This window comes from Osmerus eperlanus, chromosome 1 (assembly GCF_963692335.1).
Source record: "Osmerus eperlanus chromosome 1, fOsmEpe2.1, whole genome shotgun sequence".
Lineage (NCBI taxonomy): Eukaryota > Metazoa > Chordata > Actinopteri > Osmeriformes > Osmeridae > Osmerus > Osmerus eperlanus.
In genome coordinates this window covers 27,231,298-27,302,085 of record NC_085018.1, presented here as the reverse complement: position 1 = coordinate 27,302,085, position 70,788 = coordinate 27,231,298, and the positions used below count along the sequence as shown (strand labels likewise).

At 45.1% G+C, this 70,788-nt stretch overlaps 4 protein-coding genes across 6 annotated transcripts; 3 read left to right on the top strand and 1 right to left on the bottom strand.

Moving 5' to 3' along the window:
• Positions 1–13,200: 13,200 nt before the first annotated feature.
• On the top strand, positions 13,201–15,758 carry tmem167b (transmembrane protein 167B). Its single transcript, XM_062474019.1, has 3 exons — positions 13,201–13,351; positions 14,329–14,460; positions 14,658–15,758. Exons 1-3 carry the CDS (start codon positions 13,342–13,344, stop codon positions 14,738–14,740), a joined length of 225 nt encoding a protein of 74 aa, XP_062330003.1. The 5' UTR covers positions 13,201–13,341; the 3' UTR covers positions 14,741–15,758.
• Positions 15,759–16,349: 591 nt separating this feature from the next.
• On the top strand, positions 16,350–34,419 carry mapk14b (mitogen-activated protein kinase 14b). The gene is made up of 12 exons (XM_062474018.1): positions 16,350–16,762; positions 22,512–22,641; positions 27,551–27,609; positions 28,512–28,623; positions 28,815–28,844; positions 30,043–30,090; positions 30,406–30,520; positions 30,911–30,982; positions 31,449–31,528; positions 31,917–31,995; positions 32,162–32,335; positions 32,408–34,419. Exons 1-12 carry the CDS (start codon positions 16,644–16,646, stop codon positions 32,473–32,475), a joined length of 1,086 nt encoding a protein of 361 aa, XP_062330002.1. The 5' UTR covers positions 16,350–16,643; the 3' UTR covers positions 32,476–34,419.
• A 3,696-nt stretch (positions 34,420–38,115) lies between these two features.
• srpk1b (SRSF protein kinase 1b) lies at positions 38,116–62,639 on the top strand. 2 transcript variants are annotated; one of them, XM_062474013.1, is made up of 16 exons: positions 38,116–38,269; positions 39,089–39,143; positions 51,810–51,925; positions 52,579–52,687; positions 52,770–52,857; positions 54,681–54,768; positions 55,113–55,219; positions 55,293–55,458; positions 56,071–56,096; positions 56,191–56,398; positions 56,795–57,217; positions 57,741–57,841; positions 57,963–58,070; positions 60,505–60,574; positions 60,691–60,783; positions 60,971–62,639. In XM_062474013.1, the coding sequence occupies exons 1-16, from the start codon at positions 38,236–38,238 to the stop codon at positions 61,153–61,155; spliced, it is 1,977 nt and encodes a 658-aa protein (XP_062329997.1). In that variant the 5' UTR covers positions 38,116–38,235; the 3' UTR covers positions 61,156–62,639. The 2 variants fall into 2 exon arrangements, with proteins under 2 accessions (XP_062329997.1, XP_062329998.1); XM_062474014.1 differs by lacking the exons at positions 38,116–38,269; positions 39,089–39,143 and adding an exon at positions 47,030–47,348.
• Positions 62,640–62,813: 174 nt separating this feature from the next.
• Positions 62,814–68,237, bottom strand: lhfpl5a (LHFPL tetraspan subfamily member 5a). 2 transcript variants are annotated; one of them, XM_062480439.1, is made up of 4 exons: positions 67,970–68,236; positions 67,242–67,653; positions 65,722–65,958; positions 62,814–63,140 (listed from the first exon to the last, which is right to left on the bottom strand). In XM_062480439.1, exons 2-4 carry the CDS (start codon positions 67,642–67,644, stop codon positions 63,130–63,132), a joined length of 651 nt encoding a protein of 216 aa, XP_062336423.1. In that variant the 5' UTR covers positions 67,645–67,653; positions 67,970–68,236; the 3' UTR covers positions 62,814–63,129. The 2 variants fall into 2 exon arrangements, with proteins under 2 accessions (XP_062336423.1, XP_062336432.1); XM_062480448.1 differs by having other exon boundaries at positions 67,242–68,237.
• Between the last annotated feature and the right edge of the window lie 2,551 nt (positions 68,238–70,788).

Genomic DNA, 70,788 nt, shown 5'->3' with positions numbered 1-70,788 from the left:
CACATATGCCCATAGAACTGCCCCTCAACCAACCTAAACCCTCAAGGAAGACAAGGAAAAACTCCCAGAAAAACTCCCAACAGGAGAAAAAATGGAAGAAACCTTGGGAGGAGCAATTCAGAGAGGGATCCCCTCCTCCAGGGACGGTTGGTGAGAGAGAGGAGCAGAACACAGGCTAAACATAGTCATACAGTGTCAATGGGTTTTGAAACACCAAAATCCATTGTTCAACTTTATAGATGTAGGACAGGACCGGGAGACTCGCGACCAGATCCAGCGTTGGCCAACCGACGACCAGGCAGGTGCTGACAGCTCAAACCCCCCACACCACAAGGGATGTGTGGGGGGGGGGGGACAGAGAGAGGAGAGCAGGGATTAGAGAATGCCAGGAGCAGCTAACAGTTACAGTCATAATAGAATGAGATCCCCACCGGTCAAGTGTGGACTGGTGCAGCAATTTAACAGAGCAAAAAAGGGGTATTTGATGCAGCCCCACACACCAAGACAGCGACAGCCCCCCTCGGTTGGAACATGAAATCTATTCCAGGGGGGCAGTATTAGTATATATTCATTTATAAAGGGGAATGGTGAGAGGAATTATATATATGAAGTAAAGGCTAAGATGGTAAAGTGTTCTAAGCATAGAAATAGCTCTGGTGTACATGGGTACATGTGGCATATCCAAATGTATTAATCGGAAATGTTCACAACTCTACTGTATCAACCTGGACTGTTAGCAGTTTTCCCATTTCATCTTACATAACATGTAAGATGAAACATCTAACATCAAACATCTAACATTTGCTTTGAAATGTAAGAGACTGAATGTTGCATTATTCCAGCCACTTGTCAGTGCATTCTTGTAATTTAGAATGGCTATAATATCAGTCCCATTTACATTAGGCTACCAGTTAAAGTGAAGGTTTAAGATGACAGGCTATATCTACTTGCATTGTTAAGAGCAAAGTTAAAAGGCCACCAGAACCATTTTTTGGTTATCAATAATGTGCAACACAAAGATCTGAAATATGAAAGCTTTATTAAGATTGGGAACGGTTTTCCAGTAGCTCAATTATTTGCCCTTGTTTTCTGCCTATATCTTGAAGTTGCTCCCTTATGTTTTACAGGCTGGCCAAGAGCTTCTTTTGAAATGTACGCTTGCGCCTCTCCTTTAACCACCGCCATCTCTCCAGGTCCGGCCAGACCAGGGACTCCAGCACAGCAGTCCTCCTCTCTGCATGTGCTTCATAAGAGTCCACGAAGGACTGTCCTGGTCTTTGCCTGCTGGTGCTGGTGCCCATGGGTCCAGGGTGCTCCACTCCGCTGGGTTTTCTTGTGGTGGCTGTGAAATTGTGAGTGTGGTGTGTATTTTCCAGACCCAGAGGAGTGGAAAAAACAGTGCCTGGTGGTACAGTACAGATCACAGAGGTTCCAAATAAGTCATTCATTTGCTGGAGAGAAAAAAAACATGTCAATGTACCTTGCAAATAATTAATCATTATTTTGAGTCAGACATGAAAATGGCATTTCAGATATGCAGGCATATACTTACTGTATAATACTCCCAGGTTTGTGTCCCCTCCCCAGTTGCACAACGTGTCTTTTATTCTCTTATAAGTGGTGACCATGTTGGCCGGATTTTGTCTGTTGACCAATTGTAACCCTTTTTTGAAAAAGCGGTTTCAATGTTTTTATAGAATGAAATGTTGTTCCGGAAATAGTGTGGCTGATGGGTTCTTGTCAGGTCTGTGACAAAGTGGGTGAGAACATGCCTGGACTCACCACTTGTCACGTTGGGGCCATGAGGTCTGGTGAGTCTTACCAGTTACATTTGTACATACTCTACTTGGTTTAGCTGGGAGTATTTGGTTTCAGTTATTGTCAAACACAGTCACAATCTTTGATTAGTAATGATACCTTTTATTTATGTTGCAGGATAGACAGAACAAATGTTGTTTCATTTCTGCACACTCACGGTTCTTTGTTTAGATCCACCATTCAGGACTCCGGTTTGGGAGGGGGCCGCCCAGCACTTCCTGATTTTATGGTGGAGGTGATGTCAGAGATGACATCATGGGTTGAACCAAGTGGAGGGGGGTACTGTGGGTATTCATGTATGTGTCTGTTGCATCGGATGGTGGAGATCACCCGCATCTTGGTTTGGGCAGTCTGAAGAGGGGTAGGGGACCCACCCTATAAAGCCAGTGAAGGGTTGCTTGATGGGGGGGAAGGTTGTGCTGCCACAACGAGGTAATTTTGTTTGGGTTAATTATGATTTGAACCTGCTAAGTATTTTGGGTTTTTGCTTTTGTTTCTGTTGGTTCGTGGAATGAAGAACCTCTTTATTAAATCCTCAATTCATGCAAATCTCCTGAGTCCACCGAGTCTGCTTGCCTTCCACCTTTCTGGACGTTTGAGCCACACTACTTTACAAGGTCCAAAAGTAGAAGTGTGATTTGATGTGTTATTCCTGTGGATGGCGGGAAAAATCATATACATCAAATTGACCACAGACATTTATTCAACTTTTAGATGCAATACCTTGTTCTGACTCATGACTGCCCGACTGGATGGAGGGAGACAAAGGTTGGAGGTTCTCTGGCTGTTCAAGCACTGCAGCAGGTTGAATGGAGGTGGAGGATGGAGGTGGTGGTAGTATATTAATACTGAGGTTTAGGGGTGCAGGGGACCCAGGGTTCAACATTGGTGTCTGGTTGATGTTGGTGGCTGTTTGGAGGGATAACATTGCAGAAGTGGTAAGTTAGGGTTAGGGTTAGATATTAGATATAGGGTTCAATATTAACGCCATGTGCCTGTTAATTAGGTGAAGTGTGTACCTGGTTTTGTTTCTACAGTGTTTATTTGTTCCAGGATGGTAGAGAGGAACTTTTGATCTGGAGAAATAAATAATTCAAAAGTCTTTGGTCATTTGTAATCATTTCATAGTTATGCTTTTTACTTACCATTCTTCATCCTTTCTGAAAAATCTTTGTAAGCTTTCAATATGATAATGTTGCCTCTGCTGTCCTTTTACGTGGACTGTAACATTGTCCAAAAGAATCATGAGGAATAGGAAAAAATAAGGATAATGGAGGAAACCCATAGGAAGGAATTAGAAATGCAGAAGTCTGAATTAGAGCGTCTACAAGTAGAAAGAGACATGGAGGTTGCTCGTGCTAGACTGGAGATCTACGACAGAGAATCCAGACAAGAAATTGACCGTCCATTAAGCAGAACAACGGACCCCCCATCATTCCTTTCAACCCTTCTAGTGCCAACACCCACAGTGTTTAGTGGGGACCCGATCCTGTTCATTGAATGGAAGGCTTCGTTCATGTCACTCGTTGACCAAAAAGGTATTTCTTCCGCTGATAAACTGTATTACCTACACTGTAAAAAAAACCTAACCCTATTAAATTACAGCACTTTTTTTCTGTAAATTATACATGTTTTTTTCTGAATGACAGGAAATACAAATAGAAAGACAATGGCAAAATGTTCATTTATATATTTACATTAAAATACAGCAAAATATTGTTACTTAAAATACACTAAAATGTTTTTTTTATATTAATATTAATAACATTTTCACCAAAATGTTCTGTTAAAACTAGTGGTGGGCATAGATTAATTTTTTAAATCTAGATTAATCTCACTGTAATATTGGCATTAATCTAGATTAAAATGGCTCATGTAAATTCCGCCGAAGGCATTCAGAATATGTGTGCTACCCAAATAATGACTAAAAGTAAGTCTTTGAGAACGGGTTTCTCAAGCCAGGTGGCGCATTAGACCAGGAGCTCATCTCCTGTTTCCAAAATGCATCACAAACTGCTTGAGAAAGCTGTTCTACTATGATAATTGGTGATGAAAATAAATTATGTTCAATAAGATGTACTTGTGTTTATTAACTGTTTATTAGATTAGTTAGCTTGGCTGATAGAGCTGTGCTGACGGGCTTGCCTCGGTTGCACTCAAACATCGTAGTTTGACGACGACTCTTCCCCTGCGCTACATCAGTGCTTGGCCCGGCATATTCCGCATTAGCTAAGGGATGCTTTGCGTTTCGGTGGTATTTGAGACTGGAAGAACTCCTACAGTAAACTAATTCCGCATAGCACAAGGTGCAAACAACCTTAGGCTTGTCGAGGTTTCCATTGGGAAGCTTCTTAAAAATACATTTTCCCTGAAGCAAACCAGACGGCTTCATAGCTGCATCCATGTTAGCACGTCACGTTTGATGTGATAATTTCATACACAAGGCATACACACAGGTTGGAAGACTCGTTCTCACCCCCTACAGTGCAATTCGGCTAGGTATACATCCGCGCTAAAATATCAAGGTGAAAGTCATCATAGCTTGCGTAGTATAGACCCAGCTCCCAACTTTGAGAATAGATTAACGGCGATATTTTTTTTATCGCCGATAAGAGTCACAGCGCGTTAACGCGTGTTAACGCCGATAACGGCCCACCACTAATTAAAACACATAATTTCACTTTATCAAAACTAGCTATTTTAACAGTTATTTTGCAGATATTTACTTTCATCCCACGGACAAATAACTTCTTACAGTTTTTCACAATTGCTAAAACACATTTCTTGAAACAGTCCCATTTTCTCAAAACTGTAAACACAAAACCTCATCTTCAAGCACTATTTACAAAACCTCTGAATGCTCTTGCAAAATGAAACTTTCGCCTCAAAACAGATTTACCTGTGCTCAAAATCAAACACTGCTCTCAAATCATAAACAAAGTGATCAAAATGATATACACTATCAAGCAGTCAGTAAACAATACACCAAAAAATTGAAAACACATTGTTCAAAACAAATGTCATATTTATCTGTCATTGTCTTTTGATGAACAAAAACATGTTCTATCATAGTAGCTCAAAATTGATCAGAAATTACTACTCTGCTTTGCTCTTTGCAATTTTTTTTGTTCTTTCTCCTCCTTCTACCCCTATACAGTACTGTACCCTGCATCTCACTACTCACAACTCACTCTTGTTCTTTGTTGATATGAACCTGCAACCAGTCAAAATCTATTGAGACAAATGGAAAGCACAATGTTCAGGGCATTGTTGTACAGTATACAGCCTACAATGCACTGTACTACAGTATACAATACTAAAAGGGACAAAAATCAAAGGAGTAAACGTGATCAATGTGCTTCTTCTTGTCTTTGGGCTGGGTCAGGCCAGAGCACTTCGTCAACATCACAAGCAATATTTTCCCACTATCAACAACCTGTTTGCTTTCTGAACTGGCTTATATTGGTTGTGTCACATCATTTGAAACAAGTGAAATTACAGTTTTTATCGATTGCTAACACACATTTTTTGAAAGCCTACCCCGATTTCTCAAAACTCTAAACACAAACCCCAAAACCACTCACACAAAATTCAAAACACTTCATAACTCCTGCAAAATGCTACTTTGGTTTCAAAACAATGTTATGTCACCTCAAAATGGTATTTTGATTTCAAACAACAAACACAGACTATTATTTGAGTAGACTTTTCAAGCATCGATTGAACACTGATGTACTCAAGTGAAAACACTACGATGAATCGTAAAACACCATGTATGAAGGCCTTATCAGGAGCATTTTGCCTTTTCATGTTCAGTGATACCATAGGCTTACTTAGGCTTAGTACATATTGTTATACTGTAAAATGTAACTGTAAAATGTTTTTACTCCAATATGAAACAACACACAAATATACAGTAACAAAAATATTTATTTGTTTCAAAAGTGAAATAAAGAATAGGCCAGTACAGTCAACAACAAAGAAGAAAAGTAAAATAAAAATATATATACTGTAAAACACTGTAAAAAAGGAGGACAAAATCATTAGGCTGCATCCTGTCTTCGGATCCTGTCTGGCCAGAGGACCTCATCAACATCACAGGCTATGTTCTCTCTGGCCAGACAGCGGGGAAAGTAACGCCTGGTGTGGCGAATCCAGCCCTGAAAGGCCTCAGGGGCTATATTGCCACATGCCTCCTCCATGGCCTGTATCAGGGGCATCTGCGCCTGCGGATTGCGTTCGTATACCTTCCATCTCCAGGCAGAAAAAAACTCCTCTATTGCGTTTAGAAATGGAGAGTATGGTGGGAGGGGAAGCACCAAAAACCGTGGGTGGTTGGTGAACCAATTGTGGATCAGAGCAGCCCGGTGGAAACTTACATTGTCCCAGATAACAACATACCTGGGCTGCTCTGCATGGACTATTTGGTCGGGTGGAATAAGTGTGTTGTGGAGTGTGTCCAGGAATATGAGGAGATGGGCAGTGTTGTAGGGGCCAATGATTGAGTGGTGATGGAGGATGCCGTTGTGGTTTATGGCAGCACACAGAGTGATATTCCCTCCCCGCTGGCCAGGGACATTGATAATGGCGCGTTGTCCAATGATGTTTCTGCCCCTGCGCCTTGTTTTGGAGAGGTTGAAACCAGCCTCATCAATATAAATAAATGTATTCGACTCCTCAGCTGCCTCTAGCTCAAGAACTCTCTGAAACAAACATGACAATATTACAGTAGTTATCAGAAATAGGCCTACACATTGTTGTAAAACACTTGAAAATACTGTAACATTGAATTGGATTACAATATAGTCCCCTAATGTGTCAGTGCTACAGTAATAGGACGCAATCAGCTGTAAGAATATATAGAGTAAGACTTACTTGCACATAGTCATGGCGCAAATCTTTGACTCTGTCAGAGTTTCTGTTGAACGGCACTCTGTATATCTGCTTCATTCTTAATGCGTTCCGCCTCAGAACACGGTCCACTGTAGCCTGGCCAACTGTGAGAATGTTGGGGAATGTGACTTGGTCATTGATTATTGTATTCCTTATTTGTCTTATGGTTAATGCGTTATTTGCCATAACCATGTTGACTATTGCTGTTTCCTGTGCATCTGAGAAGGTACGCTCCCTCCCACCACGTCGGGGTAATCTTTCAGTTCTGCAAAATGTACAAATACAGAACAATGGAAAATACTCTAAATACAAAAATACAACCGTTTTTCTGTCATAGTAGGCCTAGTATTTCTTACCTATTTTCTCTCCTGAACGTCCGTATGATGGATGCAACGGAGTAGCGGCTAATATTTGGTTGCACCCTCTGGCCTGCCTCCTGCATGGTCAAACCATGGTTCACGACATGGTCGACCACTGTGGCCCGAATTTCATCAGTGATTACTGCTCTCCTTCCACCTCTTCCTCCTCCTCGTCCGCCTCCTCGTCCTCCTCTTACCCTTACTCCTCTGCCTCTCTGAAATGCTTGTGCTTCCATGTCGTTCATTGCTCTCCAAACCAGGAGCTCACCTATGTCCCTTATATTGCTAAAACCTTGATTATAAATTGCACAACAGCCTTGGAAATTGAAGTTTTATTAATTGAATAACAATGTGTTCTGTCTGAAAACAAGGAGCTTTTGGCATGGATGAAGTGTTAAAAATAAAGAAGATTGTGTGTAGTGTTTTGGAGACTGTGTGGTTTACCAATTGAAATCTGTGTTTAAAGCAGATAATTGTGTGTTGTGTTTTGAGGAAAGTGTGGCTCGCAATTGAAATTTGTGTCTAAAGCAGCAAAATGTGTTTATAGTTCAGCAGAATTGGTTAAAAGAGTTGGCACATGAGTTACAAGTTGTGGTGATTGTGTCATATGTTCCTATTTTTGTGTGTTAGCAATCGATAAAAACTGTAATTTTGAGTGGTTGTGTTTTGTCAATGACATGTTTTCTCTATTTGTATTTGATTGTTGCCATTTGTGTTTACCCGTATGGATGACATGTGCATTAGAGTGCAGAATGCGTGAGTGAGATCTGCAAATTGTGTTTTACCATGTGAAATGGTTTAAGGTATTGACAACAGACTGCACAATTAGCTACATGAGTTCAGGCAACTGAGAACTTTGTTCAGCCAATGGCTGCTACTTGTCAGATATGGTGACCTCTGTGGTACTGGCTCTGTGAGGACTCCAAATAAGAAAACATATTTTATTTTTTCTTCTTCCACCTTTATCCACCCCATAACTCTGACTAGGAAGGTCCCCCCGGCCCCAAACCTGGTCTGGTTTGCTCATTAGAATCCCCTCTACCTGCAGTTTTTTGATGGGATTTTTAGATTTTTAAAAGATTTTCTTCCACCTTTATCCACCCCATAACTCTGACTAGGAAGGTCCCACATTCACAAATCTTGGTCTGGTTACTCATACCAGTCCCCTCAACGTGCAGTAAAAATCATTTTATGCTGGGATCATTTGTTTTCTGTTTTTCTGTCCGTCTAACTTTGTTCACAAAAAACGGCCCCTCTGTGGCTTTTGCTAGAAAAGAGCAGACATCTCCATTTTATCTCAGGTTGTTCATTGTGACCAAAAGAACACAGAAAATAACACACATGATGGCAGGTCAGACTCTTTGCATGTTAGGAGAGGGGGTACACATTATATCAGGTGAAAAAACGGCCTTATCATTAAAATCAAAATGTATTTGTATAGTAAGTAAGTAAGTAAGACTTTATTTATATAGCACATTTCATACAAGAATTGTAGCTCAAGGTGCTTTACATAAAATCAATAAAAACAATAATACAAGTGATAAACAATTCAAACAAAAATAAAAATCCCAATAAGATCTCTGTTCAAGAGAGAAAACAACTTTAAAAAGTAGGAAAACCCTTTTGAGATAAAATTACTTAAATGCTTCGGTAAAAAGGTAGGTTTTAAGCTGTCTTTTAAAAATGTCTAGAGTGTTTGCTTCCCTAATATTTATGGGTAATTTGTTCCATAGTTTTGGGGCGTAATTGACAAAGGCCGAATCACCAATCTTCTTATGACTGCTTCTGGTGACCTCTAATAGGCCTGCATTTGATGATCGCAGTGTTCTAGCTGGTGTGTAGTTTATAAAGGAGTTAGCAATGTAGCTAGGTCCTTGTCCGTGTAGAGCTTTGTATGTGAGGAAAAGGACCTTAAAGTCAATTCTGAAGGTAACAGGGAGCCAGTGTAAAGTAGCTAGGACAGGACTAATGTGTTCTCTCCTTTTAGTTTTGGTTAATAATCTAGCTGCAGAATTTTGAATGAGCTGTAGTCTTTCAGTGGTTTTCTTGGGAAGACCAGTGAAAAGTGCGTTACAGTAGTCCAGCCGGCTGGATATAAAAGCATGAATTAACTTCTCTGCATCATTTTGGTTTATGAATGGTCGTACCTTTGCTATATTCCTCAGGTGAAAGAAAGCTGTTTTGGTCACTTTATTAATGTGAGAGTTGAAATTCAAATCTGAGTCCAGGATTACACCGAGACTCGTCACCTCTGGTTTAACCCTTGTGCTGCTTTCGGGTCACATGACCCAAAGGTTCATAACGAACCATCGTTGTGTTTACCCAATTTTACCCAATACAAAAACAAATAAAAATAATTTTCTTTTACCCTTCGCAATGTGTGGGGTCTGAGACAGCCCAACGGTTAAAAGAAAAAGCTTCACTTTGTTTTTGTAGGTGGTAAAGTTGTCGCAATACGACGGTGGGTCACAATGACTGATGGGTCAGAATGACCCGAAGATAACACAAGGGTTAAGACAGGGGGTTAAGCCTCCAAGATTCTTAATAAGCATCTCTCTTTTGGATTTGGGGCCACATAGTAGGACTTCGGTTTTGTCTTCATTTAATTTAAGAAAGTTATCATTCATCCATTTGTTTATTGCCAACAGGCAGTTGGTAATGGAATTGATGGCCGTTGCATCGTTGGGTTCAGTGGATATATATATAGTTGTGTGTCATCCGCATAGCTATGGAAATCTATGTTATGTTCTCTGATTATGTCGCCGAGTGGTAACATATAAAGAGAAAAAAGTAATGGACCTAAGCAGCTTCCTTGAGCAACCCCGTAGCAGTTCTCATGTTTCTTGGACCTATGGTCACCTAAACTAACATAAAACTTCCTTCCTGTGATATATGACTTCAGCCAGTTCAATACACTATCCGTGAACCCAATAAGCTTTTCCAGTCTATTGATTAGGATGTCGTGATCAATTGTATCAAATGCTGCACTGAGATCTAACAGGATAAGGATAGAGACTTTATTTGCATCAGAGTTTAGTCTGAGGTCGCTAATTATTTTGGTGAGAGCAGTTTCAGTACTGTGATATTTCCTGAAACCTGACTGCGAGACTTCCAGGATGTTATTTTCTTCAAGAAAAGAATTTAATTGGACTAAAACTATCTTTTCCAGTACTTTACTAATAAATGGAAGGTTTGATATTGGTCTGTAATTTGCAAGTAGACTGTTATCCAATTTGGGTTTCTTTAATAGGGGCTTTACAACAGCTGTTTTGAAGGCATCTGGGAAGACGCCAGTTCTAAGGGATGTGTTTATAATCTCTAGCACCGGACCTGAGACACTATCAAACACTCGCTTAAAGAATGTTGTGGGTATAGGATCAATATCTGAGGTTGTGGAGTTAGATTCGCTGACAATTTTGGAAAGTTCACTAAGTGTGATACAGGTAAATGTGCTCATGGTTATGTTGCAGAATCTACTGATGTCAGTTTCGACCCCACTATTAATAATACTCGCTCTGATCAAAGTTATTTTGTTCTTGAAGAACAAAGCAAGCTCTTCACATTTAACTGCTGAGGATGGAAGTGGGGCAGGGACAGTGTTTAGCAGCTGGTCAATGGTGGAGAAAAGAACTCTGGAATTTCTGGCATTTTCTGTAATAATGTTGGAGAAATATTCTCTCCTTGCTAGACGGATGGTTTTGTTATAGGTGGTTAGTGTATCTTTGTAGATATTGTAGTGGATAGTGATCTTTGTTTTCCTCCATTTTCTCTCTGCTGCACGGCATTTTCTTTTCGTTTCACTAACATTTTTATTTCTCAGCCATGGGGAGGTTCTGCTTGTGCACTTCTTTTTGGTTTTCAGTGGTGCAACAGAGTCTAACACAGATAATAGTGCATCATTGAGGTTCTCTACCATTTCATTCAGAGAGCAATCATGGTTAGTCGGCTCATATAGAGCAAATTGTTCAGAAAATGGAATCATAGCTGTATCGTCTAAATATCTTCTATGGACTAAGAATTCTTTTTTGGTTTTTGTTAGGATAATTTCCACATTAAAAAGTATATAATGATGGTCTGAGAGGGGTAGATCAGTTATTGAAATATTATTGATATTTAGTCCAGTTGTTATCACTAGATCTAGTGTGTTTCCGTGCCGGTGTGTTGGGTCTGTTATGTGTTGAGTTAGATTTAAACTGTCAAGGAGATTTAAGAGCTCAATAGTTCTTGGGTCTGCTTTTTTATTTACTTGGATATTTAAGTCTCCGTTTAAAACTACTTTGTCATATCTAGTGACACATAGTGATAATAGTTCAGAGAATTCTTGTATGAATATTGGCGAGTGCTTGGGTGGCCGATATATAATAACAAAAAGTATTGATTCGGTTTTGAGCTCTATAGCAATATATTCATATGATGTGAATTCACCTAGCTCAGTGATTTTGAACAACAGTTTAGAGGAGAAAATAGCTGCGACTCCTCCACCTTTTTTTGATGTCCTTGAAACTTGGTGAAAGCTGTAATCGGGCGGACACGCTTCTATCAAAGTTGCTGTTGCCGTGTCATTGTTTAGCCAGGTTTCTGTTAGACAGATGCAGTCTAAGTTGTTTTCTTTGACCAGATCATTAACTATAAATGTTTTGTTATTTAGTGATCTAACATTTAGAAGGGCCAGTTTCATCTGTGGGGTATTAACAGGTAAAACAGGGGTAGATAAATCTGTTGGAAGAATATGGATAGTTCTGTGACTTCTAACACTAGTTTCAGGTTTGTAACCATGCATTTTACCATGCCATTTTCTGTTTGTGATGATGACCGGTATGTCCAATGAAATAGCATGGTGGCTGTCCTAGCGTAGCTTTTCTTTGGGAAAGTCTCTGTCACTGAGCTGTTCCATCACAAGGGAATTCATCCGGGGGGTGCAGATCTGTGCAGGGCCCATGTCCTTGCAGGAGGCTGTTTGAATGTTCTGTTCTGTTCCATGGGAGGTTGTTTGGGATGCGTCAGTCAGCTTAGACACAACAGGGATAGGGAGAAAAGCTTGATTTGTGGTCAGGAGCACGTGATTGATATAGACCTTTTTACACGCAAGCATGTCACAGAGGGCTTCACATATGCCCATAGAACTGCCCCTCAACCAACCTAAACCCTCAAGGAAGACAAGTAAAAACTCCCAGAAAAACTCACTAGAGGAGAAAAATTTGAAGAAACCTTGGGAGCAATTCATTGAGGGATCCCCTCCTCCAGAGACGGTTGGTGAAAGAGAGGAGCAGAACACAGGCTTAACATAGTCATACAGCAGGGAAATGTCAATGGGTATAATCTGCTGATATAATCTGTATCCCCTCTGTGACTTTTGCTTGAAAACAGCAGACATCTCCATAGTATTAGGTTCCACATGCACGAAACTTGGTCTGGTTACTCATACCAGTCCCCTCAACCTGCAGTTTGTCATTTTTATGTTTGTTTTTTTCCACCTTTATCCACCCCATAACTCTGACTAGGAAGGTCCCACATGCTTACTCTGGTTACCCTACTAGTCCCCTCAATGTACAGTAAGAATCATTTGATGCTGTAATCATTTTTTGAAAAATGTTTAAAAAAAAAGTTTTGAAAGTTTAAAAAATATTTTCGAAAAAGGTTTCGAAAAAAAGGATACACGGATACTTGTCTCATCCATTGCTTGATAATAGTTTGCTTCTCCTTGCTGTTCATTGCGTCAAGTACCCCCTCGATAATCTTCAATCGCATTTCCGGTTTAGCGAATTTGCCTTCAAAATAAGAGTTTGGCGTGAGCCATGCCAGAATGTGTGAATTCAATGTTCAGATCAAGACTAATTTCTATAATTAACATGTTTTTATTTGAGTTGAGATATCCTTGGTCCTTACGCCATCACTAATAATAATCATTTTAAATAGAAAAAACTACCATCAATTTTTGAATTAGCATTATTCTAAGCAGCATGAATGTAATTTTCTGTTACTGCCAAATCTGTCAACAACACAAAAAATTGGTTGGAAAAAAACAAGTTAATTCTAAACATTTCATATACTCCCCATCCTTTTAAGATGGCATGTTTTTAACTATGGTACATTTTGTATTGGGACCTTTATTTTGAATAGGTCTGACGAAATCAACAGGAAATTAGATGCTTTTATTGAGGCTGGCTTCACCTTCTACTGTACTGTTGAAGGAGGATACGTTTGACAACAACATGGATGATTAAACATAACTGACAATTCAACATAGGCTCGTATACAGCAACCTGCGATCATGACAAATGGTGGGTTTGCAAAATGTGGAGCTCATTTAGTAAAATGATCGTATTTGTTATGCAATGTTAGCTAGCTAGACTACATCGCCCGACATATATCTGTAAACGTGGCCCACACAGACATTAGCTAGTCAGTAAACCTGGCTAGTTAGCTACATAGTCACCCTACCGATTAAGTTGACATTAATTATATTGTATCAATACACCTTCCCTTTGTTTCAAACCGATCATTGTCTTTCGTTGCATAAAGGCAAGAGTAGGCCTAGCTAGTATGACGTTCTAGATGCTGCTAGCTAGGCTAACAGGGTTTGTACTGTACTATTACCTGGCTGCGGTTGCTTTCTAGCTAACCACTTCTATTTAGCTAGTAGTGTAAAACATGTTTCATTTTAGTCATTCCTATACATAAGTCAGCTAAGTTTGCAGTTCAGGATATCCATGGCTGGTTCTCTTGTTGACTGCTTTGTTTCTCTGCTAGCTAGCAAGTTAAATATGAACTAGCTAAGTGTTTCAGTCATGGCAGGCTTTTTAGTGATGGTGGTGAACTTTCGATCGCTATCGTAGCTAGGTTGCCATTACATCAGTTTTGTACTCGGTACGTTGTTATGAATTATTGAAACTCATACATGGTTGGTAGTTATGCTGTTAGGTTAGTCTAAGTAGATGGTTGTGTAACGTTACTTATTTTATGCAGTTCAGCTATTAACAGCACACAGGTGTAGACACACGAGTTGTCAAACCTGTCTAACTTGCATTGTTGAATTCTATCAGAGCTACTTCACTCAGTGGTCAGAGGGCACAAATGAGTCCATGGAAACATAACGTCAAACACCTACCATAACAAGTTAACATTTGTGTATGTAGACTAAGTTGTTTCTATTGCAGCATCTTTTCAAGTTAAGACATTGTATCCTCTTATTGTCAGTGAGACTATAAGTCAGTCTAGGAAGTGTAGGATAACGAGTGAGCCGTTCCTCTCTCCTTAGTGTACTCTTTCGACGGCATCCTGGTGTTCGGGCTGCTCTTCATCTGCACGTGTGCATACCTCAAGAAAGTTCCCCGTCTCAACAGCTGGCTGCTGTCAGAGAAGAGAGGACTGTGGGGAGTGTTTTATAAAGGTACGCTACAGAGCACTCTATGGATCCCAGTGTGTGGATTGCTTCTTGCATGTGACTCAGAATGTAGAGACAAAATTCAGAATTTCTGTCCAATGCTTTGCGTAATTAAAGAATGATGCGATTAATAGTACTGTTTTGTACTTTACAGTTATTTACTCAGTACTATTTTCTGTTCCTGTTGTCTTCCTCTTTCCCAGCTGCGGTGATTGGAACCAGGCTCCACATTGCCGTAGCGGTGTCCTGCATGTCCATGGCCTTCTACCTGGTCTTTTTAAAGTGACTGTTTACAGGCTGGGAGGGTGTAGGACTGGCCTGAACTGGGCTTGGCTGCTACACCCTAAGAGACATTGTTTGGACAATGTATGCAGTAACCCTCAAAGACCCTTTCTGAAACACAAGCAAATACTGCCCCCTTCTGGTGTGTGAATCATTCTACCCCTCACCTCCCACCTAGCATCTCTGCACCACACCATGTCAGTGGATTCAGACCAGCTACACAGTTACGATGGAGGGGAGGAAAACCAGACCGGGGTGGACATACTGCTGAGATGGTTTAAGTGTGTTTGAATCAGCTTCCCTAATGCTCCAGCTCAGAAGCCTGTGCACTTCTTTTGGGATATATTGTGCTGCGGGAGCTAAATCAAACATACCTCATCACATTTTAGATGTTTTGACCCAGTCTGGGCAGGGCTCTTCGGTGGTGGGTTAATTTGTCCTTATTGGCTTGTAAATTTGTATCGTCCCCGTCCCCCCCTTCTATGAATAATACTGTCTAGATATGAGACTTGCTGAAGAATGTACAGGTACAGGGGGCAGATAGCTGAGCTCCTTCAACATGTTTATTTACTGTAGAGACGCTGTGTATGCGGACCAGATGTTCTACATACGTTTCTTTCATGGCACCACAGAGCGAATTACACCACATCTTGCAAGCCAAGTGTGAGTTGTTTTGTTTGAAAGGGTATTCTATGTCCTGATAACCTTCCTTAGTAGAGAGAAATAGAATAAAGAGCTAAGTTAATATATGTACCTGTTGTTACTATTAACAATTTCTACATTTCTTGTGATAAGTTGCTGCACAAAGTCAATTTTGTATTTTATTTTTCATCCTCTAAAAAATTGGTTTAAACAACCAATCTGGCCTTGTTTATCAAACCATATAACAAATGTTGCTCTTGTTGTTTAGATTCAAAGGTTTATTGACCATTCAAGACCATTTATGACAACAGAGCTGTACATTATTGTTACATTTAGAGAAGCCTGTCTTATGCATGAAAGTAAATAAAGGACTGTATGAAGTTGATTTATTAATATACTTGTGGAGGCGGGATTTCTGTAAACTATAACTTTGAAAGGGTATAGAAGGAAGAAATATTTACATTTTGTTGCAAAGCCTCAAAGCAACTTTGAAAATAATCAAACTCCTTGGTTGGTTGCTTGACTGATCCAACATGAATTTCCATAGCTTTTACCTTTATTTTTGTATAAACATAAATTGTTACAGTTTTATCTGTTGTTGACCAATTGGAATTTTCAATAAATAGCCAAAAAATGCATTTCACAATTCTGTGTAGTTTGCTTAATTAAAGGATGCAATGCATTCTAAATCTCCATAGACTACATGACCAATATTCTTTGTATTTGATTAATTCTATAACAGAAACATTTGTTATCAAATGTCCTGGTTAACTTGAATACCTCGGCTATGTCAAATCAGATTTATATATGTTTTTTAATCTTTGTATGATGCATCTCACAAAAAGACCTGGGAATTCCCACTTGAAGTATTTCCCGTATTTCCCAGAAAGGAAACTGGGGTCACTTCACGCGAGACGTGGGAGTCGGGAGCGCGCTTGGTGCGTGACGTAAAACGTCTGTTCATGTTTCCTCCAGTCAGAACAAACACGACATGTCTCCATGTACGTCGGGAAAAATATACAGCAGTTGACCGCCTGTCTGGAGATATTTACTGTAAATGCACCTCAGAAACAACGTGCAACAATTAAGATTTGCATGACCAAAATTAGCATGGATGTGCAAAAACACATTTACGTATTTGAGTAACTATAGTTTTGGAGTTTGGTTGTATCGTTTTTTAGTTTCTAAAAGGGCATCACCACGCTTAAGAGATCAGAAGTTTCGGCTGGTTTGTTTTTCTATGCGGGACTGGTCTTTCTGCAGGAATGTCGCAGATGGAAAGACCCACTTTTTATCGACAGGAGCTCAACAAAACTATATGGGAGGTCCCGGAGCGGTACCAGAACCTGTCTCCGGTTGGTTCCGGTGCTTACGGATCTGTATGGTAAATACTGCTGGTCAACTTATTGCACAACCATTGTTATAGTTGGACGTTTTTGATAACGCCCAAACGTTCTCACGGTAGCCTAGTATCTTACGTGCATGGATGTTGCAAAGCTCGGGAATGGTTTCAACTGGGGAATACTTTTATTTACTGTGCACATTGTAAAGTTTTAAACGATGCAATCATCTCGCGCAGCCGTATCTGTCACGCAGCACTCGGGGTCGTTCGGATAGTTTCGGCGGGGATTATCTTTGTTTTTGTGCAGAAAGCAACATTTTGTGTTTTCATGGTGTTCTCGCCACACATCCAGTAAACGAAGCATTTACATTACATTTATGCATTTAGCAGACGCTTTTATCCAAAGCGACTTCCAAGACAGAGCTTTACAAGTGACTTTGTCTCACTGTATCGAAGCACGAGTAATTGCTTATGCCATGCGCGAGAACGTACTGTTTGTGTATATAACGATTTGCATACGAAAACTACTAGAATGTAGTTTGTTAAATAGAATCAAGATAGGATTGCCTACAAGAAATATTCTGCATGCCTGAAATATTGCCACAACTGTCAGTTCATGAAATCCAGTGCGTGAATAGGTAATGTCAAGGTTACCAGAGTTATAGAGGCTATGAGCATACGTTTGGTATTATTTTGTGATAGTATTGCGTCATGTCAACGCGATGCATGTCAACTGTACATTGTAGAAGATTTAATGTGGAAATGAACGCAAGGTAAATTAACCATTGGTATAGAGAAAGAACTTGCTGTCACAATGTTCTGTTTATTGTTGACATGTCGGCTACCGCACCTTAAAACATGCATTTGCCAGCAGCGATACAGTGAGACAAAGTCACGTGTTTTCCAGAAAAGAGGCCCATCCACGGTGAACGTATAGAGGCACGAGCCCGATGAGTCCAGAATGATGTCACCATCCTCCTGTTGTCTGCATGAGTCACAGTCCCGGGATTAGGTCTCTCCTCAACCGTGACTGTTAGTCATTATGCACTCAAGGTCTTTTTTTTGTCCCAAAAAAAAGACCTATAAACACTATAAACCATGTTCATGGTCTGACAACTAAAAAGATATAGTCCACCTGCTTCTGTTTCATCATTCAGCTGCTAAAATGTTCCTACTTGGCCACTTTTGAAAGAGAACTATTTGATATGACTGTACTTTGCAGGTAACGTGAAAAGAATAATTCAAATGAGCTTTTGCAACTTGGCATTACAGGAATGAACCAAACCTCCCCCAGCACTAAGATTACACAGCAGTAAAGGAAGGTGGAATTAGCCCGTTCCATAAATAGCCCACTAGCTTTTTCTGTACCAAGTCCAGTGTGACTTGGCTGCGGTTAAATGTGTTTCAGTATGTCTCCAGTTGGCCAGGGAGACAGTATGTCTCCAGTTGGCCAGGGAGACAGTATGTCTCCAGTTGGCCAGGGAGACAGTATGTCTCCAGTTGCCAGGGAGACAGTATGTCTCCAGTTGCCAGGGAGACAGTATGTCTCCAGTTGCCAGGGAGACAGTATGTCTCCAGTTGGCCAGGGAGACAGTATGTCTCCAGTTGCCAGGGAGACAGTATGTCTCCAGTTGCCAGGGAGACAGTATGTCTCCAGTTGCCAGGGAGACAGTATGTCTCCAGTTGCCAGGGAGACAGGCGTGCTTTGTTCCTCACGCTTCGGTCCTCCTTCCCCGGGGGGTACATTTGAACTTGAACCGCTTGAAGAATGTAAAGCCCCATTTATGTTTTCAACCTGTCCCTCAAAGGCACACTATCCCTCATAAGGAAACTCCCTGCTTGTCTATGAATTGTATGTCCCACCTTGATCTGGATGTCAGGTAGCTAACACGCTGGACAAGATTTGGCTTTCAACCTAACCCCTTGTTTTACCCTAGTTGAGTTTTACCTGACCTACAATTATGCCCGAAAAATTCAGGAATTCCCCTCAATCCTTATCCGATATCATTCTAGTCAGAGTCACTAGGTCTGATTATAAGTTAAATATAGTTGACGGATAGCAAGCTGGTAAGAGTTTGTTATGCAATAAGGTGCATGTAAACTTATTTCAGTCTGAAGTTTCACTTCCCCTGTTTTGGAGTTGTGATGCAAGCATGAAAAGTAAGAGTATGCTTTAATTGATAAGTTCCTAAATCTTTTCCCAAACATGCCCTGTAGTAGCTGTATTGTACAGTTTTGAGGAGGTTTATCTGTGGGATTGAGTATTGCAACATGCCACACACAATACACACGCAGACACACACACACACATTAGCACAGGCACCGTGTTATGTCCGGAGCAGAGGACCATGTTGTCTGTTTCTCATTCTGCTTCCTGGCTCTCTTCTGCTTCTCCTTAATGCTGTTGTCTTTACAGCCCACACTTTTACAGCTTATTGTTATTGCACTTAGCTTCATTACAGCATATTTGTGTGTGAGTGTGATTCCAGTCGTAAACTGTTTGTTCTGCCAATTAATCTGGCTTGATGGACTGTGACCTATGGGTGGGGTGAGCGAGTTTGTGTGCATACATTTGTGCCTGTATTTCCTTGTGTGTGTTTTAAAGTTTGTATGTGTCTTAGTATACATTCCCGGCGCCACCTTATTTCGTGTTCATTATTTGATAATACTGTGTCCATACAATGCTGACAAACACACACACACACAGAACATGTCTTTTCTGGAACAAGAACTTGTCCCAGAAAGGACATGCTGCTCTTGTTTACAGATGTTTACAATCAGTTAATGGTCTGCATATTTGGCCATTTTGTTCCCAAAGTTATTGGGTTTTTACATGCAATATGTTTTGAATGTTAACCCTAACACTAACCCTTGAATGTCTGTTTGAATATGTGATATATGTGAAGGAAGGTTTAGCACTGTATTCATTCACTGAGTTAGAGAATGAAGAAGAGAATCAGGGTTAGGCTAACCCTAAGCCTAACCCTAGCTTTATTACATAGGGAATTTAGCTATGGTTTACACTCTCACTGTACACAGAACAGGCATGAATTTCAAAAAACAAGGGCATGTAGACAGTACAAATGAAGTTAAAAGTTAAGCTAAAACAACAGATTAAAAAAAAATCTGCATATGAGCTGTTTACATAAACAAATTACTTTCTGAAATCTGAAAGCCATCCTTCGTCTCCCACTCAGCCACCTGCGTTCACAACTGTACAGTCTGATAAACTAAACTGCTTTATATCTTATTTGAAAGACTTGCTTCACCCAATGTCATTCGACTCTTTTTGGCCAACCAATAGATTTTGACACTTTTCCCACAAATGAGCCTTTTTGACCAAGACTTAAGTGAGATGTCCTGTGTGGTGAAGTTACACTAGGGAAGCTGTGTACCATCTGTTCGCTTGTCTCTCCTGCGCTGTGTGGCTATCTCAGAGGTTTCCTTAACTTACACACAGAAATTCTCTTGAATGCAAATTTCAGAAAGTTTAAAAATGAAAAAGAAAAATCTGTCATCTCAATTAATTTCCTCAGAACATCCCCAAACATTATTGCTTGAGAGGTCTGTACCCAAAACAACACACCTATGCTTACTTGGCAATTAAATTTGATTCTGATTCTGGATTATAGAGATGGGGATCTGTGTGGGTGATAAACTGGTTCTCCCTGATTCACACAGTGAGTCACACTTGCACATGCCATGCACATGCACAACAAATACATGACAGGTGCGATTCAGTTGTATGGATGAACAGCTAGCATAGTGCTGCTGTATGGATGAACAGCTAGCACAGTGCTGCTGTATGGATGAACACCTAGCATAGTGCTGCTGTATGAATGAACACCTAGCATTGTGCTGCTGTATGGATGAACAGCTAGCATAGTGCTGCTGTATGGATGAACAGCTAGCACAGTGCTGCTGTATGGATGAACACCTAGCATTGTGCTGCTGTATGAATGAACACCTAGCATTGTGCTGCTGTATGGATGAACACCTAGCATAGTGCTGCTGTATGGATGAACAGCTAGCACAGTGCTGCTGTATGGATGAACAGCTAGCACAGTGCTGCTGTATGGATGAACAGCTAGTATAGTGCTGCTGTATGGATGAACAGCTAGCACAGTGCTGCTGTATGGATGAACACCTAGCATAGTGCTGCTGTATGAATGAACACCTAGCATTGTGCTGCTGTATGGATGAACAGCTAGCATAGTGCTGCTGTATGGATGAACAGCTAGCACAGTGCTGCTGTATGGATGAACACCTAGCATTGTGCTGCTGTATGAATGAACACCTAGCATTGTGCTGCTGTATGGATGAACACCTAGCATAGTGCTGCTGTATGGATGAACAGCTAGCACAGTGCTGCTGTATGGATGAACAGCTAGCACAGTGCTGCTGTATGGATGAACAGCTAGTATAGTGCTGCTGTATGGATCAACACCTAGCATGGTGCTGCTGTATGGATGAACATGTAGTGTCATCGTCTGAAAGTTAGCCTCCACTGCCCCGGCTTGTTCCTGCTAGCGAACCAAACCTACTCCTGTTGGACGACGTTTGTCTTTGTCTGGGCACGCCAAGTTCCATCAGGAGGTAAATATATCCACAACTGCACGCTAGCAGACACACAAACCAGCGTGTCTGCTGAGCACTGAAAACTACCACTACCCAGACTGCTACAACACTGGCCTACTTACGACTTCCTGGAAAAGGGATTCGTCAGACATCTCGCTACACCAGCTCCTGTTGCCTTGGCAACAGAGTAGGAAAGGCCATTGTTATTGCTCTCAAACATCAGTGGGTGGGTGGGGCTTCAGTGGGGCAGCAGGACCTGGAAGGGATGTGAATGTTTTATGGACCCAATTTACAGAAATATTAAAAGAGTTCTGGCCATTTTTTTGTGTGGGCTGAAACCTAAGTTAGAAGTTACACCTTGTGTGAGCTTCCTAGTTAGGCTGCAGCCAAAGCAACACTGAGCAAAAAGCCCTGTGTCCCTTCAGAGGAAAGCCCCTCTCCTTCAACTGTTGCATGGTGCTGAAGGTTCCTTCCTGTCAGCCTCTCCTGGGATGGGTGTGGAATGAAGGGGGCTTTCTCCTGGGTTAGGGTCAGCCAGCTAACCCTCTCCTGGAACTCCACAGGGGTACACACTCATGCACGCATGGCTTTGGTATTGGATGATGCCCTGCCGTAAGTGAAAACCTTAGCCCAAACAGGCTGCTCTACCAGACAGCAGCTCTACCAGGCAGCAGCTCTACCAGGCAGCAGCTCTACCAGACAGCAGCTCTACCAGACAGCAGCTCTACTAGGGAGAGAACAACAGACAACCATCAGTCGTGTTTGAATACAAAAAACGAAGGCTAATCCACCACATTCCTGCCCTAACCCTAACCCAGTCTGCTTATGGTTTCAGCACAATGTTGAAAGTGAGCTGTCATTGTAATTAAGTTTGCATAACAGGTTCATACAGTTACTAGTTTCATTCGCAAAACAATGGCGCTACTGTCCTGTGAGTTGAATGTACATTATAACAGACATAGCTCCTCTCGGAACTGTGGGAATGCAGTTACATTTTGGATGAAATGAGGCGATCGAGGTGAATCTGATGTATGAGATGTGACACTTGATCACTGAGATAATAGAGGGACTTGAGGTGGGGTGGGACAAGGAATAGGGGTGGGGTGAGGTGGGACTAGGAATAGGGGTGGGGTGATGTGGGACTAGGACTAGGTGGGGTGAGACACCTCGTCGTATCTGTACCTCACTGCTCGTCATGGTTTTGTTTCCTCAGCTCGTCGTACGACACCAAGACTGGTCTCAAGATCGCCGTGAAGAAGCTGTCCCGGCCGTTCCAGTCCATCATCCACGCCAAGAGGACCTACCGAGAGCTGAGGCTGCTGAAACACATGAAGCACGAGAATGTGAGTCCCTCTTCTAACCCCACCCCCTCTTGTGTATCTAACTACTCCATCTAGCCTCTCTTAGCTCTCTTAGCCCTCCTGTAACATCAATCCCTTTATTAGTGATGAATAATTAGACACATTTCACAGGGAACTGTTAAAGATGAACTTGACCCCATATTTGAAGGTCATGAAGACAACATTCCGCTGCATGAGAGAGCCCAGGCTGTTCAGGGAGAGAATAGTGTAACTGTTCACACCTGGCTTTGACTGAGCAGCGAGGATACAGCACAACTGGAAGGCCAGGGGTTTTCCCAGCAGAGCAAGATCAAAACTACCCAGCAGGCACCAGGGCTCCTCTGCACTTTGCAGGACAACACTCATACAGATAGTGATAGTGTCAATCAGGAAATGTCTGTCAGAGAGGGCCAAGCATTTTCTTTCTTGACTTTCACTCTCTCTCTGGCACTCTGCTCTAGATCAACTCTCCCAGTCGAAGTCAAGAGCGTGTTTGTGCAACTGACTCTGGGAAGGAGGGTGTGGGTGTGCGTTATGAAATGTTATTGATTGCCTTCTCCTAACCGGAACTGAAGATGTTTGTTTCTCTTTAGTGCAGTGTAGGCCGGAGGTCAAGAGGTAGATGGGGTGTAGGATGTGTTGTGTGTGTGAATGTTTTGGTTTGTTCCTGTGTGTGCGTGTGTGTGTGTGTCTGGTGGGGTCAACTGGAAGGTCTCCATAACAGAGGCATGTTAGTCGACACCCTTCCTCCTGTGTTCCCTCCCGCCTCACAACAGCCCTATCCCTGTCTCTTGCTGACTCATAGCTGGAAGTAACACCTTGCCTCCTGTTACTCACAACTGGGCTCTCTATGGCTTATATTCCAGTTCTGTTTTGTTGCCTAGCATTTCAAAGTAGTTGCAACAGACCAGCTGTTATGCAATGCTGGTATAGAAGAACAAAGACAACATTTTCTTCACTATATAGCAGGTTCAGGTGGACAGGGAAAGGCAGCTAAGCTAGCCTAGCACACGTAGGGTCAGGTTCCACTGAATGATTCAACTCTGTTGAGAAATATTGTGGGTCAAACGGTCATGTCTGGTCTGCAAGTTGAGTTGAGACATGTAAACGTCCATACCGCTGCACTGCAGAAAACAAGCTGGGGTACCTGGGCTGCCTGTGGTAGTTCTGTGGAGCCACTCAACTATCTTTGATGTGTTATCTTAGCAGTCTTCTCTAATCTTGTGCTAGAAACCTCCTTGAGTGGGCATAGGGTAGAAAGCCTGCTGTTAGTTAACAGTTAGTAGGGACGTCTCCTGAAGTTTACTTTTTGCATGAAAATGTTAAAACTACAATAATGCAACAGTGCAAAGACGGTGCTTGGCTGTTTTTTGCTCTCTATGTTTATCCACTTCACTGTTGCCAGGATACTGCCTGGGTTTTTGTTTTTTGTTAGCACTTGTCGAACCAATCACTGTTAATCTTGGCCAGAGCCCACCAATGGCTGCAGACCTTTTCCCTATGTGGGCGGTCTCCTCTTTGTTGTTATGATACCCACCTGGGGGGGGGCAGCTCTGCTCTGCACCTCCACCCACTTCAGTGTTTCCCACACATAGACTAATTGTGGCGTATTCGTTCAGCTGCATTTCCTTTCCCTGCTTTCCCTCCGTCTCTCTGTCACTCACGCGTCTCACACACACACACAGTCACAACGTCAGCATACATTAGCAACAACGTATATATATGCCGTTCTAGTAAGACAGACAGCTATATCAGCGAGCCTTCAGCATTATTACCGTAGCTAAAAGTCTACGAAAGTTGAGGCTACTTTTCGCTAGGTACCTACAAACATGTCTTAATCTGCTAAACAAGTGTGTTCCCCTTCGTTCTTTAGGTGAGCAGTCTTACGAGCCCTACTTACCCAGCGTCATGGAGCCAACCAGCTAAATAGTCATTTAGCACTTGCGTTGTTACCTGCATATATGCAGAAATTGTTTAAAATATTTTCAGGCTTCAAACAGTGCTGCTCAAGCAGAAAGACAGGGTCAGGGATAGAAAGAGATACTAGATTCATTAGGCATTGAAGAAAGAGTAGGAGAGGAGGACAGCATCCAACATGCTGCTGTGAGAGAGCCAGCTGAAGCAACAGATGAGGTGGACAAACAGATGTAGAAACAGGCAGCTAGGAAAGCAGGTCTCAGGACAAGGGAACTCATTTCTATTCTTCGGTTTCTGGCAGATAGGACTTGAATGGGGTGTGAATTTTGTATAGGGTGTTGAATGTGTGGATTTTGGGTTGAGCGTGTGGATTTTGTGAAGGTGTGAATCATTTTTTATTCATATTTAATATAATAAAGTTATGTGTCACAAATTATTAACAAAGGAATTATTTTGACCCCCCCCGACACGGGGGGGGGGGGGGAACACTGCACTTACACACACACATACTGCCTGCAGGCTCTCTCTTTCTGTCTCTCTGTCACACAAGGAATCATAGTAATGAAAATGAACATACACACACTCTAGCATCCTTGGCTCTGAGCAGTTTCCTATTGTGCCCATCATTCAACTGTTGTCTGAAAGCTGCAGTCATCCAAAGCCACTTTCATTGTCACGGTCCAATCACTGCTCTCGTTCACCTAACGGTGCGTGTCCACTTCAGCGTTTTTTAACGCTCTGCACCGCTTGCCTTCCCACAGTGCACCGCGCTCGGGGGCATGTTAGACAAGTTGTAGTTCTCTAAGGTCACTGTTGTAGTCATGGCCAAGCATGCAGACTTGGGTTCCTGTACTCACAATATCACTCAAAATACCACTTTTACACAACATTTGTGTAAAAAGACACAATTTTACTAGTGCAAGATTACAATAGAGTACATGCTACACCACATGCTCAACCAGTCGTTTGTCGGCTTGGCTAGCGAGCTAGCAGTGGCACAGAACAGTCACGTAATGTGACGAGACTGAATTTAAAAGTATAAAAACACACCAGGGACACTGACAACATCGGCAACCCTGCACCATGCATTATTGTTTTAATGAAATCTTTAAATTCAGGCTCGTCACATTACGTAACTTTGTTCTGAACAGGCCTGGGTGTGCAGACACATACGATAGGTTTGGGGAGGGGGAGGTGGGTTAAGAAGAGTAGAGAAGGTAGAGAAAAGTTTGTGAGGGTTTGAGGCAGAGTTAATTTTGTTCAGGAAGTAGTGAGTTTTAATTTACACTATAAAAATACAAAAAATACAAATAGTACAAAAGATACAAATGTGTAAAGTAGTGCAAATTGCAATGTGTTTAAGATAATTAAAGTCAGTGTGAGCCCTTGGCCTTGTTGAAGAGGCCAACAGTGGATGGAAAGAAACTGTTTTTGTGGCGTGAGGTTTTGGTCCTGATGGACCGCAGCCTTCTGCCGGAGGGGAGTAGCGGAAACTGAGTGTGTCCAGGATGGGAGGAGTCGGCCACAGTCTTCCTCGCTCGCTTAAGGGACCCCGAGGTGTGTTGGTCCTCGAGGGTAGGCAGATTGCAGCCAATCACCTTCTCTGCAGTGTAGATGATACGCTGCAGTCTGATCTTGTCGTTTGCAGTGGCAGCAGCGTACCAGACGGTGATGGATGAAGTGAGGATGGACTCAATGATGGCTGTGTAGAAGTGCACCATCATTGTCTTTGGCAGGTTGAATTTCTTTAGCTGCCATAAGGAAGTACATCCTCTGTTGTGCTTTTTTGGTGAGGGAGGGTTATGGGGGTGAGTGGGGCTGTATTCTTCCTGAAGACGCTCTGGATAAGAGCGTCTGCTAAATTACTAAATGTAAGTCCACAACCATCTCCACTGTCTTGAGAGCAATGAGCTGTTCCGGCTACACCAGGTCACCAGGTTGTCGGCTTCCCACCTATAATCAGACTCGTCCCCGCCAGAGATGAGCCGGTGTGGTGCAGATGAGTGGTGTCGTCCGCAAACTTCAGGAGTTTGACGGACTGATGACTGGAGGTGCAGCTGTTGGTGTACAGAGAGAAGAGCAGAGGGGGAAAGGACGCAGCCCTGGAGATCCAGTGCCGATGGACCGGGAGTCAGAGACTTGTGTTCCCAGCTTAACACACTGCTTCCTGTCAGACAGGAAGTCTGTGATCCACCTGCAGGTGGAATCAGGCACGTTCAGCTGGGAGAGCTTGTCCTGAAGCAGGGCGGGGATGATGGTATTGAAGGCAGAGCTGAAGTCCACAAACAGGATCCTGGCGTAGGATGCTGGGGAGTCCAGGTGCTGTAGGGTGAAGTGGAGGGCCATGTTAACTGCGTCATCCACAGACCTGTTGGCTCTGTAGGAAAACTGCAGGGGGTCCAGTAGATGGTCTGTGATGGATTTAAGGTATGCCAGCACCAGGCACTCGAAAGACTTCATTACCACAGAGGTCAGGGCGACGGGTCTGTAGTCATTATGTCCCGTTGGCCTTGGCTTTTTGGGTACAGGGATGATGATGGAGGACTTGAGACAGGCTGGCACATGGCATGTCTACAGGGAAGTGTTAAAGATGTAGGTGGAGACAGCTGGTCTGCACAGAGCTTGAGGGTGGCAGGGGAGACAGCGTCCGGCCCAGCTGCTTTGCGTGGGTTCTGCCTCTTGAAAAGTCTGTTAACTTCACCCTCCTGAATGGAGAGTGTCGTCACTGTGTTGATAGGGGGGGAGGAGGGGAGGGAAGGGGTAGTTCAGGACAGTCCAATTGTCTTTCAAATCGACAGTAGAACTCATTCAGGTCGTTGGCCAGGCGAGAGTCGTTAGTGGAGTGGGGGGCTCTGGGCTTGAAGTTGGTAATCTGCCTGAGCCCTCTCCAGACAGATGCAGAGTAGGGTTAGGGTTAGGGTTAGACTGTAAGGGTGTAGGGGTTTAAGACTGTAAGGGTTCAAGGGTTAACAGTGTTTTCTGTTCTGTTCTGCAGGTGATTGGTCTACTGGATGTCTTCACCCCTGCCACCTGTCTAGAGGAGTTTAATGACGTGTGAGTAGCTCTCTCTATCTGCCTTTCTTCCATTTTTCTCCCTCTGTTTCTCTCCCTCTGTTTCTCTCTTCTTTCTTTCTGTCCATCCCTCTCCCCTGTGCTCTCTCTTTCTCTCCCCTGTCCTCTCTTTTTCTCTCCCCTGTCCCCTGGGTCTGTTTCTGTTTGGCCCCCCCGGTGTGTAGAGCAGTGATGTCACACTATACCCCGTATCCACGGTAATTATTCTTCCGTGTCTCGGGGTCTGCTGTGTGCTGAACACTCAGTTAGTAACCTTGAGACCTGATGTGACTTACACACACACATACACACACACACACAAACACACACATATAAAGGCTGTACAGAGGCTTCAAGCCCCTAACACTTTTACACAAACAAGATCACTGTTCTGTCCCCTCTTCAGCTCTTACGATCATGACCTTTGACCTTTTTGTAGATGCTGTGGGTGGGGCTTAGAGGCAGAGGGCTGGTTAGGGAAGGCTGCTTCTCACGGCCTAAATAACCAACACCCACATAACCCTAACCCTTTCCTGTGGGTCTGTCAAGTACAGGTAAATCACTGGATCATTACTGACTGGTTCAGTTTGCAGATGGTGCCAATATACGCTTACACACACACACACACCAGATTCCTGATTTGATCCTGCAGCTGACCTCGGGGCCAGGAGCCAGACTCGGCTCGACTTCTCAAAGCGCCAGAATGTTCCGGAAAAACGCTGCAACATCTCTGGGCTTTCCAGGAAACTACCCAACATGTTTTTGTTTGATGATGTCATTGCTTTTGTAGTCCTGGCAAGCAGAACTACAAACCCCACCTCACCAGTCTAGACGTCTGCCAGCGCGTGCGTGTCTCTGCGTCTCCACGGCGGGGTGTGATTGGTATTGTTGTGTTTGACTGACAGGTACCTGGTGACCCACCTGATGGGGGCGGACCTCAACAACATCGTTAAGTGTCAGAAGCTGACTGACGACCATGTCCAGTTCCTCATCTACCAGATTCTGCGGGGGTTAAAGGTCAGGGGGGAGGTCAGAATGGGCATGTGTAGGTGTGTCCCCTTTGGTAACAGCCCGGCTCCCAGGTGTAGGCACACTGTAATCAGTAATTGAATTAAAGATAAAACTATTTATGGCCCCTTTTCTCAAATATCCGTGACCATAATAAATCACGGTAATATGCACTTACAAATTGTGTTTTTGTTTTGCAGTACATTCACTCGGCAGATATCATACACAGGGTAAGGTCGGCTGTACATTAGTGTCTAACATGTCAGTATATATCACATTTGACCAGTTCATGTATCCCTTCTAACCCTAACCCTTCAGTTGGTTTATGTGTGAGCTGTCGCATGCTGCATTATCAGATGTCAGAAAGATGTCAGAGGGCCGTGCAGTACTGTGTCCGCTCCTGCCGCGCGGTACTGTTTCCCCTCCTGCCGCGCGGTACTGTGTCCGCTCCTGCCGTGCGGTACTGTGTCCGCTCCTGACGCGCGATACTGTGTCTGCTCCTGCCGCGCGGTACTGTGTCTGCTCCTGACGCGCGGTACTGTGTCTGCTCTCCTGACGCGCGGTACTGTGTCCGCTCCTGCCGCGCGGTACTGTCCGCTCCTGACGCGCGGTACTGTGTCCTGTGTCCGCTCCTGCCGCGCGGTACTGTGTCTGCTCCTGACGCGCGGTACTGTGTCTGCTCTCCTGACGCGCGGTACTGTGTCTCCTGCCGCGCGGTACTGTGTCCGCTCCTGCCGCGCGGTACTGTCCGCTCCTGACGCGCAGTACTGTGTCCTGTGTCCGCTCCTGCCGCGCGGTACTGTGTCTCCTCCTGCCGCGCGGTACTGTCCGCTCCTGACGTGCGGTACTGTGTCTGCTCCTGCCGCGCGGTACTGTGTCTGCTCCTGACACGCGGTACTGTGTCTCCTCCTGCCGCGCGGTACTGTCCGCTCCTGACGCGCGGTACTGTGTCTGCTCTCCTGACGCGCGGTACTGTGTCTGCTCTCCTGACGCGTGGTACAGTGTCCGCTCCTGCCGCGCGGTACAGTGTCTCCTCCTGCCGCGCGGTACTGTGTCCGCTCCTCCCGCCCGGTACTATGTCCGTTCCTGTCGTGCGGTACTGTCTGCTCCTGACGCGCGGTACTGTGTCCGCTCCTGCCGCGCGGTACTGTCCGCTCCTGACGCGCGGTCCTGTGTCCGCTCCTGACGCGCGGTCCTGTGTCCGCTCCTGCCGCGCGATACTGTGTCTCCTCCTGCCGCGCGGTACTGTCCGCTCCTGACGCGCGGTACTGTGTCTGCTCCTGCCGCGCGGTACTGTGTCTGCTCCTGACGCGCGGTACTGTGTCTCCTCCTGCCGCACGGTACTGTGTCCGCTCCTGCCGCGCGGTACTGTGTCCGCTCCTGACGCGCGGTACTGTGTCTGCTCCTGACGCGTCTGTCTCCACGCAGGACCTCAAGCCCAGTAACCTGGCTGTGAACGAGGACTGCGAACTCAAGGTGAGGAGAATATGACATGTATTTTTTTCTCACTCCAGTAGTTAAGATTACATTTAAAAAACTGTGTTTGTGAGGAGTCTGAAATGAAAGGATATTTAAATCACCCACCACAGGCGCCTGATTCAATAAAACTTACATAAACTAATAAAAACTCGAAAGACACGACTGCAGGGTTATGTGTTTAGTTTTATTATATTTAAACATGGGCTGTATGGGCCACCTACACATGCTGAGTAGCCCAGAGGAGCTTATCTTTTCTTCATCCTACACGCTTGCATGCATTACCGTACACACACACACACCATACTCTCCCAGATCCTGGACTTTGGTTTGGCGCGACACACAGATGACGAGATGACGGGTTATGTAGCAACACGGTGGTACCGCGCCCCGGAGATCATGCTCAACTGGATGCACTACAACATGACAGGTAACACACACATACACAACGTGACAGGTAACTCAAACACACTCATACACACACATAACACAACATGATAGGTAACAGACACACGTACACACACACAACACATAATGATAGGTAACACACACACAACACAACATGATTGGTAACATACACACACACACACAACACGATAACATTACACATGGGAGAAGACATCTTGCATGATGTCCTCCAGTATTACACAGAAGTGCAGACACTCTAAACTGACTAGTGGTTATAGAGAGGATTAAACCTGTGTGTGTGTGTGTGTGTGTGTGTGTGTGTGTGTGTGTGTGTGTGTGTGTGTGTGTGTGTGTGTGTGTGTGTGTGTGTGTGTGTGTGTGTGTGTGTGTGTGTGTGTGTGTGTGTGTGAAGTGGATATCTGGTCAGTGGGCTGCATCATGCCAGAGCTGCTTACAGGACGGACTCTCTTCCCCGGCACCGACCGTATCCTTTATTCATCCTGCCACGACAAAGCAGGAGTTACTCTGGTAACCCTTACAAAAAAGAAGTATATTAAAGTATACTATAAGTATACTAAAATATGGATAGTACACTTTTAGTTCACTTTTGATATACTTTTAAGAAGTATACTTAGAAAATAGTTCACTTTTGATATACTTTTAAGTATGCTTTGAAAATAGTTCACTTTTTATACACTTTTAAGGAGTATACTTAGAAAATAGTTCACTTTTGATATACTTTTAAGTATGCTTTGAAAATAGTTCACTTTAGTTCACAGACCAAACATGAACCAACATGATACGGAAATCAAACACACACCAGTTGTAAACAAACTGCAACACATAAATAGACGCACATAGCAAGTAGATCCCTGCTCCTCCTGCTCTGTGCTGCTGTTTAGAAACACTTTGACCTCAATGTTATGACCTCCCTTGACCCGGAAGCTAAGATATAAACCAGCTGCAGCAGATCATGCGTTTGACCGGCACGCCTCCGGCCTCCCTCATCAGCAGGATGCCCAGCCACGAGGTGAGCCTCCTCCTTCCCAGCTGCCCCGGCTGCAGACACACCTGCCAACCAGAACACCCTTCCTGTCCCCCTGCCAACCAGAACACCCTTCCTGTCCCCCTGCCAACCAGAACACACTTCCTGTCCCCCTGCCAACCAGAACACACTTCCTGTCCCCCTGCCAACCAGAACACACTTCCTGTCCCCCTGCCAACCAGAACACACTTCCTGCCCCCCTTCCTGTTTTTTATCATATGAAAAGACGAAAATACATAAAACATATTGCAACATACAGGAGCAACATTAATCAATGTTAGTTTATGTTCATACAAGAGCAATGTTATAAAGGTTAGTTTGTGTTCTTACAGTAGTAATATTACATTCTGCAACCGCAATCTCTTTTTAACAGGCCAGAAACTACATTAACTCCCTTCCACAAATGCCCAAGAGAAACTTCGCTGATGTGTTCATTGGTGCCAACCCGCTAGGTAATCAATAAGAGTCTGATCATGTTTAACCACTAGGTAATAAATAAGTCTGATTATGTTTAAGCAGCTCTCTGGCTCCCCCTCCTCATTACTGTCATTAATTGTCTTTTGTCCTTTCTTTTCCTCTCTCTCTCTCCATTCTTTCTGTTTCAACCGTCCACCCCAGCGGTGGACCTGCTGGAGAAGATGTTGGTTCTGGACACTGACAAGCGGATCACAGCGGCCGAAGCTCTGGCCCACCCCTACTTCTCCCAGTACCACGACCCGGATGACGAGCCCGAAGCCGAGCCCTACGACCAGAGCTTTGAGAGCCGCGAGCTGGAGATAGAGGAGTGGAAAAGTAAGTGACGGGAGGGTTGGGAAGAGAGGGATGTAGGCTTGTTTATGGTGCTGACTACTCTCCCTCTGTCAGGGTTGACCTACGAGGAAGTGATCAGCTTCGAGCCGCAGGTGTATGACACGGACGAGATGGAGTCTTGAGTGGGAGAGGCCACCTCTAGACACGCCCCTCCTGCTTAAAGCTGCGCGAGGCGATCAATCAACTCACTGGACTTCTCCACAAACAAGACAAACCAAACCAGAGAAACCATGACATTCAAGTGCCTGTTGGTGTTCGTGTCAGGGTGGAAGCGACCACGCCCTCTTAGGGTGGAAGCCAAGCCCTCTTAGGGTGGAAGCCACGCCCTCTTAGGGTGGAAGCCACGCCCTCTCAGGGTGGAAGCCACGCCCTCTCAGGGTGGAAGCCACGCCCTCTCAGGGTGGAAGCCACGCCCTCTCAGGGTGGAAGCCACGCCCTCTTAGGGTGGAAGCCACGCCCTCTCAGGGTGGAAGCAACGCCCTCTTTCTGCTCTGTTGGGAGCCTGGACATTCGTTTGATCTACTTTGTCTTCTGATGTGTTTTTCACTTTCTAAGATAGCACAACGTTCTACACAAAGTACCTTAGTAAATAACGGTACTCCAATCTTGTTTTATTAAACCCTCAGAAGATCTAAAATATCCATGCTCCCTGCTTGGAACAGTTATTTATGATTTATTTTCTAGTTTGGATCTTTCTTGCGAGTTGACCTCCTTTTGAAAGAACATTTGTTGAAATACCCTCCACTCTTTTCTTACCTAACCTAGGCTTGCTCAGTAGAACCGAGCAGTGTTTTCTTTATTGCCATTGTCTAGAATATTTAAATATACAGTATATAATATATATACGGCTGTGTTGATCATGGAATTGATCATGTGCACCAATTATAATGGCCATTTCTAAACAGAATAATATACTTTATATACCCTCCCCCAGCACACAGTTTTGAATGTCACCCCTTAGTGACACAAAGACTTGCAGGATGGTTCCAGAATCCAACTAATCCAAATCAGTGAATAAGTGTATAAGTCTGACTAGTCTAAGAGGATCAATAAGTCCTAAGATGGAGAATGTACATTTTGCCAGGTTGTGTATTCACTTATTTGACCCATTCCTTAAATCCATGCTTTCACTCCCTTGTAAGACTTTACGATGTGTTAGCATAGACATGAGGGTCATGTGAAATGGTTTCTGCAACAATCTCAAACAGTTTAAAAAACATGCAATCAGTGTGGGTTTTCTTTCAAGTGCAAAATTATGTCCAGTTTTGCTAAGAACGTAAGATGATGTTTACGTGACACCATCACCTGAAATAGAGGGAACACTGGAGTGCAGTCATATCTTATAATGTAATTTCAATCTTATTTCAGAGTATTTTCATTTTTGTTGCATTTTTTTTTATAGATGTCTAATATTAAATATTTGTATTTAAGAGGGGGGTTGTCTTCTCCTGTTAGGATTGAAGACGAAGGCGTTCCCTTAGCTGTCAGAAGGCTGCATTACCCTAGCTTCAGTTTGTTTAAATGCTCTTCTATTATTTATGCTGTGTTCGAACACATCTATATCCAGAATCCATTTCTGTTATGTACATTAAACAAGGTTCTTTATTATATCATTTTTTGCTTTTTATAATATAATTGTAGGACTTTTGTATATTGAATAGAATACAGGTTTTGTGAACCAAAATGTATTCAGGGCGGCCATGTCTTTGTGTTGAATAGAGAGTCTGTGAGAAGGTGTCGCTTGGTTGACTGTGTAAACACGTTTACAGGATACTGAAGGGGAATGCTGACGCCTCATGTTTTATAATACTACAATGGATTAAGGTAGCTAGTTTACAGAATTATATTTATAATCCTGTCCATCAGACAGGTCTCATCCCATTTGACCTTTTGTTGTTTTTCTTTGGTTGTTGTTGCTTGGTTGAGATGCTTTTATCACTTACACGATCAGACATTTATTTACTATGTGTACTTAAATGATTCACCACATTCTGAACCAAGAGGGCAGGTAAAGTTGCCTGTAAAACCACTGGTAGAAAATAAAGGCAGTTATTTTCCAAAAACTGTCTATTGTCTTGTCAGTGTTTTTGGTACCGATATTTCTCTGATCACAATTTAAATTGTCTTTTATCTCTAAAGTACTTGTTCAACCTCCACATCTATTCTAGTCTTTGACAATGCTGTGGTAGCCTACAATCAATGCACATGATTATGTAGACTTCATTTGTCTGCTGTTTCCTACGTTATGAATTGCTTATGTTATGTTGATCAAAATATACTGTATTGGTTCTCTGTTGTCTTACCAGCACAAACACCTAAACATTTAGCTCATAACAGAAGTAATTACATGCACAATGGTTGAGCCAGTTGTCATAATTGTAGACCTAATTCACCATACAGCTCTTGAACATTTGCAATGTGCTGGCAGTTTTGACATCAGTAAACACATACATTTATGTAACAATTCACTGATCTATATATATGAAAGTATATCCACTTTATATTGTCGTTCTGTTCTCTAGCCAGCCCCTTTGAAAGCAGCTGAATATCGGTTGTAAAAGCGAATGTCCTTATTTTCCTGGCTTAGTTTCATTTAATTGCGAATGCCTTTGTTACAGTTTTTCTCAATTGCTAGAACACAATTTATGAAACCTTGATTAAAACATTAAACACAACCTCATCTTCAAGCACTATTTACAAAACCTCTGACTCTTCTTGCAAAATCAAACTTTCGCCTCAAAACAGATTTACCTGCTCTCAAATCATAAACAAAGTGATCCAAATTACATACACTATCAAGCAGTCAGTAAACAATACACCAAAAAATAGAAAGCACATTGTTCAAAACATATAGTTCTCAGGGAGAACATTTTTTATCTCAAAAAAAATTTCATATTCAACCGTCATTGTCTTTTTATGAGCGAAAACATGTCCTATCATAGTAGCTCAAAATTGATCAGAAATTTCTACTCTGCTTTGCTCTTTTTTTCCTCCTCCTTGTACGCCTATTTTTACCGTACTGTACCCTGCATCTCACAAACTTGTCCTTTGTCTCTGTGATACTGTAATTCTTGTTCTATGATATGAACCTGCAACCAGTCAAAATATATTGAGCAGTCAGTGCTGTAACTGTAACCAGACCAGACTCAGGATCCAAGTGCAGAGGGTTTATTAAAGAGCAGGGTAGTCCAGGAACAGGCAGAGGTTGATACACAGGCAGGCGAAGTCGCTCCGGAGTAAAAATCGCATCAGTCAAAAAATGCGTCATGAAGAGGATAAAAACATATATAAATCGCACTGGACTATAAGTCGCATTTATTTAGAAATGTATTTCACAAAATCCAAGAGCAAGAACAGACATTTAATCTGGAAAGGCAAGTTATTCAACTACACAATAGCACACAAAACAACAGGCTGAATAGGTGTCCGGTATGTTACAGTTTTTTACAATCGCTTCCAAGAAGCGATTGTAAAAGGAAGCGTTTTACAAGTTTCCTAAACTCTTAATGCGCCAACACACCTACGACACACAATTGGCAAAACAGTTTCTCAAAATCACACAATGTAAACTAAACTCAAACACTAATTGTCATAACACAAAAATACACTAAACATGACACCATGTTTAGTGTACACTAACACACGTTCTCTTTCCACAGGAACATTTAATCAATCATAGCATAATGTCATAAAAAACACTAACATCAGAAGGAATTACAGAAACTGCATTATTTTATGTGTCAGGTCTCATATATGGATTATAGATTGTGTTTGCAATGCAGTTTCTTTTGAAGCCTCTCTACATTTTTGTTTTGTTGGGTTTAGTAAATGCATGCATTTTGTTTCTTTTGCTGCAGAAATTCAGAACAAAAAATAAATGACCCATCTCAGAGTATAGCTTTATAGAATGTACTGTATTGAAAGACAGAAACGTAATTGCTCAGGACATTACTGCAAGAAATATGCAATATAACTGCCATTTACAGTATTACCCTAGCTCTGGCCCTTCTCTGAGTGCCACCACACATTCTAACTCCTCTCCCTTGCCCTTGTCCCACTCCTCTCCCTTGTCCTGGTACTTGTCTTCCTCTCCCTCGTGCAGGCATTACTGTATTCTTACTTTCTTTGTGTTGCTCTATGTTGTTCTTTTTCCACACAAGATCAGCCCAAAGAGGTCCTCTTTACTGTATATACCATATGGTCATGCGATTGAAAGAACCTCAACACTTGAGTGTTTCCTAGTTGGGAATCAGCTGTGATTTACAGTATTTGCATAACTTCAACCAGCTTTTTCTCAGTAGCAATGGAATAAAATACAGGGGATATATTTGTGTTTCAATTCACAATATGAACAGCTGTTCACTTTGACTTTAGCCAATAAGTTAGGTTTTGAACATTATGTTATCTGTTCTGACATACAGTGTGAAAGCATTGGTAAATTGGGCAGTAAAAATTGATTGTTTTGTTCTTGGTTGACCTTGTGTGTAAAAGAAGTTCAAGCATTTTAAATTTGTGTTTACACTACGCATTTTGTGTCAAAGCAACAAGAAATGTGTTAATTGTATAGCCAACACAGACAGATGGTAGGCCACTTCACCCTACTTGCCTCGGGGGGGAATGTCCCTGTACTAACTGTAAGTCGCTCTGGATAAGAGCATCTGCTAAATGACTAAATGTAAATGACAAATAAAGCTTCTATATGTACATGTCACCCCATGTTGATTTTACAAATAAAGTAAACCTGTTACCGTATATTGTTCCTGTTCCTGTTACTAGTTGGAGACGACAGGGGGCGGGGCTTCTTATTCGTATTTTAGAGTTTCTCTTCCCTGGAACAGATTTCATGTTCCAACCGAGGGGGGCTGGCACTATCTTAGTGTCAAGGGCTGCATCAAATACCCTTTTTGCTAAATTGCTGCACTAGTCCACCCTTGACCAGTGGGGATCTCATTCTAATATTACTGTAACTGTTAGTTTTTATCCTGGCATTCTCTAAGTCCTGCTCTCCTTTCTCTGTCCCCCCTCCACACATCCCCTGTGGTGTGGGGGGTTTGAGCTGTCAGCATCTGCCTGGGTCAGTCAACGCTGGACCTGGTTGCCAGTGGACGTCGATCTGTGACAGTCTGCCAAAGCTGGATCTAGTCGCCCAGTGGACACCGGTCTCCCTGACGGACGACAGCGAGTTCCCGGTACCTTTCCTCACCCCCCGGCCTGTGATGCTGCGCCGGTCACAGTCCCCAGCCCTGTGGCTACCTCTGCTTAAACTGACATTTACCAACTGACCCAAGTTGACCACTGGATTTTGGTGTTTCAACACCCATTGACACTTCCCTGCTGTATGACTATGTTAAGCCTGTGTTCTGCACCTCTCTTTCACCGTCTCTGGAGGAGGGGATCCCTCACTGAATTGCTCTTCCCAAGGTTTCTTCAATTTATTCTCCTCTAGTGAGTTTTTTGGGGAGTTTGTCCTGGTCTTCCTTGAGGGTTTAGGTTGGTTGAGGGGAAGTTCTATGGGTGTTTGTAAAGCCCTTTGTGACATTGCTTGTAAAAAGGGTTATACAAATACATTTTGATTTGATTTTGATATTTTTGTAATACAAATACATTTTGATTTGATTTTGATATTTTTGTAAAAAAAATTAGGCGTTAAAGTTAAAAGTTGTCAGAAAAATAAACTGATACAGTGGATGCACTGATATTTGCATTCAGAGTCCTCTGTTTCAGGGTACTTTAACCCGGGACACATTCAACCCGGTTTTAATCTAAATTGACAGACAACAAGTGGGCGTGTCTTGTACTGAGTTTTGTTGGTGGAAGTTCCGAGCTGCGGACGCCTGCGCAGTAGCACGCCAAGGCAAGCCGCTCATATCCCTGCCACTTGAATGTCCCAGCCCGCTAACAACATGGAAAGAAAAGGTAATTTGTTTGTTTGAGGAAAACTGCGAAATAGTCCAAAATGTGACCACAACCTATGTGAAGTTATATACGAAAACTGGATATCCCAAAATAAATAGTCATGGCCTTGCATAGTGACACTGAACAAAAGCGAACCACGCGTTAGCCTGCTACTAGCTAGCTCCATATCCACTGCATGTCCAGCCTGCTGGCTAGCTACAATGTCCACTGTTAAAGCTCCATGTCCAAACTGCTGGATAGTTACAATGTCCACTGTTAAAGCTCCGTGTCCAGCCTGGTGGCTAGCTACAATGTCCACTGTTATGCTGTCCAGCCTGCTGGTAGTTAAGCTGAGCAGATCGCTAGCTAGCGTATCCTAGGCTAGAGCAGACAGCATGGAGTCACGAGCCCCGCGTAAACTTTAAACCAGTTGCCAACTGAGTTGGTTGGTAGTTAATCAGAAAGATGAGCTGAAATCCTGACACTGTCAGCACGTTACACCCCATGTTTAATGTTGAATTGCACACTTATAGATAACACGGATCATGGATAGTTTAACTCTTTAGTTTCAAATGTTGCACATAATCGTGTTTTCTAACCAACGTATACTCTAGTTTACCCAGTGCTACTAAAGTCATTCATTCAAGCTAGTTAGCCCAACGCGTTTGGCTAGCAAATTCAACAAGCAGGTGAACATAGCTTAGCTAGCTAGTGAGTTATTGTACAGTCATTGTGGCAGAGCGCTATACGGTTTACGGGGAGAATTATTTAATGTTTGAGTAGGCATTTGCTGTGTAAGAAACGTTACTTTAACTACGTATTTAACATTTTCCAATTCAGTACTTGCTGCTCAAGCGAGAAAGAAGAGGACAAAGACGAAAAAACCTGGAAAAAGGTGTGTAACAGAGTGACTAATATCAATTTAGTCGTAGATGTTAATCTTCAGACTGTAACCACCATAAACATGCATGTCTGTCTATTAGTCTGGTTCCAGTCAGGCATGTTGATGACAGCTCATGAGGCTTCCCATGAATCTACAGATTCAGAAACATTTCCCTGGACCCTCTTCGGAGTTAGATTGAAAGACTGATGCCAGGTTTTTGGTATGTGTGTGTGTTCACCCTGGGTGTTCTGACGGCTGAGCCCCTGTCCTTGGTTAACTCTGTTACATAAAGAGACAGATGATACACACACACACACACACACACACACACACACACACACACACACACACACACACACACACACATGCATACTTTTACACACACACATACTCTCACACACACATACTCTCACACAAACATACTCACACACACTCACTCAGAAGTCTGTATGTGCTCCTCTGGTCAGAGTGTGCCTGGTTAGACACTAAGATCCTCAGCTGACTCACAGAGGGTGTAGAGCAGACGGGTCCAGGGGACAAGGCTGTGTCCTGAGGTCTGTGTGCTGGTCCAGGGAACAAGGCTGTGTCCTGAGGTCTGTGTGCTGGTCCAGGGAACAAGGCTGTGTGCTGAGGTCTGTGTGCTGGTCCAGGGGACAAGGCTGTGTCCTGAGGTCTGTGTGCTGGTCCAGGGGACAAGGCTGTGTCCTGAGGTCTGTGTGCTGGTCCAGGGGACAAGGCTGTGTCCTGAGGTCTGTGTGCTGGTCCAGGGGACAAGGCTGTGTCCTGAGGTCTGTGTGCTGGTCCAGGGGACAAGGCTGTGTCCTGAGGTCTGTGTGCTGGTCCAGGGGACAAGGCTGTGTCTTGAGGTCTGTGTGCTGGTCCAGGGGACAAGGCTGTGTGCTGGTCCAGGGAACAAGGCTGTGTGCTGGTCCAGGGGACAAGGCTGTGTGCTGGTCCAGGGGACAAGGCTGTGTGCTGGTCCAGGGAACAAGGCTGTGTCCTGAGGTCTGTGTGCTGGTCCAGGGGACAAGGCTGTGTGCTGGTCCAGGGGACAAGGCTGTGTCCTGAGGTCTGTGTGCTGGTCCAGGGAACAAGGCTGTGTCCTGAGGTCTGTGTGCTGGTCCAGGGGACAAGGCTGTGTCCTGAGGTCTGTGTGCTGGTCCAGGGGACAAGGCTGTGTCCTGAGGTCTGTGTGCTGGTCCAGGGGACAAGGCTGTGTCCTGAGGTCTGTGTGCTGGTCCAGGGAACAAGGCTGTGTCCTGAGGTCTGTGTGCTGGTCCAGGGGACAAGGCTGTGTCCTGAGGTCTGTGTGCTGGTCCAGGGGACAAGGCTGTGTGCTGGTCCAGGGGACAAGGCTGTGTGCTGAGGTCTGTGTGCTGGTCCAGGGGACAAGGCTGTGTCCTGAGGTCTGTGTGCTGGTCCAGGGGACAAGGCTGTGTCCTGAGGTCTGTGTGCTGGTCCAGGGGACAAGGCTGTGTCCTGAGGTCTGTGTGCTGGTCCAGGGGACAAGGCTGTGTGCTGGTCCAGGGAACAAGGCTGTGTGCTGGTCCAGGGGACAAGGCTGTGTGCTGGTCCAGGGGACAAGGCTGTGTGCTGGTCCAGGGAACAAGGCTGTGTCCTGAGGTCTGTGTGCTGGTCCAGGGGACAAGGCTGTGTGCTGGTCCAGGGGACAAGGCTGTGTCCTGAGGTCTGTGTGCTGGTCCAGGGAACAAGGCTGTGTCCTGAGGTCTGTGTGCTGGTCCAGGGGACAAGGCTGTGTCCTGAGGTCTGTGTGCTGGTCCAGGGGACAAGGCTGTGTCCTGAGGTCTGTGTGCTGGTCCAGGGGACAAGGCTGTGTCCTGAGGTCTGTGTGCTGGTCCAGGGAACAAGCCTGTGTCCTGAGGTCTGTGTGCTGGTCCAGGGGACAAGGCTGTGTCCTGAGGTCTGTGTGCTGGTCCAGGGGACAAGGCTGTGTGCTGGTCCAGGGGACAAGGCTGTGTGCTGAGGTCTGTGTGCTGGTCCAGGGGACAAGGCTGTGTCCTGAGGTCTGTGTGCTGGTCCAGGGAACAAGGCTGTGTCCTGAGGTCTGTGTGCTGGTCCAGGGGACAAGGCTGTGTCCTGAGGTCTGTGTGCTGGTCCAGGGAACAAGGCTGTGTCCTGAGGTCTGTGTGCTGGTCCAGGGAACAAGGCTGTGTCCTGAGGTCTGTGTGCTGGTCCAGGGGACAAGGCTGTGTCCTGAGGTCTGTGTGCTGGTCCAGGGGACAAGGCTGTGTGCTGGTCCAGGGGACAAGGCTGTGTGCTGAGGTCTGTGTGCTGGTCCAGGGGACAAGGCTGTGTCCTGAGGTCTGTGTGCTGGTCCAGGGGACAAGGCTGTGTCCTGAGGTCTGTGTGCTGGTCCAGGGGACAAGGCTGTGTCCTGAGGTCTGTGTGCTGGTCCAGGGGACAAGGCTGTGTGCTGGTCCAGGGGACAAGGCTGTGTGCTGAGGTCTGTGTGCTGAGGTCTGTGTGCTGAGGTCTGTGTTCTGAGGTTAAATGGATTACTAGGGATGTCACGAGAACCGATACTACTGACACCTTCCGGTTTTAAAATGACAAAATACCAACAATGCCCATTTTTTGAAGCACCGTAGGCACCGTTAGCGATGATGCCAGTTAGGGTTCAGGCTAACAGGGTTAGGGATAACAGGGTTAGGGTTAGGGCTAACACTGAATGCCTCCAGACAGGCTCTTTAATCAGTGTTAGCAGCATCGGTGCTGCGCCTCTTCCTGAACTGATGGTGGCAGTATACGCTTCAGAGTGTTCCAGTACTGCATTCAGAAGTAAGCCCACCCGAAGGGGAGGGGCTTCGCCTCTACCTGATGAAAAACACATGTGGAAGATGGCAACTGCGGCTGCAGCGATCGCCCCACCTCGACTTGTTGATAAAAAAGGCACAAAGAGTCGTGTATGGAAGTACTTTGTGTATGAGGCAGATGACCGTGGCGTTATCATTAATCATGATTTGCAAGGAGGTATCTCTGTATTGCGGCTTCAAGCTGTGCTTCCGAATGGGTCTTCAGTGTCTCAGGAATCAATAGGTGTGTTTGAGTCGAACACACCTATTGTCTGTCCAAGACGATCCTGACTTACCCAAGACCATGTTGACATGTTAGTTTCCCTCTCTAAAAACCTTGAACTTAACAAAAAAAGGTGTGCAATGCTGTGAAAAAAACCCCATGTTCATCTTGTTAGCTGAATGTCTGCACTGCTATATCCACAGTTTTGTTTTGCACTGTTGTTTTTGCACAGTACCTTTTGCAAAGATGTCTGGAATGTGTCTGGGGACACTAGTTGTTGCACTATGAGCATTAATTGCATTTTATTATGTTGTTATATGCTATATTGCATGTTTTTATGTCTTGTTATGACATTTTGAAATTTTTCAAGTATTTTAATAAAAAAGTTCATGGTTCAAGTACATGGAATCTTAAAAAAACTTGAAAATACCGTGGTATCGAAATCGGCATCGAGAATTGTGTCATTTTACTGGTATTGGCACCGACTACTGAATTTTTGGTATCGTGACACCCCTAATTACTAGTAGCCTAAATATCATAAAATTTGCTAGTAACTAAAGAATGGAAGTGCTAGTCGTTCGTTTTAAAACAATCTTGTGAAATGAATGTTTACCAGAGTGTATGTATGTGTGTATCTGTCAGCATCCCAAACTCTCTCCCTTCATCACTCTGCCTTAATTTGTTCTTTCTCTGTTTCCCTCTCACAATTCCAAGCTTCCCTACCTTCCTCCCTCTGTTCCTATCTTAATCGGTCTTTCTCTGTCTCTGTCCCCGTCCCCCAACCCACCCTCTCACATTCTACCCCTTTCTCTCTCTGTCTCAATCGCTCGCTCTCTCTCCCCTCTCTCCCTTCCTCCTCACGTTCCTTCCCTCCCACTCCAGCCTTAGTTGTTCAGTAGCATTAGCCTTGCTGTGAGCAGCCTGATCAGCAGGGATAAGGCAAGGGAGCAGAGAGGAGACTGGAACCCCAGAGCAGGGCACTTTTCCTGTGCTGCCATTGCTGCCCTCCCCTGTAGACTAGCATAGCTTAGCCTCTCCCCTGTAGCATAGCTTAGCCTCTCCCCTGTAGCATAGCTTAGCCTCTCCAGGCCATGTGGCTCCTGGACTGGATCTTCTCTCTCAACACGGCGGTGGTGAAGCTTGCCAGCGGCCTGAGGGGCAAGTGAGTGGCACTCTGGACTGTGTGTGTGTGTGTGGAGGGTGGGGGGGGTGCATTTGGAAATTGGATTTGTGTGAAAGACAGTGTACAGAGCCTGTGTGAGAGAGAGAACGAGTGTGTGCGTGTCAGGTGGCTGATGGTGTGTGTGTTTGAGTGTGAAGGGGTGCCCCTGGTGGCTCTTATGTTGGTCAGTTCTCACTTGGTAAACACTTGTTCCTCTGGCTCAACACCCCCCCCCCCTTCTCTCTTGGTCTCTCTCCGTCTCTCCTCTCTGTCTGTCTCTCTCTCCTCTGTCTCTCTCTCTCCTCTGTCTCTCTCTCTCCTCTGTCTCTCTCTCTCCTCTCTGTCTCTCTCTCCTCTGTCTCTCTCTCCTCTCTGTCTTTCTCTCTCTGTCTCCTCTGTCTCTCTCTCCTCTCTCTCTTTCTCTCTTTCTCTGTCTCTCTTTCTGTCTCTCTCTCTTTCTGTCTTTCTCTGTCTCTCTCCTCTGAATGTCTCTTTGTCTCTACCTGTCCAGCCAGTTTGCAACAGTTGTTTCCAGGTCATTGTCAGGTTGTTGTTTGAGTGCTAGTGCAGGACTCAGAGCTGATGAAGGTGGCTGTGTCACAGACTTCCTCCAAAACCTGACTCTTTGCCGTCTAACTCTCCTCCCCTCCTGCCTAGCTGCAGACATAGCTCATTATATAAGCCATGCTGTGTGTATGTGTGTGTCTTCAGAGAGCTGGTGCTCGGAGAGGGAGCAGAGTACGGTTTCAGGACACAGGCAGGGTGGGGGGGGATAGTCCCAAGATCACTGCAGTCTTCTTTAGCAGCAGTGAACAGTTATTGTATCCTGTGTCCTACTTTGTGTGCCTCTCTGTATTTGCCTCTGTATTTGTCAGCCTGTCAGTTGGACAGGACCCCAGTAGGAGTAATGTTGGAACACAGTAGGAGTCATGCTGGAACACAGTAGGAGTAATGTTGGAACACGGTAGGACTAATGTTGGAACACAGTAGGAGTAATGTTGGAACACAGTAGGAGTAATGTTTGAACACGGTAGGAGTAATGTTGGAACACGGTAGGAGTAATGTTGGAACACGGTAGGAGTAATGCTGGAACACGGTAGGACTAATGTTGGAACACAGTAGGAGTAATGTTGGAACACAGTAGGAGTAATGTTGGAACACAGTAGGAGTAATGTTTGAACACGGTAGGAGTAATTTTGGAACACGGTAGGACTAATGTTGGAACACAGTAGGAGTAATCCTGGAACACGGTAGGAGTAATGCTGGAACACGGTAGGAGTAATGCTGGAACACGGTAGGAGTAATGTTGGAACACGGTAGGAGTAATGTTGGAACACGGTAGGAGTAATGTTGGAACACAGTAGGAGTAATGTTGGAACACCGTAGGAGTAATGTTTGAACACCGTAGGAGTAATTTTGGAACACGGTAGGACTAATGTTGGAACACGGTAGGAGTAATGTTGGAACACGGTAGGAGTAATGTTGGAACACAGTAGGAGTAATGTTTGAACACCGTAGGAGTAATGTTGGAACACGGTAGGACTAATGTTGGAACACGGTAGGAGTAATGTTGGAACACGGTAGGAGTAATGTTGGAACACGGTAGGAGTAATGTTGGAACACGGTAGGAGTAATGTTGGAACACAGTAGGAGTAATGTTTGAACACCGTAGGAGTAATGTTGGAACACGGTAGGACTAATGTTGGAACACGGTAGGAGTAATGTTGGAACACGGTAGGAGTAATGTTGGAACACAGTAGGAGTAATGTTTGAACACCGTAGGAGTAATTTTGGAACACGGTAGGACTAATGTTGGAACACGGTAGGAGTAATGCTGGAACGCGGTAGGAGTAATGTTGGAACGCGGTAGGAGTAATGTTGGAACACGGTAGGAGTAATGTTGGAACACAGTAGGAGTAATGTTGGAACACGGTAGGACTAATGTTGGAACACGGTAGGAGTAATGCTGGAACACAGTAGGAGTAATGCTGGAACACGGTAGGAGTAATGCTGGAACACGGTAGGAGTAATGTTGGAACACGGTAGGAGTAATGTTGGAACACGGTAGGAGTAATGTTTGAACACGGTAGGAGTAATGTTTGAACACAGTAGGAGTTATTTTGGAACACGGTAGGAGTAATGTTGGAACACGGTAGGAGTAATGTTGGAACACAGTAGGAGTAATGCTGGATCATTACCTGAAAGACATTAGACATGACGCACTACAGTGTTTCCTCTAGGATTTTTTTTGCAGTGGGGGCAGGTCTGTCCGACCCCCCCCCCCCCCCCGGCCGAAACAAAGTGCTAACCCTAAGCTTAATTAAAGGGTTAATGTAATAGTCTAATAGCTAATGTAATATTGCACATATTTTTGTCCTATTTCCCCTAAAGAAATAAAGTTAGGCTACTTAATGACACCGTACAGTCATAAAGTATGTTCTAAATGGCATAAATGCTGCCAATTAATAATTTACGTAACTTATTGTAAATGGTCAGTAGCCTAGCCTATCGATTAAGGGGCCACTCGGAAGCATGTACGCTGTCTGCTTCATTTGATCTTGATAGGCTAAGCATTCTGAAGCTAATAATAACAATATACCCACTATTTATTAATTAAAACTACTTCAGCATAATAATGCACCTAAAATACAAACGTGAGCAAGGGCAGCAATCGCTATTGAATCAACGTGCAATTTCGCTAGCAGGGGAAGAATAGCCTACAAACAACGAAAATCACCAGTTAACTTAATTTAAATTAGCAAAAACTATAGATTAATACAATAATAGCCTTAAATTAACTGACAACATAAGTTATACGACTTAGCTCTACAGCTCTCAAGGACGCACACACGCAATCTCAACTGCGCTGTGAAGCGCGTGTCCGTGCAATCCTCCGATACGCTTTCTAACAATCACTGCTGATAGACGGCCTAACATTTTGTACAGCCCTATTTCTGATACCGTGGCGGCAGAAATTTAGCCGTGGCGAGCTGCCACGGAAAAATCAACATAGCGGAAACACTGCACTAACACAACACACAACGTATGTTATGGAGTAAAAAAAAAAATTATATGTCCCCCAACATTTAAGCACCTATCAGCACTGGCCAGCATTTTCCTCTTGTAGTCATAGCAACATAATGATAATGATGGAGGGGGAGAGAGAGAGAGGGTGGAGGGGGAAAGAGAGGATGGAGGGGGGGCGAGAGAGAGGATGGAGGGGAAGGGAGAGGAGGAGGAGGGGGAGAGAGAGGATGGAGGGAGAGAGAGGGGGGAGGGAGAGAGGATGGAGGGGCACGGAGACAGGAGGAGGAGGGTGAGAGAGGATGGAGGGGGAGGGAGAGAGGATGGAGGGGGAGGGAGGGAGAGAGGAGGGAGAGAGAGGATGGAGGGGGCTGGGGTTGTTTTGGTCTGAAGAGAAGGAAGCAGCTTCCTTCACCTGCAATGCAGTGCTGAGCTGCACCGGCCAATCAGAGCGAAGCTGGCCATGGAGCAGGAGGAGCCAGGGTGGTGACGACAGTCAAGGAGAGTTGTCGGTCAGAGAGAGAATGGTTGAGCAGGAATGAGAGGTGCAGAGAGTAGGAGGGAGAGAGAAACAGATGCAGAGAGTGAGAGATGCAGAGTGGGAGGGAGGGAAAGATGCAGAGTGGGAGGGAGGGAGATGGAGAGCGAGGGAGAGGGAGGGAGCGTGGGGCAGGGGGGTCTAGAAAGCAGCGATGTCTAGCGCCTCCTCAGCACCTTCATTGAGGCAGATCTGCCGCCACATCCATCCATCTTCTCTGCTCTCCTCTTCCTCCCTTCCCCTGTCACCCCCTCTTCTCTCCCCTCCCTGTGTTCCTCCTCTACTGTTTTTTGCTTTTCTTCTCTTCAACACTTTTCTCTTCTCCTCCTCTCCTCCTGTGTCTGGTGTGTGTGGGGAGAGGGTGACTTGCTCTCACCTGGACCCCTCCCCTCTCCTTCCCCTGGACCTGTCCTCTCCTGTCTCTACCAGCTGCCATGGGCATACGTTCTTCCTGCAGGTAAGAGTCTAGAGAGAGAGAGAGAATGTAGTGTAGCAGCTGTACAGTTACAGGTGGTCTAGAAAGAGTGTGTGTTCGGAATCAGGATGGGTTTTTATTCGCCATGAAAGTTTGCACAGACAAGGAATTTACTTTGGCCGGAAGGTGCCGACCGAGGCACCTTCCGACCAACGGCGTTGTAACAGCTGTATAGTTACTGGTGCTCTAGAGAGAGTGTACTGTAAAAGCTGTTCAGTTCCAGGTGGTTCTAAGAGGGGCAGTGGTGCATTAGGGTTTGAACCTGTGGCATTTGATTTCTCTGTCACAAATATTTATTTTCGGATGTTTCACTCTTCGATGTTTGTTCTGCTGGTTCTGTCTCTCAGTAGTCATCCTTCTCAGCCCTGACCCCTCATTGTCTCTTTGTCTCTCTCTGACTGTGCTTCTCTGCCTCTCTCCTGGTCCCTCAGTGCAAGTTCTCTGGCCAGCCTCTAGCATAGGGTGCCAAAGCTTTTGAAGGGAAATACTTTAAGTAAAGGAGGAGAGGGCTCCCTAACCTAGAGCAGGAGAGAAGAGATGGCCCAGTTTGGGACGAGATGTGCAGGGGTTTAAACTGGGTTTCTCAGGGCTTCATTCTGCTGCTTGTGTATGACTAAGAGCACGTCAGCGAGCTGTGTGTGTGGGCTAGATGAGTCCTTTCACGTGATCAGATGGATTTAACCATATAATTGCCAGAGAAAGAATGAATTTTTAAAAACAATTGCGTGTTTTTATATCACCTCCGCATGCACACACAGGGTTCCTCCAGGTGGTTAGAGTTAGGGCTACGCCAGGGTTCCTCTAGGACAGACCTGGGCATTTGACGGCCTTTTGGCTGTCCGGACCGCGTGAGGTAAATTAAAATTCAATAAATGTATTGAGCGGTAGGAAATCTGTAGTCCTGAAAGACTACAGTGATCAGGCGCGCTTACGCAGCGTCACCGACAGGAGACACTGAGTTAGCTGTTGGTTAGCCCTCAAATGTCCGCTCACGGTACAAAATGAAAGGTTGATACAGAATGTAGAGTTTTTATAAGACATGGACTTCTTAGTATCTGTTTACTAAAGTCAAAGGCAAAGCAGTGTGCTTAGTTTGTGGAGAACAGGTTGCTGTGTTGGATTACAATTTGAATCGGCACTACGGGACTAAACACACAGACAAATACAAGAACTTGACTGATGCAGAGTGGGTGCGGGCCGCTGATGGTTTGCTAGTTAAGCTGCAGACCCTGATGATCACCTGTCAGCTGTGCTTTGCATATCTACCTCAGACATCCAACCAGACTTCAATGCACTTGTTCAAGCCCAAGACAGACTGGATTTTTCTCACTGAGTAAGAAAAACTGAACTGGAAAACATCAAAAGCACTTATTGCTTTTTTGGGAAGGTTTAAAAGTATGTAAAAAAAATAAAATGAAACTTTTGACATATTTTCATAGCCTTATTGTAACATGTATTACCAGTAGCAGCTCAAAACCATATAATTTACTGTATTTCTTTATAAAGTAATAAAGTTAATATTGAGCAGAATTAAGTTCAGCCTATTGGTTCGCCACAACAGTCACAATTTATTATGTGGCCCTTCGGGAAAATTAATTGCCCACCCCTGCTCTAGGTGGTTAGGGTTAGGGCTACCCAGGGCTCCTGCCCACCCCTGCTCTAGGTGGTTAGGGCTACCCAGGGCTCCTAACCCTAACCCTGCTCTAGGTGGTTAGGGTTAGGGCTACCCAGGGCTCCTGCCCACCCCTGCTCTAGGTGGTTAGGGTTAGGGCTACCCAGGGCTCCTCCAGGTGGAGCCAGTCTGCTGGGCCAGTCTTTGTTAAACAGTCCAAGTTGTTCTGCTCTCCATCTGAACCCTCAAATAATCATGCTCATTCTGTCATGTGCTTGTCACTGATTGGCCTTTTATTCAGCCATGTGATTCCTCATGTCTATGACCAAAGCTCCAGACTAGCCCAACCTGACTTCCTGACTGGTGCCCTGCCATCTAGCCATGCTCTTGGCCAGCTAGCCCTGCTGTTAGCCACCTAGCCCTGCTGTTAGACAGCTAGCCCTGATGTAAGCCAGCTAGCCCTGCTGTTATCCAGCTAGCACTGCTGTAAGCCAGCTAGCCCTGCTGTTATCCAGCTAGCCCTGCTGTAAGCCAGCTAGCCCTGCTGTTATCCAGCTAGCCCTGCTGTAAGCCAGCTAGCCCTGCTGGTATCCAGCTAGCCCTGCTGGTATCCAGCTAGCCCTGCTGTTATCCAGCTAGCCCTGCTGTAAGCCAGCTATCCCTGCTGTTATCCAGCTAGCCCTGCTGTAAGCCAGCTAGCCCTGCTGTTATCCAGCTAGCCCTGCTGTAAGCCAGCTAGCCCTGCTGTTATCCAGCTAGCCCTGCTGTAAGCCAGCTAGCCCTGCTGTTATCCAGCTAGCCTTGCTGTAAGCCAGCTAGCCCTGCAGTTGTCCAGCTAGCCCTGCTGTTATCCAGCTGGCCCTGCTGTTATCCAGCTGGCCCTGCTGTTAGCCAGCTAGCCCTGCTGTAATCCAGCTAGCCCGTCTGTAAATCAGATAGCCCTGCTGTTATCCAGCTAGCCCTGCTGTAAGCCAGCTAGCCCTGCTGTTATCCAGATAGCCCTGCTGTTATCCAGCTGGCCCTGCTGTTATCCAGCTGGCCCTGCTGTAAGCCAGCTGGCCCTGCTGTTATCCAGCCGGCCCTGCTGTTATCCAGCCGGCCCTGCTGTTATCCAGCCGGCCCTGCTGTTATCCAGCCGGCCCTGCTGTTATCCAGCCAGCCCTGCTGTTATCCAGCCAGCCCTGCTGTAAGCCAGCTAGCCCTGCTGTTAGCCAGCTAGCCCTGCTGTAAAACAGCTAGCATAGCACAGGAAAACTTCGAGATTAGCGATACAGCCTTATGTTGTTTTTTAAAGAGTATTTCTTTATTAGTTGTATTTCTTTATTTGATTTGGGATTTACATTTAGTCATTTGGCAGACGCTCTTATCCAGAGCGACTTACAGTAAGTACAGGGACATTCCCCCGAGGCAAGTAGGGTGAAGTGCCTTGCCCAAGGACACAACGTCATTTTTCACAGGAAGGAATCGAACCGGCAACCTTCTGATTACTAGCCCGATTCCCTAACCGCTCAGCCACCTGACTCTGATTTGTTTTAGTATTAATATTTTGGGGTTAAAACAAAACATATTTTCTGTTTCACTCAAGGAAAGGACATATTCATTGTATTGCATGGTTATTTATTACTTAAAAAATATATATTTCCGAGATTCTTCAATTTGATTAGAAGAGAAAATATACAATATTTTTTAGTATTCGTCAGAATCAATTGAAAAATGCCCCAAAAATTATAAAACAAAACAGGTCATAAATCTATCTTGTTAAATGTTTTTTTAATAAACTCGTATTGTGAACTTAGTATTGTGAATTGTATTGTGCGTTGAGTATCGTTCCATCACTATTTCTACTATGGTTAGAAAGTAACCATGAGGAGGCAGTTCTAGAGTGTTGATGGTGGATTTAACACTAGCAGACATGGTGAGGCCCTTGTAGTCTTCAGACTAAAACATCCATCCCCATATTCCCTTCCATCTCTCTCATGGATGTTGTCAGATGTAATAGACAACAAAAGATCAGGGCAGTCTGAACTTCCAGGTGTTCTAGAACGTCTTCTAAGCAGGTTTGAAGTGTTGAGCCTGACCGCTCTCTGTGTGGTCATGACGACTTTCAGAGTCTCACAAGCATAGCCTGAAGTCACAGGCTCGTTCCCAGGATCAGATCACCTTATTGATTTAAGGCTAAGGCCAGATTCTCTTCATTTCAGCACCCTCCTCTTAAACAGCATACAAAACGGATTACATGTTTTTGCCAAGAAAAGTCTTTTTAGTGGACCTGCTTCTTAACATTTGAATAATTCACTTCTGTACTGACTACATCACATTTAATACAACCCTAGTCATTCAGGCGAAGGTTATTCAATGATGCGGTTAATGTTTGATGGCACTTGGTGTCTGTCAGGTCTGTTGTTTTAACTGTAGTTAGTACCGGGCTCTGGTACATTTAGCTTCCAGGTTAGTTAGATTTGAAGAGAATACATGAGTTGTGTCTGTAGGTACCTGATTTAGCGTGACCTGTAGGCACTTGTACTCAGGAACCTACACCCAAAGCTTTGTGTTTCAGAAAACGATCTCTGCAGGTAAAGAAGGGTCATCTGAGTCACACGAGTTTCCAGCCCTTTTACTTTTGGAGACACGTCATTTCTGAGACACCTTGATTGTTTTGTTGTCGTCAAACAAGTTAGTTACCTGTGGTTCAGTTGATCGGCTATCTCCCTGTCCATATTTCCTTATTTGTCTAAGTTGTGTATCTGCTTGTACAGTTCCCCTAATGCTGTGTGAGTAGAGGACGGTAGTTCTGTGTTGGAGGTGCCACTAAGCTGTACCTCCCTCTGCAGGCCGGAGGCGGCGTTGCGGGGAGCACCCCAGCAACCAGACTCTCCCCTCCCAGAGCAGCAGGAAGTCCTGGGCTCTGATGAGGATGAGCAGGAGGACCCCAACGACTACTGCAGGGGTACTACACCCTCACACACACACACAAACACACACTCACACACATGACTACTGCAGGGGTACTACACACACACAAACACACACTCACACAAACACACACTCACACACACGACTACTGCAGGGGTACTACACCCTCACACACACACACACACTCACACACACGACTACTGCAGGGGTACTACACCCTCACACACACACACAAACACACACTCACACACACGACTACTGCAGGGGTACTACACCCTCACACACACACACAAACACACACTCACACACACGACTACTGCAGGGGTACTACACCCTCACACACACACACACTCACACACACGACTACTGCAGGGGTACTACACCCTCACACACACACAAACACACACTCACACACATGACTACTGCAGGGGTACTACACACACACAAACACACACTCACACAAACACACACTCACACACACGACTACTGCAGGGGTACTACACACTCACACACGCACACACACACTCACACACACGACTACTGCAGGGGTACTACTCACACACACACACACCGATTACTGCAGAGGTACTGCTCTCACACAACATGCACAGACCCAGTCTCCCCGTGTGACCCCTCTAAGTGGTGCCGTGTGTGTGTGTCCGCCCTGTGTGCGCCCTTTGTGTCTAGGGGGCTACCACCATGTGAGTATCGGGGACCTGTTCAGTGGGAGGTACCACGTGATTCGCAAGCTGGGCTGGGGACACTTCTCCACCGTGTGGCTGGCCTGGGACATCCAGTAAGACCTCACCCGGTCTGTCTGTTAGGGAAGTGTATGTGTGTTTTTAGGGAAGTATGTATAATAGATGTGTGTGTTCTAGGGGAAAGCGTTTCGTGGCCATGAAGGTGGTTAAGAGTGCAGAGCACTACACAGAGACAGCCCTGGACGAGATCAAGCTGCTCAAAACAGTAAGATACACCACACACACAAACACCTCTACCTCCATACTACCACACACACACACCTTAACCTCCATACTACCACACACACCTCTACCTCCATACTCCCACACACACACCTCTACCTCCATACTACCACACACACACCACACACACAGACACCTCTACCTCCATACTACCACACACACACACCTCTACCTCCATACTACCACACACACAGACCTGGCGCCAGACACAAATTCACGGGCATGCCATTGTTTTTGGGGGGGCGCAAATTTAATAAATCTCATCATGTAACATATCTTTGTGTGTGGTATCTTAATTATCTTCCAAATTATAATTGATTGAATCCATACAGGTTTACACATATAACAGATTTTATTTGGTGTTGAAACAGGTAAGTAATGGACAACTAGCCTACCATTGCGCAGAACCGGCTCATACAGAAAATGAAAAGATGAGCGTTAGGCCTCTCGAACCGCAAAGCATCAACTTAGAAACAGCCTAAAACGTGTGGTATAACATTAAGCTCTATTACCTCCTAAGTGAACTTTGAATTATACACATCTAACGGTATTAACATAACACATTTCGTATTGAAACAGATGAAGCATGGACAACAAATGCGCACAACCACCATAAGCATAGCTAGCTAGCTTCGGCAGTGACAACCTCTTGTTCTTCAGAACTGAAGTTACACCCTGTACTACCGTCTTTGTCACTTTCTTCCACCAACCTTGGTGGTTGTTGATTAACAGTAAGGAAACACTGTATAACCATAGCTTAATTCTTTCTAGTTCATCAAACAAAAGGTGGGATTGGTGACAGACTCTTCAGTAAAAAAGAAAAAGTTTTGTCTGTCCAGGGCATGCACAGCTGGCTCTGGGGGCGGGCCCGGCCCCCTAAAGCCTGCCCATAACGCCGGGACTGCACACACACCTACTACCACACACCTCTACCTCCATAATACCATACACACACACCTACTACCACACACCTCTACCTCCATAATACCATACACACACACCTACTACCACACACCTCTACCTCCATAATACCATACACACACACCTACTACCACACACCTCTACCTCCATAATACCATACACACACACCTACTACCACACACCTCTACCTCCATAATACCATGCACACACACCTACTACCACACACCTCTACCTCCATAATACCATGCACACACACCTACTACCACACACCTCTACCTCCATAATACCATACACACACACCTACTACCACACACCTCTACCTCCATAATACCATACACACACACCTACTACCACACACCTCTACCTCCATAATACCATACACACACACCTACTACCACACACCTCTACCTCCATAATACCATGCACACACACCTACTACCACACACCTCTACCTCCATAATACCATACACACACACCTACTACCACACACCTCTACCTCCATAATACCATACACACACACCTACTACCACACACCTCTACCTCCATAATACCATACACACACACCTACTACCACACACCTCTACCTCCATAATACCATACACACACACCTACTACCACACACCTCTACCTCCATAATACCATACACACACACCTACTACCACACACCTCTACCTCCATAATACCATACACACACACCTACTACCACACACCTCTACCTCCATAATACCATACACATACTGTATGTCTTCCATCACATTCAGTGTCTTAAGGTTATGAACCAGGTTTAACTGCTGATGCGGACGCCATGGCAACACATGGTAGTACACTACCTCACCCATCTGTTTCTCCTGTGTGTGTGTGTGTGTGTGTGTGTGTGTGTGCCAGGTCAGGAACACTGACCCCAGTGACCCCAGCAGAGAGAAGGTTGTTCAGCTGCTAGACGACTTCAAGATCTCAGGCGTGAATGGAACCCGTATCCTCCAATCACAGCCCGAAAACGCCTCAGCCTATCAGGGCCCTTGTTACTTCAGAGCGTCCTGCTGTTCTCCCAACACCTGGTATCACTAGAGGTAGATGGTGTTAAACTAGAGGTGGATGGTGTTAAACTAAAGGTGGCTGACTTCCCCAGAACACACACACGCACACTGTCAGACCTCCTTCCTGACAGTCTCGTGTTATGTGGCCATGGGCCGAACACACTTTATAACACACTATAAGGGACAGCTGAGTCTCCAGGCAACATGCCCAGACTTCCTCCCTTTGGTTTGGCCAGTGTTCAGATAGACTAGGAGGTCATCAGTCCTTAACCCTCCCCAGACGTGGTGATGGTGTTTGAGGTGCTTGGTCACCACCTGCTCAAGTGGATCATCAAGTCCAACTACCAGGGTCTCCCCCTGCCCTGCGTCAAGAGCATCATACGGCAGGTACTCTCTCACACACACACGCACACATTCACACTGTGTGTAGGGGGACCCTGACCTGTCTTGTGTGTTGCAGGTGCTGCAGGGTCTAGACTACCTCCACACCAAGTGCAGGATCATCCATACAGACATCAAGCCTGAGAACGTGCTGCTGACGGTGAACGAGGCCTACATCAGGAAGATGGCCGCCGAGGCCACTGCCTGGCAGCGCTCCGGAGCCCCGCCCCCCTCCGGCTCAGCAGGTACCTTTATCCAATCACCATGCACAGCTCTCTCCTGGAGGAGCATCGAAGTTGTGATCGGCCTTCGTACTTAGTGTTTCTGCTCTAGAACGGTCGAGTGTCGTTTGTGTGAGATGTGATGGAATTACTTGGATGAGACTGAAAGAACAGGATCTTGATATGAAGGAACAAGCGGGGTCTGTTTTGAGGGGTGATTGGTACAAACAGGCTTTTATAAAAAGCTGTTTCTGAATTAAGCAACCTTCCTATTTTTTGTGTGTGTGTTAGTGATAGTGAGTCACCCAAGTTTATAACAGAAATAACCGTCCCGGTCTGAAGTATGACTCCTGGTCTGCAGGAGACCAGAGAGATTATCACATCAACACACTTTCTCAATCAGTGTTGATATGTTACTGTCATGTAGTCATCAGATGTGACCCTAACCAACAGATGAGAAGCTGATTATAATCTCTTTCCTCTGTCTCCCTCCTCCTCCTGTTTTCTCTCTCCCCCTTTCCGTCTCCCTCCCTCTCTCTGTCTCCCTCCCTCTCTCCTCTCTGTTTCCCTCTCTCTTTTCTGTCTTCCTCCCTCTCTTTCACCTTACTGTCTCCCTCTCTCTCCCCCTCCCTGCAGTAAGCACAGCCCCAGCACCCAAACAAGTATGTTTCTCCATCCTCCTGTCTGATTTATGAACACATTCTGTGACACAAATTCACTCACATATTTACAGGTATCCACTTCTCTCCTCCTCAGATGGTGAAGATATCTAAGAACAGGAAGAAGAAGTTGAAAAGGAAGCAGAGGAGGCAGGCGGAGCTGCTGGAGAAGAGGATCCAAGAGATGGAGGGAGCACCTGCGAGAGGCGAGGAGGAAGTGGAGGAGGAGGAGGAGGACACTACAGAAGCCACAGACAGCAGCTTGGCCGATGCCGGCTCCACACTGCAGGACATCGCCAGCGCAGGTCCCTCATCCACGACATGCACTCAGAACTGCTGATCTTCTTTCTCCACCTTTCTCCCTCCCTCTCTCCCTCTTTCTCCTCACCACCTCTCCCTCCCTCCACCTCTTTTTCCCTCACCACTTCACACTCTTCCTCTCTCTACCTCTCTCTCTTCCTCACCCCCTCTCTCTAAAGCAATGTACATACATGGATCTGTTGTGAGGGATGGTTCACGTATTTGACAGAATCGCTGGGCCCATATGCAGGTTCATCAAGTCGTTGAAGCTTGTTCCTGTGAGACCAAACACTGTTCTCTGTGAGCTCAGTGGGCTGAATCAAGGGATGTTGGCCTGATAAAGGAAGGTTCTCTAAGAGATTAAATACAGGATGAACGTTTTTATTTACTGTGTTGTTCAGATGCCGTGACAGAGATCTGGAGTCAGGAGGAGAAACAGCCCCCAGACTTGAGGGAGGAGGAGGAGAGGAAGGAGGAGGAGATCAGGAGCGAGGAGCAGGACAACAGTAAGGAGATGAACTGCAATGGCCACGCACCCCTGGAGAGCCAGATAACAAGGACCAATCAGGAGCAGAGAGAGGAGGAGGACCAGCAGAATGCTAACGAGACGCAGCCTGACCACAACGCCATGACCAGCCAGCCCTACTCAGCATGCAACGGGACAGGTCCTGGTGATCCGTACGACTCCATCCCTATGACCCCTGACCCCGACATGGAGGGTAAAGAACCTGGAGGGGAGGAGGAGAGGAAGGAGGAAGGGAGAGAGGAGGCAATGGAGCTGGAAGGAGAGGCCAGAAGAGAGGCCGAGACGGAGAAACCGAACGGTTTGTGACAGGAAGTTATAAAGAGGGGCTGGGAGTTGACATGCTTTATCTGTTTACAGTAGCTTCAGTACTTGTCTTTTTACTTCCTTTCTCGTTCATGTATTCTCTGTCTTTCTCCCCCCTTATTGACCTCCTCCCTGACTCCTGTTTGGGCGCCCCTCCTACTACCCACAATCGTTGGTTTCCTCATGCCCTCTCACTACCCACAATCCTCTGTTGCCATCTGTGACTGGATCACACCTTCTCCCTCTTGTCAATTTAACTCTTATTCTCACTCCGTCCCTCTCCTTCCTTCCCTCTGGACCTCTCTCCCTCCTTGACTCCCTTCTCTCCCTCCTCTCTTCTCTCCACTCTTTCCCCTCTACCTCCTCCTCTCCTCTCTTTCTCCCCTCTCCCTCCTCCGGCCTTCTCTCCATCCTCTCCTCTCTTCCTCCTCCTTTCCTTCTCTCGTCTCCCCTCTCCCTCCTTTTCTCCTCCACTCCTCTCCCTTCTCCTTTCCCTCTCCTCTCTTGTGTGTCTTCAGCCTCCATGACAGCAGACAGCCTGCTAGTGAACCCATTGGAGCCCCAGAATGCTGAGGCGCTGCAGGTGAAGATGGCCGACCTGGGCAACGCCTGCTGGGTGGTGAGTCTGCAGGAGGACGACTGTTAGCTACCAGACCTGTAAGATTTGTTAACGTGTCCATCCTTCCTCATCTTCCCCTTCTCTCTCTTCCTCCCTCCCTACACCCCCCCCCCCTCCTCAGAACAAGCACTTCACAGATGACATCCAGACCCGTCAGTATCGTTCTCTGGAGGTGTTGATGGGGGCTGGATACAGCACCCCTGCAGACATCTGGAGCACCGCATGCATGGTACACGCACCCAGACATAGTGGGAGGGGGGAGGACAGAGAGGGGGTGGTGTTACACCACCCCAATAATATTTTACCACAAGTTTCCAACATTTTTGAAAGGATGGGGAAAAAAGTTACAGTAAAAATGAAAAGAAACGTTGACAAAATATTTTTTCCCAAAAAGCTTCAAAAAATATGTTTTGAAAGGTTGGAAAAATACCCAATAAGATCCATTCCCCCCCCAAAAATTAGAAAGGTAAAAAAAGGTTGTTTTTGAAAGGTTGAAAATATTGTTTTGGGAAAAACAATTCTAAAGGTTACATTTTTTCTCAAAATGTTTGCATCATTGATGAGGACTCTACTACCATATTTTTCGGAAAATACGGTAATCTGAGTATAAACCGCACTTGATACGGGAACAATGATACCAAGCAATCCACGAGTATAGTAGCCTGGTCCTAACCAGACTTTTGTACATTTCATTTGTACAGAGGGTCTGGGATCTCTCCATTGACAAGCGTTAACTTCCTTGAAGGCGGGTACTCTGTTGAAGTTTAAAACTATTGGATCTGCCCAGAGCCACTCTGGATCTGCCATAACCAATCGCTAGCGTTCGCCTTAGCCAACTCCTTCTCCACTAACGAGCGAGCTGGAAAATCAAACTGTTCCCGAACCCCGTGGGGAGGAGGGCCACAACATCATGGCCACCAACAAAACTCAGCAAAGATTGTTCCTGCTCCGGCTCTAACTTCTGGATATTCGGCAACGTTGCCACAACAGACCGAATGGCTTCGCTCGCACCTTTCTCTGCCGCCATTACTGAACTACAACTCTAACTAGGGCGCGACATCAACGTCATCGTTCTCAGCCACTCCCTCTGTTCGCTGATTGGACCGCCAAAAACCGACTAATATACCAAAAGCCCAGACCTAGTACAGAAGCAAAATGAAAATTGAGCGGAAGTAATATACCAAAAGCCCAGACCTAGTACAGAAGCAAAATGAAAATTGAGCGGAAGTACTTGAGGGCAGAGCCAGGCTACGAGTATAGGCGATCTTACAGCATGCCATTGTGTAACACACTTCGAAAACGAAAGTAAGTGCGTAATGTATGTTTTCTATTGCACGGGAATTAACTTGTCTAATATTTACCTTTGGACGCGTGAGTTCTAAATATTTCCGACGGTCCCCAAAGCGTAAGTTATTTTTCCAAAACGGTAGCTAGCTTTAGTTAGCTTCTGGGCTAAGTTAGCTAGCATAATACTTGTAGCAATGCTACTACCATGCTAGTGTTACTTGTTAGCCTTCTCATTAGTACATTTTGAAGCCTGTTTTGTTATAAAAACATTCTATAAGCCGCTTCGAAATATAAGCCTCACCACCAAGAAACATTTTAAATCGGGGTATAAACTGTGGCTTTAGTTCCGAAAAATACGGTATATTCTATTATATTCGGCTCTGCTTAATCTACTCTGTATTATTTTATTTATTTTTTGAAAGGTTAAAAAAAAGTTTTGAAAGGTTGAACAATTGTCCTCTGCTATGCTTTAATCTACTCTGTTTTAGGCTTCTGTTTTCCTCTACCCTTTCCTCCTCTCCTTTCACTGTGTGTGTGGGGAAAAAAAGGTTTGCATCATTGATGAGGACTCATAACTATACTATACTCAACTGTACTCTTGTCTCTCCCCCTCTGTCTCCCTCTGTCTCCCCCCCTCTCTGTCTCCCTCTATCTTCCCCTCTCTGTCTCCCTCTGTCTCTCCCCCTCTCTGTCTCCCTCTGTGTCTCTCCCTCTGTCTCTCCCCCTCTCTGTCTCCCTCTGTCTCTCCCTCTCTCTCCCCCTCTGTCTCCCTCTGTCTCTCCCCCTCTCTGTCTCCCCCTCTGTCTCTCCCCCTCTCTGTCTCCCTCTGTCTTTCCCCCTCTCTGTCTCCCCCCTCTTTCCCCCTCTCTGTCTCTCCCCCTCTGTCTCTCCCCCTCTGTCTCTCCCCCTCTCTGTCTCTCCCCCCCTCTGTCTCTCCCCCTCTCTGTCTCTCCCCCTCTTTCTCCCTCTCTCCCCCTCTCTGTCTCCCTCTGTGTCCCCTCCTCTCTCCCTCTCTCTTCCCCTCTCTGTCTCCCTCTGTCTCTCCCCCTTTCTGTCTCTCTGTCTCTTTCTCCCTCTGTCTCCCCCTCTGTCTCTCCCCCTCTCTTTCTCCCTCTGTCTTTCCCCCTCTCTGTCTCCCCCCTCTTTCCCCCTCTCTGTCTCCCTCTGTCTCTCCCCCTCTCTGTCTTTCCCCCTCTCTGTCTCCCTCTGTCTCTCCCCCTCTCTGTCTCTCCCCCTCTGTGTCTCCCTCTGTCTCCCTCTCTCTCCCCCTCTCTGTCTCTCTGTCTCTTTCTCCCTCTGTCTCCCTCTGTCTCTCCCCCTCTCTGTCTCCCTCTCTTTCTCTGATGTTGATGTTGTTGTTGTTGTGGTCTCCTCAGGCGTTTGAGTTGGCTACAGGGGACTACCTGTTTGAGCCTCACTCTGGAGAGGACTACTGCAGAGATGAAGGTACTGATGCTGCTCTCACACATGTATACCTACACACTTTCTCGCTGTGTTAAAGTAATCTCTTCTCTTTATCCCTTTATCTCCATCTCACTCCTCTCACACACACTCATATACAGACCACATAGCATTGATCATCGAGCTGTTGGGAAAAGTTCCTCGTAAGCTCATCATGGTGGGGAAATACTCGAAGGAGTTCTTCACAAAGAAAGGTAAACACACCCAGCTGTCAGGACATCATCAACACTGTGTGTGCGCACTAATAAAGTAATACAACAGTTGTCTTGTCCAAGGTGGTTTATATAAACACAGCAGATAATCCAACATCATACTTGTGTGCATTTGATCTGGACTTCTTGGTCTTGTCTCTGTGCTCTCTCTGTATGTGTGTATGTATAGGTGACCTGAGGCACATCACCAGGCTGAAGCCCTGGGGTCTGCTGGAGGTGTTGGTTGAGAAGTATGACTGGTCCAGAGAAGAGGCCCAGACCTTCTCCAGCTTCCTTCTGCCCATGTTAGACCTGGTCCCAGAGAGGAGGCCCACGGCTGCAGAGTGTCTCCGTCATGCCTGGATAGCCCCCTAGAGGCCCCTTGCTGCCCTGCATGCTGCCGCACCATAGGGATTACACATGAATACACACACACACACACACACACACACACACACACACACACACACTTTCAAACAGGATGATGTGTAACAACAGATACACTCCCTGTAGAGGGCCTGTGTCTGCACATCATGCTCTCATCACCCCTTGTGGACACACAAACACACACACACTGAGACTGGCTGATAAACTCAGTTGACGCCCGTCAGTAACTCAGCTACCAGAGGACCCAGGAGCACCATGTCATTATCCTGCTGTCTTTAGTCACCTGCTTGTTTCCCCCTGCCTTCTCTCTCCATGTCTTCTATGTTTCAATTCCTCGTAAGTTCAGGCTTGTCAGTTGGAAGATATGAGAACGTGAGGCTTTCACAGGAAGGGCTGTACTACACACACCCTCATCAACAGGAAAACACAGTTAGTTTGTATTTTTACATAAAGAAATAGGACTGTCATTTGAAATCTGAAGAAGGGAGTGTTTTGGTGTGTAGGACTAGGTGAGAAGCTAACTGGGAGGGGCTGCAGGTTGTGTTGTCCCCCTTTTATTCTGGTCCCTGTCCAGAAGTCTTCCTCTAGTCCCTGTCCAGAAGTCTTCCTCTGGTCCCTGTCCAGAAGCCTTCCTCTAGTCCCTGTCCAGAAGTCTCCCTCGAGTCCCTGTCCAGAAGTCTCCCTCGGTTCCCTGTCCAGAAGTCTCCCTCTAGTCCCTGTCCAGAAGTCTTCCTCTGGTCCCTGTCCAGAAGTCTCCCTCGGGTTCCTTGTCCAGAAGTCTTCCTCTTGTCCCTGTCTAGAAGTCTTCCTCGGGTCCCTGTCCAGAAGTCTCCCTCTAGTCGGGTTTGACAAGGTGTGACAGAGAATGGCAGGTGTCAGTTTCTTTTTTCTTTTTAACATGACTGTAACCGACATTTCCTGTAACCGAGGCTTCACTCCTGGTTATCCTGGATGAAGAACACCAGAAGCCACACGTGCGACTGGTCCCCACATGTATCTTGTACATGTATGTATCAGTTAGCCAAGGCGCTCTGTGTGTCTGCAGCTTTCCTGAACAGTTTCTAGAAGCAGATGTTGGGTGTAAAAAGAATGAATAACAATAATTTTGCAAACATTTGAATGACATTTGTAGATGCATTGACGAGTTTTTGCAAGTTGTTGCTGCATTTTAAAAGCTTATTTTCATACTTTGGCCCTGATACTTCCCCCATCAACATGCTGTTACAACAGTATTTGAAGCCAACAAACAAAAAGGATTGTGCAGATACTACGGTATGAAAGATGTTCACCGCTCTACCAGGAAACAGGCCTCCAGTTGTCCACCCCAACCATTAGCCTGCTACTGTTTACAAAGCACAACTCTCATTGTCTCTCTTCCTCTCCTCGCCCCCTCCCTGCATTTGATTGTAAAACGACTAAAACAAAGACCTTTTTCTGTAGTTGAGAAGAATAAAGATTTTGAAAAAGCAGAACAGCTTGTGTGGGTCTGGTATGAACAGTATGTGTGAAGCATTGCTGGAACGATCGCATGCTAGGCCTGCTTGTGTGGTTTAGGGTTAGGTATGGGTTAGTTATTCTAGCTATGTGGAACATTGGCCTACATATGATCTGCCAGTTAAGAATGAGGAGCCTTTAGATATTTAGAATAATTTATTGTCACTGACAAATCTGTATTGCTCCAAGGTGTTACTGCATCAGGAATTCTTGTTGCATAATTATTTTGAATGTTAATGTATTTCATCAAGCTGAACTCCCATCTCTACGATCCAAAAATACGTTAGCTTAAAACTTAGCAGATCTGTTTCTGTAGTCTCTGAAACATGATTACATTATTAACTCATGTTCATGATTCACTCTTTTTTAGGGGGAATTACCGAAATGGCTATCTAACAAGTTCTCAACCAACAGATCATATTTTTTCATCTTGAGTTGGAAAAAAATCTCGATCTTCAGTTGGAGATGTCAGGCATCGTCTGAAACGAAGAGAAAACAATCCTGTCAAAAATTGAGTTGAAAGAAAAACGTTATAACTTGTTTGGGTGTACAATTTTAAACATTTTCAGTTTATTAACAAAAACAAGTCACCCTTCTGTACAGCCCCCTAACCCTTCAGTACAGCACCCTATACCTTTTCACAGACATTATAGGGATGTAATCTTGTTCCTTACATTAGGTTGAGACAGATGTGCATACTACCCAGTTATCAACCAACGTTTGGACAACTCTAACCCAACTCTCACACACACCCGTGCTCAACATCTATTAATATTGTCTGTTCTGGGAGGTGGGTGAGATGTATATTTAATGGTGGGTTCTGTTTGAAGTTGGAGCTCGTTAGTGTGGAGGGGACTGGATGCTCTGGCCTCTGATGAGGCTGATGTGGACCGCAGCCAGAGATGGATCAGGAGCGCCTTGAATGGTTGGAACACACCGCTGGGGTTGGAAATGAGGTTAACCCTTGTGTTATCTTCGGGTCGTTCTGACCCATCAGTCATTGTGACCCACCGTCGTATTGCGACAACTTTACCGCATACAAAAACAAAGTGAAGCATTTTCTTTTAACCGTTGGGCTGTCTCAGACCCCCCACATTGCGAAGGTTAAAAGAAAATTATTTTTATTTGTTTTTTTATTGGGTAAAATTGGGTAAACACAACGATGGTTCGTTATGAACCTTTGGGTCATGTGACCCGAAGGCAGCACGAGGGTTAAATGTGTGTGGCTTTTCTAGTTCACATTCTTCAGGTTTTTATTTGGGGAGCTGGTGAGGAGCTTGTGTAGACACAAGTTTTGTTTCACCTCCTTACCTGTCATTCACTAGTCCACCCTTTTCCCTGCTGCTCTTCAAACCATCACCCTTTTAATCTGCCTATCTGTTATACCCCTGGAAAGGTCATGAGATCTTATACACCTGTAACACGTAACACCCTCCTCTCATCCCTCCACCTGTCTCCTATAACACCCTCCTCTCATCCCTCCATCTGTCTCCTGTAACACCCTCCTCTCATCCCTCCATCTGTCTCCTATAACACCCTCCTCTCATCCCTCCATCTGTCACCTGTAACACCCTCCTCTCATCCCTCCATCTGTCTCCTGTAACACCTTCTCTCATCCCTCCATCTGTCTCCTATAACACCCTCCTCTCATCCCTCCATCTGTCTCCTGTAACACCCTCCTCTCATCCCTCCATCTGTCTCCTATAACACCTTCTCTCATCCCTGTCTCCTATAACACCCTCCTCTCATCCCTCCATCTGTCTCCTATAACACCCTCCTCTCATCCCTCCATCTGTCTCCTATAACACCTTCTCTCATCCCTGTCTCCTATAACACCCTCCTCTCATCCCTCCATCTGTCTCCTATAACACCTTCTCTCATCCCTCCATCTGTCTCCTATAACACCCTCCTCTCATCCCTCCATCTGTCTCCTATAACACCCTCCTCTCATCCCTCCATCTGTCACCTGTAACACCCTCCTCTCATCCCTCCATCTGTCTCCTATAACACCCTCCTCTCATCCCTCCATCTGTCTCCTGTAACACCCTCCTCTCATCCCTCCATCTGTCTCCTGTAACACCCTCCTCTCATCCCTCCACCTGTCACCTTTAACACCCTCCTCTCATCCCTGTCACCTGTAACACCCTCCTCTCATCCCTCCATCTGTCTCCTGTAACACCCTCCTCTCATCCCTCCATCTGTCTCCTATAACACCCTCCTCTCATCCCTCCACCTGTCTCCTATAACACCCTCCTCTCATCCCTCCATCTGTCTCCTATAACACCTTCTCTCATCCCTGTCTCCTATAACACCCTCCTCTCATCCCTCCATCTGTCTCCTATAACACCCTCCTCTCATCCCTCCATCTGTCTCCTGTAACACCCTCCTCTCATACCTCCATCTGTCTCCTATAACACCCTCCTCTCATCCCTCCATCTGTCTCCTATAACACCTTCTCTCATCCCTGTCTCCTATAACACCCTCCTCTCATCCCTCCATCTGTCTCCTATAACACCCTCCTCTCATCCCTCCATCTGTCACCTGTAACACCCTCCTCTCATCCCTCCATCTGTCTCCTATAACACCCTCCTCTCATCCCTCCATCTGTCTCCTGTAACACCCTCCTCTCATCCCTCCATCTGTCACCTGTAACACCCTCCTCTCATCCCTCCATCTGTCTCCTATAACACCTTCTCTCATCCCTCCATCTGTCTCCTATAACACCCTCCTCTCATCCCTCCATCTGTCACCTGTAACACCCTCCTCTCATACCTCCATCTGTCTCCTATAACACCCTCCTCTCATCCCTCCACCTGTCACCTGTAACACCCTCCTCTCATCCCTCCATCTGTCTCCTATAACACCTTCTCTCATCCCTCCATCTGTCTCCTATAACACCTTCTCTCATCCCTGTCTCCTATAACACCCTCCTCTCATCCCTTTCTCCTATAACACCCTCCTCTCATCCCTCCATCCCTGCCTCTTGTAACACACTCCTCTCATTCCTCCATCCCTGCCACCCCCTCCTCTCATCCCTGTCTCCCCCTCATCCCTCCGTACCTTTGCCCTCCACCTTGAAGTCGTCTGGCAGCAGCTTGTCCTGTCGGTTTCCCAGGCTGAAGGCGAGGAAGGAGAGGATGAGTGAGTCCATGATGCTGATGATGGCCAGGATGTAGGCCCAGCGCACTGTGCAGTTCCCCAGGGTGTACTTGTCTGTCCGCTGGCCGCACATGCGCTTCACCTCCTCCGAGTCCCAGCCGTCTGGGTAGATCATGCAGCCAATCACCATACAAGTACCTGCGGAAGAGGGGAATTAATGGGTGTTATAGGGTAGGAATCATGGTTCAGGTTATGGTGGAGGGGTATGATTTAAAGTATACTGAATGATAAGTTTGTTAGTTTTCTAAAAAGGATTTGTACATGTGGACAAACAGTTACACACACAGCAGCTGTTGCTTAGCAACTCCAGACGGAGCAACTTGTTAATTATTCAGTGAGATGCTGCACATGCTGCTGCTGACACCTTACCCCAGGAAACATGACACACCTTCAAACACACTCACTTTCTCCCCAGGAAGGGAAAGTTGGAATGGTTTAACCTATCCAGCCTGAACTCGACAGTGTCACTAGCTGATGTAGGTTTGGTCATACTGGACTGAACCATCAACACATTCCACGGCCGTATCTCAAACTTGTTCTCCGACTGAGAACCGTTGCCTTCAACGGTTGAATACATTCAGATCATGAGAGGTGAGAAGGAACTTGGCCTGATGTAGCTGACGTATCCATGGTGCTGAACTGCTGGAGTGGGAGAGCAAGGCTTGACAATAAGTCTGAATGCTTCCTGCTGTCTGCTGGTTTGCATGACCTCAATCCAAGTTCTACTGATATTCTGCTGTTTGGGTCTCTAATCATCAACTTGTTTCACGACAACTTTGAGTTGATTGAAACTCTCAGAATATATATTTGTGCACTGAACATCTGTTGATTTCACTGTGTTCTGGCTGTGAACACACTTTTTTTAACCCTCGTGCTGCCTTCGGGTCACATGACCCAAAGGTTCACAACGAACCATCGTTGTGTTTACCCAATTTCACCCAATACAAAAACAAATAAAAATAATTTTCTTTTAACCATTGCAATGTGGAGGGTCTGAGACAGCCCAACGGTTAAAAGAAAATGCTTCACTTTGTTTTTGTATGAGGTAAATTTGTCGCAATACGACAGTGGGTCACAATGACTGATGGGTCAGAATGACCCGAAGATAACACAAGGGTTAACCTATCACACAAGTGGATTGGTTGGCATGGTGAATAGTTGTGGTGTACCATTACCAGCAGGTCCCAGGAGGGGGCAGGTGTGAGGGGAGGGGAGGAGGAGAAAGTGCAACAGGATACTCAGAATCTCCAGTGAAACTTGTAATATCTGCTGGTATCTGTAGATGTTGTCAAATATCCACAATCTTATATTGTCAGAATTTGGAAAACAAGCATTTGAAAACAACATGCATCACCGGCCTCCTTACCCAAATTAAATGAAAATAAATAATGATCTGCTTTTACCGCACATTGTCTACTTACAGGAGGCCAGCTGCATCCAGGCGCAAATCTTATAAACGCTTCCCGCGTTACAGAAGAAAAACAAGCTGAAACAAATGATGCTGCCCACCACGAGCAGCATCGAGATCCCCACAAAGAACATCGCCGTTTTGAAGGCGCCGGACGGGATGGAACCGAAATCCAGCGCGCTTCCTTTGCAGGTGAGCTCCGAGGTCAGCGCGTTCCCGATGCAGTAGTGGAAGAGGCCGAAGTACCCGGCCTGCGGGGTGTTGACGCTGTCTCCGATCCAGTAGGGCTGGATGAACACCACCACGGTGATTATGGCGAAGCAGATGGTAAAGATGGTCCAGAGGACCCCGACTGCGCGAGCATTACGCACGTAATTGGTGTGGTAGATTTTAGCGGCTTCTTGAGCTGGGAGCATGATGATGGGCTGTAATGGACAGAAATATCTACGAATTAGAAAAATAAAGGGAAAACTACTAACTCAAAAGGTAGGCTAATCTCACAAAGTTGAAAAGCGCTGAAAAGCTGGAGCAAGCGTGGATGCCTTGAACCCCTTTTTACTTATAAACTTGGAGAATTTAACACCAAGTTTATGTGTCCGTCATGAGACAGAAAAGGACCGTCCGTTTCTTGGTGTTCCGGTCTGCTCTCTCACATTAATGTAACCTAAGTTTCAAATTAACTGGGTTTACAATGTCCAGCGTCTACATTTCTTATAGGCCTACTGCCAAATGTTATTTCACCTTTACACTGGAAGATGCTAAAGTCTTGGAAATACGAAGAACTGCAAATTTTCGTCGCCTTTTCTTGTTGGGCTCTGACGCACACTGCTGAGCAGTTTAAAGCCATGGACAGCTCCAGTTGTTGATAACGTCAATCGATGACGAGTAGCCTATGAGTCGTAAAACAAACTTGTTTCACGTGGGACCCATACATGTTTTATCGTCTCGTGTGTTCGGGTTTGTCTACCTCCCCTATCCAACACAGCAGTATCCAGGCATATGTGTCAAGAGGAGGCGGCAGGAGAAGCCCTCGCGCTGCTGAAGCAATGAAACGGCAGGCCATTTCCCCATGGTAGCTAATACATCGTGTGGTTCCGGAGAATGGTTTATTAATGGTACAAGTATGACAGAACTCAGCTTGTCCGAGTGAAGTCCATCTTTTGATGAAAGATAAGACACAAAATTCCCTTTTTTTTTTACCCAAACGTAGCCTAGGCTATATACTTTTATACTTATATACTTTTTTTAAACTTCATGTGGTTTTACAAACATACAACAGTAGATGACGCTATAGGGTAGCCACCATGTATAATGAGAAATACGTTTCACAAATTACAAATTGACTTTAAAATAATAATTATCTCCAGATAATTATCTCCTCAAAAATGACTAAAAAATGACTAAATGTAGATGATCCGTCAGCATCATCGTTTTTTACAGGGCAATTAGCCATTTGTTTTAAACAAATTACCACTCCGAAAATTATTTTTACTCCCTGTCCCATCTAGCAATTACCCAAACTGCTTACCGAATGTAATTACAAACCGAACCGAATTTGCATATCAAATTAGTTTGCCATTTTCCAGTTAACGTTTTTCACAATAGCATGTCCAGATGCGCTCGTGAAAACCAAGCCAACGTAAAACATAATCATGACATTGAACGAGAATAATGGGCCCACAATATTAGCCGTCACCTGTCTCATCGCATAATTTCACAATACATCTCAGGACTATTAATACAAATGAAACGCGCGAGACAAATCGAACAATAGCCTCGTGGGAGGGGAGGGGTCAGTAAATCAATAAAATGCTCGTGCTCATCTGCTCCATTCATCCCCTCCGCGAGCTGCTTCTCATGAATAGCCAGCAGACACGCGCCGCTTGATGAACGGAAATCACCATCTGTTTCCGTAGATAGTCCTTGCTCAATAGGGGTGTTAAATGTCATTCAAGCATGGGGAGGGGGTAAAAGCGGATTAAATGCGATGTAATGATACGGTTCTTGATTGTTTTTGAAAAGTTAAAGCTGCCGATATAAGTAATTTAATTGGTTTTATTTAGAGTCAGTAGCCTAATTTTGCTTAAAGCAATGACCAAGGGTTTTTGTCTGACTATCTTTTGGTTCATCCGCTGTGTGTCCTATCAGATCATCTTAGTACAGTATACAGTGCAGTCAGTATGTCCGTGAGTTGCCTTTGCATTGTATAGCATCTGTCTATCTTTCAACATTGAATGACTGTGTTGAGTTAAAGCGCTACAGGGAGTCTGTTGGCTGAGCGGTGAGGGAATCGGGCTAGTAATCCGAAGGTTGCCAGTTCGATTCCCGGTCATGCCAACTGACGTTGTGTCCTTGGGCAAGGCACTTCACTCTACTTGCCTCGGTGGAATGTCCCTGTACTTACTGTAAGTCGCTCTGGATAAGAGCGTCTGCTAAATGACTAAATGTAAATGTACTTTGAAATGCTAGCACAGTAATTCCTTTGACAGTACCACCGGAACCTAGATTCTTATCAGCCAATCCCTGAAGGCAAGACAACATGTTTTGAAGTGGTGATGCTTCCATAGGAATGGTGACTAGTTTAGACAAAGAACCAATTGTTTTGAATGAGAACACAAAAAAGTATGTTTTGGTGGGGGGCGTGGCTGTTTTCATAATAACTGAAGTGGCTTTTTGTCAGACTGTAGCTGTGTGTGTAAATATGTGCGTGTGTTCATATATGTGTGTGTAAATATGTATGTGTGCTCATATATGTGTGTGTGTGTTGATATGTGGCATGCTCTCGTGTCACTGCTTTCAGCTTTATGGAGTGGCAGCTCTTCTATCGGAGGTAAACTTTTTATAATCAAGTTACTCTGCTTGGCTGGACCTGATGTTAGTTTCCTCCAGGATCACAATGACTCTTATTGAGAGACTTGTTGCTCTTGTTGGTTAGTTGTAACGGTTTTGAATTATTGTACTCGCTGTGAAATATGTACACTTTTTGAGTTTCATGTTGTTTAATTGTAACTTGTTTAACTGCATGCTCTTATGGTTCTTCCCTTTGGCACTTATTTGGTTTTTCACAATGTGTGCTTCATGTTTTGGCTGCTCGCAATGTTTGGGGCTATATCGTTGTTATGATCAGTGACCTATGCTCTTTTGTAAAGCTCTCTCTTGGAAGTCGCTTTGGATAAAAGCGTCTGCTAAATGCATAAATGTACTCAGCAATCAAATTTTCTTTCACAGAATGAAGTCAATTGGTATGTAATGGAGTGTGTGTGTGTGTGTGTGTGTGTGTAGGGCTGTTACATTTACATTTAGTCATTTAGCAGACGCTCTTATCCAGAGCGACTTACATTACTTAAGTACAGGGACATTCCCCCGAGGCAAGTAGGGTGAATCAGAATCAGAATGGGTTTTATTCGCCATGAAAGCACAGACAAGGAATTTGCTTTGGCAGGAAGGTGCAAACATTAAACATATAGGAATCTAACATTTAAATATGAGGACTAACTATACTAAGGGTACATAAATAGCAATACTAAGTGGAATTAGATATATAATAAACTATTATATAG

Bases quoted from the DNA above. Each gene is read 5' to 3' on its own strand.
- mapk14b (XM_062474018.1), top strand. From the start codon at position 16,644: ATGTCGCAGATGGAAAGACCCACTTTTTATCGACAGGAGCTCAACAAA. The intron at 16,763-22,511 runs GTAAATACTGCT...TTGTTTCCTCAG, and splicing joins GGTGCTTACGGATCTGTATG to CTCGTCGTACGACACCAAGA. The intron at 28,624-28,814 runs GTCAGGGGGGAG...TTTGTTTTGCAG, and splicing joins AGATTCTGCGGGGGTTAAAG to TACATTCACTCGGCAGATAT.
- srpk1b (XM_062474013.1), top strand. From the start codon at position 38,236: ATGTCCCAGCCCGCTAACAACATGGAAAGAAAAG. The intron at 38,270-39,088 runs GTAATTTGTTTG...TTTCCAATTCAG, and splicing joins TAACAACATGGAAAGAAAAG to TACTTGCTGCTCAAGCGAGA. The intron at 54,769-55,112 runs GTATCCTCCAAT...AACCCTCCCCAG, and splicing joins CTCAGGCGTGAATGGAACCC to ACGTGGTGATGGTGTTTGAG.
- tmem167b (XM_062474019.1), top strand. The intron at 14,461-14,657 runs GTACGCTACAGA...CCTCTTTCCCAG, and splicing joins GTGGGGAGTGTTTTATAAAG to CTGCGGTGATTGGAACCAGG.
- lhfpl5a (XM_062480448.1), bottom strand. From the start codon at position 67,644: ATGCTCCCAGCTCAAGAAGCCGCTAAAATCTACCACACCAATTACGTG. The intron at 65,959-67,241 runs GTAAGTAGACAA...CCTCTTCCGCAG, and splicing joins CTGGATGCAGCTGGCCTCCT to GTACTTGTATGGTGATTGGC.